Source organism: Bufo bufo, chromosome 3, assembly GCF_905171765.1.
Source record: "Bufo bufo chromosome 3, aBufBuf1.1, whole genome shotgun sequence".
In the NCBI taxonomy this organism is placed as follows: Eukaryota; Metazoa; Chordata; class Amphibia; order Anura; family Bufonidae; genus Bufo; species Bufo bufo.
The window spans coordinates 17,324,288-17,396,376 of NC_053391.1; the positions used below are offsets into that span (position 1 = coordinate 17,324,288).

At 44.3% G+C, this 72,089-nt stretch overlaps 2 protein-coding genes and 2 non-coding genes across 4 annotated transcripts; 3 read left to right on the forward strand and 1 right to left on the reverse strand.

Annotated features, from left to right (window-relative positions):
- Positions 1-12,835: 12,835 nt before the first annotated feature.
- On the forward strand, positions 12,836-44,696 carry LOC120993538 (capZ-interacting protein-like). The gene is made up of 9 exons (XM_040422020.1): positions 12,836-12,871; positions 13,343-13,486; positions 16,769-16,834; positions 25,241-25,342; positions 29,611-29,697; positions 33,506-33,577; positions 39,697-39,900; positions 41,810-42,163; positions 44,553-44,696. Exons 1-9 carry the CDS (start codon positions 12,836-12,838, stop codon positions 44,568-44,570), a joined length of 1,083 nt encoding a protein of 360 aa, XP_040277954.1. The 3' UTR covers positions 44,571-44,696.
- Positions 44,697-51,787: 7,091 nt separating this feature from the next.
- Positions 51,788-56,487, forward strand: LOC120993539 (DNA-directed RNA polymerase II subunit RPB1-like). The gene is made up of 3 exons (XM_040422021.1): positions 51,788-51,819; positions 54,444-55,609; positions 55,655-56,487. Exons 1-3 carry the CDS (start codon positions 51,788-51,790, stop codon positions 56,485-56,487), a joined length of 2,031 nt encoding a protein of 676 aa, XP_040277955.1.
- On the forward strand, positions 53,774-53,845 carry TRNAP-CGG. Its single transcript has one exon. It is a non-coding gene; the product is annotated as a tRNA-Pro (tRNA).
- Positions 54,085-54,156, reverse strand: TRNAP-AGG. The gene has a single exon. It is a non-coding gene; the product is annotated as a tRNA-Pro (tRNA).
- Positions 56,488-72,089: the final 15,602 nt, after the last annotated feature.

Consider the following 72,089-nt stretch of genomic DNA (forward strand, 5'->3'; position numbering starts at 1 on the left):
TGATAGCACTCTGCAACCAGCACTCTGCCCTGCCTCCATGCTGGATGAGACATTGGTGTACATTTTGGCCAAAGCGTAATAAGCCACTCACCACGTCAAGGTCGCCTCTATGGAGTGGTCCCTAACACTAGTTCCTACCTGTTTATGGGCCATGACAGCCACACAAAGTCCAGGGAATGCAGGTCAGCACGCAAGCCAAGCACACTCTGCTTTTAACCCCGTCCGGTGCCACTACAGCTTTCATCAGATCCAGGGATGCAAGTACCAACATGCACGCTGAGCCCACTATATACTTCTCCTGGGGCCAAATGGCAACTGGTAGGTTCTATATAAGCAGACTCAGTTTTATACTGACTTTAAAACCAGCCTCCAGGACAGATTGACTGGTCAGGTGTGCATGACTGCATGGAGATCGCCACGCCTCCAATATATACGACAAAGAAAAAATGTGGGGGATTGAGTCAGCACAACCTGTATGTAGGTACACATCACTATGGCGAAATACATATACAAACGGAAAATGCAAATGTGATCGCACTCTGCATTTTCCGTTTATATTCTGATATCACTTTTAAACCTTTGCCCCTCTAATTTAAAACTATGTCCTCTTGTAGCAGTTTTTCTTCTTTTAAATATTCTTTCCTCTTTTACCTTGTTGATTCCCTTTATGTATTTAGAAGTTTCTAGTATTATCAGTTATATTTTTATCCAACGGGGACAGAATTATACTAATTATATTACTCTAAATAGTGACAGTATTATAGTAGTTATATTCTTGTACATAGGAGGCAGTATTATAGTAGTTATATTCTTGTACATAGGAGCAGTATTATAGTAGTTATATTCTTGTACATAGGAGGCAGTATTATAGTAGTTATATTCTTGGACATAGGAGCAGTATTATAGTAGTTACAGTGGGATGCAAAAGTTTGGGCAACCTTGTTAATCGTCATGATTTTCCTGTATAAATCGTTGGTTGTTACGATAAAAAATGTCAGTTAAATATATCATATAGGAGACACACACAGTGATATTTGAGAAGTAAAATGAAGTTTATTGGATTTACAGAAAGTGTGCTATAATTGTTTAAACAAAATTAGGCAGGTGCATAAATTTGGGCACTGTTGTCATTTTATTGATTCCAAAACCTTTAGAACTAATTATTGGAACTCAAATTGGCTTGGTAAGCTCAGTGACCCCTGACCTACATACACAGGTGAATCCAATTATGAGAAAGAGTATTTAAGGGGGTCAATTGTAAGTTTCCCTCCTCTTTTAATTTTCTCTGAAGAGTAGCAACATGGCGGTCTCAAAACAACTCTCAAATGACCTGAAGACAAAGGATTGTTCACCATCATGGTTTAGGGGAAGGATACAGAAAGCTGTCTCAGAGATTTCAGCTGTCTATTTCCACAGTTAGGAACATATTGAGGAAATAGAAGACCACTGGCTCAGTTCAAGTTAAGGCTCGAAGTGGCAGACCAAGAAAAATCTCGGATAGACAGAAGCGACGAATGGTGAGAACAGTCCGAGTCAACCCACAGACCAGCACCAAAGACCTACAACATCATCTTGTTGCAGATGAAGTCACTGTGCATTGTTCAACCATTCTGTGCATGTTGCACAAGGAGATGCTGTATGCGAGAGGGATGCAGAGGAAGCCTTTTCTCCACCCACAGCACAAAAAGTGCCGCTTGAGGTGGGCTAAAGCACATTTGGACAAGCCAGCTTCATTTTGGAATAAGGTGCTGTGGACTGATGAAACTAAAATTTAGTTTTTTGGCCATAACAAGGGGCGTTATGCATGGAGGAAAAAGAACACAGCATTCCAAGAAAAACACCTGCTACCTACAGTAAAATATGGTGGTGGTTCCATCATGCTGTGGGGCTGTGTGGCCAGTGCAGGGACTGGGAATCTTGTCAAAGTTGAGGGACACATGGATTCCACTCAGTATCAGCAGATTCTGGAGACCAATGTCCAGGAATCAGTGACAAAGCTGAAGCTGCGCCGGGGCTGGATCTTTCAACAAGACAACGACCCTAAACACTGCTCAAGATCCACTAAGGCATTTATGCAGAGGAACAAGTACAACGTTCTGGAATGGCCATCTCAGTCCCCAGACCTGAATATAATTGAAAATCTGTGATGTGACTTAAAGAGAGCTGTCCATGCTCGGAAGCCATCAAACCTGAATGAACTAAAGATGTCTTGTAAAGAGGAATGGTCCAAAATACCTTCAACCAGAATCCAGACTCTCATTGGAACCTACAGGAAGCGTTTAGAGGCTGTAATTTCTGCAAAAGGAGGATCTACTAAATATTGATTTCATTTCTTTTTTGTGGTGCCCAAATTTATGCACCTGCCTAATTTTTGTTTAAAAAATTATAGCACACTTTCTGCAAATCCAATAAACTTCATTTCACTTCTCAAATATCACTGTGTGTGTCTCCTATATGATATATTTAACTGACATTTTTTATCGTAACAACCAACGATTTACACAGGAAAATCATGACAATTAACAAGGTTGCCCAAACTTTCGCATCCCACTGTATATTCTTGTACATAGGGGGCAGTATTATAGTAGTTATATTCTTGCACATAGGAGCAGTATTACAGTAGTTATATTCTTGTACATAGGAGCAGTATTATAGTAGTTATATTCTTGTACATAGGAGCAGTATTATAGTAGTTATATTCTTGTACATAGGAGCAGTATTATAGTAGTTATATTCTTGCACATAGGAGCAGTATTACAGTAGTTATATTCTTGCACATAGGAGCAGTACTATAGTAGTTATATTCTTGTACATAGGAGCAGTATTATAGTAGTTATATTCTTGTACATAGGAGCAGTATTATAGTAGTTATATTCTTGTACATAGGAGCAGTATTATAGTAGTTATATTCTTGCACATAGGAGCAGTATTACAGTAGTTATATTCTTGTACATAGGAGCAGTACTATAGTAGTTATATTCTTGTACATAGGAGCAGTATTATAGTAGTTATATTCTTGTACATAGGAGCAGTATTATAGTAGTTATATTCTTGTACATAGGAGCAGTATTATAGTAGTTATATTCTTGTACATAGGAGCAGTATTATAGTAGTTATATTCCTGTACATAGGAGGCAGTATTATAGTAGTTATATTCCTGTACATAGTAGCAGTATTATAGTAGTTATATTCTTGTACATAGGAGCAGTATTATAGTAGTTATATTCCTGTACATAGGAGGCAGTATTATAGTAGTTATATTCTTGTACATAGGAGCAGTATTATAGTAGTTATATTCCTGTACATAGGAGGCAGTATTATAGTAGTTATATTCTTGTACATAGGAGCAGTATTATAGTAGTTATATTCTTGTACATAGGAGGTAGTATTATAGTAGTTATATTCTTGTACATAGGAGCAGTATTATAGTAGTTATATTCTTGTACATAGGAGCAGTATTATAGTAGTTATATTCTTGTACATAGGAGCAGTATTATAGTAGTTATATTCTTGTACATAGGAGCAGTATTATAGTAGTTATATTCTTGTACATAGGAGGCAGTATTATAGTATTTATATTCTTGTACATAGGAGCAGTATTATAGTAGTTATATTCTTGTACATAGGAGCAGTATTATAGTAGTTATATTCTTGTACATAGGAGCAGTATTATAGTAGTTATATTCTTGTACATAGGAGCAGTATTATAGTAGTTATATTCTTGTACATAGGAGCAGTATTATAGTAGTTATATTCTTGTACATGGGAGCAGTATTATAGTAGTTATATTCTTGTACATAGGAGGTAGTATTATAGTAGTTATATTCTTGTACATAGGAGGCAGTATTATAGTAGTTATATTCTTGTACATAGGAGCAGTATTATAGTAGTTATATTCCTGTACATAGGGGGCAGTATTATAGTAGTTATATCCTTGTACATAGGAGCAGTATTATAGTAGTTATATTCTTGTACATAGGAGCAGTATTATAGTAGTTATATTCCTGTACATAGGGGGCAGTATTATAGTAGTTATATCCTTGTACATAGGAGCAGTATTATAGTAGTTATATTCTTGTACATAGGAGGCAGTATTATAGTAGTTATATTCCTGTACATAGTAGCAGTATTATAGTAGTTATATTCTTGTACATAGGAGCAGTATTATAGTAGTTATATTCCTGTACATAGGAGGCAGTATTATAGTAGTTATATTCTTGTACATAGGAGCAGTATTATAGTAGTTATATTCCTGTACATAGTAGGCAGTATTATAGTAGTTATATTCTTGTACATAGGAGCAGTATTATAGTAGTTATATTCTTGTACATAGGAGGTAGTATTATAGTAGTTATATTCTTGTACATAGGAGCAGTATTATAGTAGTTATATTCTTGTACATAGGAGCAGTATTATAGTAGTTATATTCTTGTACATAGGAGCAGTATTATAGTAGTTATATTCTTGTACATAGGAGCAGTATTATAGTAGTTATATTCTTGTACATAGGAGCAGTATTATAGTAGTTATATTCTTGTACATAGGAGCAGTATTATAGTAGTTATATTCTTGTACATAGGAGCAGTATTATAGTAGTTATATTCTTGTACATGGGAGCAGTATTATAGTAGTTATATTCTTGTACATAGGAGGTAGTATTATAGTAGTTATATTCTTGTACATAGGAGGCAGTATTATAGTAGTTATATTCTTGTACATAGGAGCAGTATTATAGTAGTTATATTCCTGTACATAGGGGGCAGTATTATAGTAGTTATATCCTTGTACATAGGAGCAGTATTATAGTAGTTATATTCTTGTACATAGGAGCAGTATTATAGTAGTTATATTCTTGTACATAGGGGGCAGTATTATAGTAGTCTGTATTGGTTTACTAAATAAATTGTACTAGTTTTCCCAGTACAATAGATGAATGGGCTTGAAAACTGTGTTGAGCCTTGTGGTCACATCCTTTCTGAAAAGGTAAGATTACTGAATCATTAAGGTTATGATCAGTTGTGTTGGGAATTGCTCTTAAAGGGACCTTTCAGCAGGTCCACAATGTACCGCTATATGTAAGCTTCTCAGTGGTTGCTGTCACCATGTCTTCCTGTGTGCACATTTATCGGTGTTGCAGTAAATGCCCTGAGGCAGCTGCGGGACGTGTGGTCGGGAACTTGTCTAGTGACTTGTGTCAGTCTGAACACCTGGCTGACAGTATAAAGCCGCAGAGTTGGACAGATAGTTTTACACCAGGAGCTGCTATAGTAGAACATCTGCACACGTTAGAAAACGGAGGTGTTCTTGCACAAAATCGATTTTGTGATACATCATTTTATGTGGGATGAACAGGTTTCCTGTGGGAGGTTCATAGAGTTTGGCAATCACAATACTATTTTGTAGCTAAAAACGTATAGGAAAGCAAACAAAATATATTTTACAGACGTGAAATGTATCATTTATCATAAACAGCGGCGATGGAGGAACGCGGCTTCAGAGGTACGTAGGTCTGCATGGGAGATGTGTGCACAAAATGAGTTTTCATCAAAAAGTTGCTGAGGGCACGGCCATAGGTCAGGTCTCCTGATGCCGTTTTGGAAGTTGAAGGTCTCGTTCCCATTTCCGTTTTTCACTGACGTGTGCTGTCCGCATTTTCCACTGCACACATGCCCATTGATTTTACTGTGTCTGTTCACACATCAGTATTTTTTACTGACTGTGGGTCAGTGAAAAAATCACGGAGGAATGCGCATTTTTTGGGGATTGGATGCAGACCCATTCATTTTAATGGGGCCACAAAAAATGCCCGTTCTGCAGTCCAGCAAAAAGATAGAACATGTCCTATTCCTGTCCGTTTTGCAGACAAGGATAGGCATTGTTACAATGGGTCCCCAAAAAAACTGATGCAACATGGACGTTTTCCATATATTTTGTGGATCCGCACAATCGTGTGAATGCGTCCTTAGTGTCAGTGAAAAACGGACCAAACATGGACGCCATCCGTGTTGTGTCTGTTTTTTCACTGACCCATAGACTATAATGGGCATGCTTGGTCAGTATCACGGACCAAAGTAGTGCATGTCTCCGTGATATTTTCACTGACCCACCATCAGCACATGTCAGTGGAAAATGGGAATTTTACTTTTTTACTTTAGATGGATTGGTTGGATCAATGACAAAATATTTAGAAAAGATCTAAAAAGAGCCTACAAATGTATGTACCCTTGGGTTTTATATAACCATGCTGATCATGTATGACACATACGTGCCCAAACTTCTGACATATCAGCCCCATGTATCTTCTTTTTAATACATTTTTCAGACCTGTCTTGGGACAATGATCTCAGTCCCTTTGGACACTTTATTATGGTGGAACCTTTGTCCAGACTGACCGGCCCAGCAGCTCAGTGTCTTTGGAAACTATTCTAAGTATTGGCCAGTGTCATTTCTGTGGGCACAAAACAGTACAGGCTGTGCCCCTGGTGTAAGACTGGATAACATTTCACAACTGTCATTAGGGAATTATTCTCATTATTAACATATTGTCCTGATTACAGATCATACCGTCCTTTGTACTAATGGCTTGGGATTTTTGTTTGCACAGATATGAAGAAAATTGATCATCTATATGTAGAATTCATATTTCATTTACTCCTACCTGACATGAATGTAACCTCCTAATACCGCTTTCTATAAACAAGAATATTACTACTATAATACTGCTCCCTATAAACAAGAATATTACTACTATAATACTGCTCCTATATACAAGAATATAACTACTATAATACTGCTCCCTATAAATAAGAATATTACTACTATAATACTGCTCCCTATAAACAAGAATATAACTACTATAATACTGCTCCTATGTACAAGAATATAACTACTATAATACTGCTCCTATGTACAAGAATATAACTACTATAATACTGCTCCTAAGTACAAGAATATAACTACTATAATACTGCTCCTATGTACAAGAATATAACTACTATAATACTGCCTCCTATGTACAAGAATATAACTACTATAATACTGCTCCTATGTACAAGAATATAACTACTATAATACTGCTCCTATGTACAAGAATATAACTACTATAATACTGCTCCTATGTACAAGAATATAACTACTATAATACTGCCTCCTATGTACAAGAATATTACTACTATAATACTGCCTCCTATGTACAAGAATATAACTACTATAATACTGCCTCCTATGTACAAGAATATAACTACTATAATACTGCCTCCTATGTACAAGAATATAACTACTATAATACTGCTCCTATGTACAGGAATATAACTACTATAATACTGCTCCTATGTACAAGAATATAACTACTATAATACTGCTCCTATGTACAAGAATATAACTACTATAATACTGCTCCTATGTACAAGAATATAACTACTATAATACTGCTCCTATGTGCAAAAATATAACTACCATAATACTGCTCCTATGTACAGGAATATAACTACTATAATACTGCTCCTATGTACAAGAATATAACTACTATAATACTGCCTCCTATATACAAGAATATAACTACTATAATACTGCCTCCTATGTACAAGAATATAACTACTATAATACTGCCTCCTATGTACAAGAATATAACTACTATAATACTGCCTCCTATGTACAAGAATATAACTACTATAATACTGCTCCTATGTACAAGAATATAACTACTATAATACTGCCTCCTATGTACAAGAAAATAACTACTATAATACTGCCTCCTATGTACAAGAATATAACTACTATAATACTGCTCCTATGTACAAGAATATAACTACTATAATACTGCTCCTATGTACAAGGATATAACTACTATAATACTGCCTCCTATGTACAAGAATATAACTACTATAATACTGCCTCCTATGTACAAGAATATAACTACTATAATACTGCTCCTATGTACAAGAATAAAACTACTATATTACTGCTCCTATGTACAAGAATATAACTACTATAATACTGCTCCTATGTACAAGAATATAACTACTACTATAATACTGCCTCCTATGTACAAGGATATAACTACTATAATACTGCTCCTATGTACAGTAATATAACTACTATAATACTGCCTCCTATGTACAAGAATATATCTACTATAATACTGCCCCCTATATACAAGAATATAACTACTATAATACTGCCTCCTATGTACAAGAATATAACTACTATAATACTGCTCCTATGTACAAGAATATAACTACTATAATACTGCTCTTATGTACAAGAATATAACTACTATAATACTGCCTCCTATGTACAAGAATATAACTACTATATACAAATTCTAGGCTTAGATATGTCTTGACTTAAGATTTTGGTTGACATCCAACTCTCCCCCTCCCCTCTCTCCCCTAACCCACCTTCCTTTGTCTTGTTATAGCCCCCCCTCATCAGTTATTTGTTTACATATTTCACTCCATTATCTGAAGTCGTGTATGCAATCATCTTGAATATATTGTGTTTGCTGACTATGCACTTATCCAGCTGCGTCTGGACACAAGATGTATGACTCTCTACATGACTGTGTATTTTTCTCAAATAAAAAGAAATTTGATAAAGAATATAACTACTATAATACTGCTCCTATGTACAAGAATATAACTACTATAATACTGCTCCTATGTACAAGAATATATCTACTATAATACTGCCCCTATATACAAGAATATAACTACTATAATACTGCCTCCTATGTACAAGAATATAACTACTATAATACTGCTCCTATGTACAAGAATATAACTACTATAATACTGCCTCCTATGTACAAGAATATAACTACTATAATACTGCTCCTATGTACAAGAATATAACTACTATAATACTGCTCCTATGTACAAGAATATAACTACTATAATACTGCTCCTATGTACAAGAATATAACTACTATAATACTGCCTCCTATGTACAAGAATATTACTACTATAATACTGCCTCCTATGTACAAGAATATAACTACTATAATACTGCCTCCTATGTACAAGAATATAACTACTATAATACTGCTCCTATGTACAAGAATATAACTACTATAATACTGCTCCTATGTACAAGAATATAACTACTATAATACTGCTCCTATGTACAAGAATATAACTACTATAATACTGCTCCTATGTGCAAAAATATAACTACCATAATACTGCTCCTATGTACAGGAATATAACTACTATAATACTGCTCCTATGTACAAGAATATAACTACTATAATACTGCCTCCTATATACAAGAATATAACTACTATAATACTGCCTCCTATGTACAAGAATATAACTACTATAATACTGCCTCCTATGTACAAGAATATAACTACTATAATACTGCTCCTATGTACAAGAATATAACTACTATAATACTGCCTCCTATGTACAAGAAAATAACTACTATAATACTGCCTCCTATGTACAAGAATATAACTACTATAATACTGCTCCTATGTACAAGAATATAACTACTATAATACTGCTCCTATGTACAAGGATATAACTACTATAATACTGCCTCCTATGTACAAGAATATAACTACTATAATACTGCCTCCTATGTACAAGAATATAACTACTATAATACTGCTCCTATGTACAAGAATAAAACTACTATATTACTGCTCCTATGTACAAGAATATAACTACTATAATACTGCTCCTATGTACAAGAATATAACTACTACTATAATACTGCCTCCTATGTACAAGGATATAACTACTATAATACTGCTCCTATGTACAGTAATATAACTACTATAATACTGCCTCCTATGTACAAGAATATATCTACTAAAATACTGCCCCCTTTATACAAGAATATAACTACTATAATACTGCCTCCTATGTACAAGAATATAACTACTATAATACTGCTCCTATGTACAAGAATATAACTACTATAATACTGCTCTTATGTACAAGAATATAACTACTATAATACTGCCTCCTATGTACAAGAATATAACTACTATATACAAATTCTAGGCTTAGATATGTCTTGACTTAAGATTTTGGTTGACATCCAACTCTCCCCCTCCCCTCTCTCCCCTAACCCACCTTCCTTTGTCTTGTTATAGCCCCCCCTCATCAGTTATTTGTTTACATATTTCACTCCATTATCTGAAGTCGTGTATGCAATCATCTTGAATATATTGTGTTTGCTGACTATGCACTTATCCAGCTGCGTCTGGACACAAGATGTATGACTCTCTACATGACTGTGTATTTTTCTCAAATAAAAAGAAATTTGATAAAGAATATAACTACTATAATACTGCTCCTATGTACAAGAATATAACTACTATAATACTGCTCCTATGTACAAGAATATATCTACTATAATACTGCCCCTATATACAAGAATATAACTACTATAATACTGCCTCCTATGTACAAGAATATAACTACTATAATACTGCTCCTATGTACAAGAATATAACTACTATAATACTGCTCCTATGTACAAGGATATAACTACTATAATACTGCCTCCTATGTACAAGAATATAACTACTATAATACTGCCTCCTATGTACAAGAATATAACTACTATAATACTGCTCCTATGTACAAGAATAAAACTACTATATTACTGCTCCTATGTACAAGAATATAACTACTATAATACTGCTCCTATGTACAAGAATATAACTACTACTATAATACTGCCTCCTATGTACAAGGATATAACTACTATAATACTGCTCCTATGTACAGTAATATAACTACTATAATACTGCCTCCTATGTACAAGAATATATCTACTATAATACTGCCCCCTATATACAAGAATATAACTACTATAATACTGCCTCCTATGTACAAGAATATAACTACTATAATACTGCTCCTATGTACAAGAAAATAACTGCTATAATACTGCTCTTATGTACAAGAATATAACTACTATAATACTGCCTCCTATGTACAAGAATATAACTACTATATACAAATTCTAGGCTTAGATATGTCTTGACTTAAGATTTTGGTTGACATCCAACTCTCCCCCTCCCCTCTCTCCCCTAACCCACCTTCCTTTGTCTTGTTATAGCCCCCCCTCATCAGTTATTTGTTTACATATTTCACTCCATTATCTGAAGTCGTGTATGCAATCATCTTGAATATATTGTGTTTGCTGACTATGCACTTATCCAGCTGCGTCTGGACACAAGATGTATGACTCTCTACATGACTGTGTATTTTTCTCAAATAAAAAGAAATTTGATAAAGAATATAACTACTATAATACTGCTCCTATGTACAAGAATATAACTACTATAATACTGCTCCTATGTACAAGAATATATCTACTATAATACTGCCCCTATATACAAGAATATAACTACTATAATACTGCCTCCTATGTACAAGAATATAACTACTATAATACTGCTCCTATGTACAAGAATATAACTACTATAATACTACTCCTATGTACAAGAAAATAACTACTATAATAGTGCTTCTATGTACAAGAATATAACTACTATAATACTGCTCCTATGTACAAGAATATAACTACTATAATACTGCTCCTATGTACAAGGATATAACTACTATAATACTGCTCCTATGTACAAGAATATAACTACCATAATACTGCCTCCTATGTACAAGAATATAACTACTATAATACTGCCTCCTATGTACAAGAATATAACTACTATAATACTGCCTCCTATGTACAAGAATATATCTACTATAATACTGCCCCCTATATACAAGAATATAACTACTATAATACTGCCTCCTATGTACAAGAATATATCTACTATAATACTGCCCCCTATATACAAGAATATAACTACTATAATACTGCCTCCTATGTACAAGAATATAACTACTATAATACTGCTCCTATGTACAAGAATATAACTACTATAATACTGCTCCTATGTACCAGAATATAACTACTATAATACTGCCTCCTATGTACAAGAATATAACTACTATAATACTGCCTCCTATGTAGAATAATATAACTACTATAATACTGCTCCTATGTACAAGAATATAACTACTATAATACTGCTACTATGTACAAGAATATAACTACTATAATACTGCCTCCTATATACAAGAATATAACTACTATAATACTGCTCCTATGTACAAGAATATAACTACTATAATACTGCTCCTATGTACAAGAATATAACTACTATAATACTGCTCCTATGTGCAAGAATATAACTACTATAATACTGCTCCTATGTACAAGAATATAACTACTATAATACTGCCTCCTATGTACAAGAATATAACTACTATAATACTGCCTCCTATGTACAAGAATATAACTATTATAATACTGCCTCCTATGTACAAGAATATAACTACTATAATACTGCTCCTATGTACAAGAATATAACTACTATAATACTGCTCCTATGTACAAGAATATAACTACTATAATACTGCTCCTATGTACAAGAATATAACTACTATAATACTGCTCCTATGTACAAGAATATAACTACTATAATACTGCCTCCTATGTGCAAGAATATAACTACTATAATACTGCTCCTATGTACAAGAATATAACTACTATAATACTGCTCCTATGTACAATGTTATCTAAATGTCACTACAGTTCTGGGTTGTCAGGCAGTGTAATTATCGTCAGTGTTTTGAGGCTGCGGTTTTATAGACCCCGCTCCTGTCTATTCTATGACATCTTCCTGGTGCAGACACAGAACAGACTCTGAGCATTTTATCGTCCCATATAACGGACATATTTTGCTCTGTGTTTACCAGCCGGACCCAGGGGGTTATAATTTTATATTGTGTGATGCAGGGGACACACCATGCTCTTCACTACAAGGATACAGGAAATACTAACGGTATTAAATCCCTCCCTGCTCCTTGATGTTTTAGAGCCTGAGGGATTATGTCGAGGTAATCACACGCACAGCACCGCACAATACCGTCACAGCCTTCTGAGGGTGAGCCGACTCCTGCAATACCGCAATCACATCTCACTAACCTCTCGTCCAGAGACTGACAACCATTCCTGACCTAATACTTTTCACAGCTGAGGCTTTGTTACAATGTATGTATTCTTGACCAGTTAAACAGCCTGAACTCCAAATTGATACATTTTATCTGCACTGATACATTGTAACAAGTTATCCACAGAACCTTATTTGCTATTATAATGATTTTGCAGAAGGGAAACCATGGGAAAGATATTACTTCCCCCATCATCTCCATGTATCAGGCATCTACTCCCAATGCTCCGGCACCTTTTGTTAGCAGGGGGCTTCCTAACCGGAGAATGAACAATAATTTGTAATCCTTCATAACTTGTTCAGGACGGGGCTGACGTCTCCAAAAACCAGCTCATCACCTCCGGTATGATGGGGGCATCGCCTGGACACCAGACATGGCGTATCAACTCGCCCTCGCCTTCCGGGCGTCCTGGACGTGTCGCGTTTGATATGCTAGGACTCGGAACGGTGAGATATGAATTCTGAAGAAGGGCTGGGGTCTGTATCTTCACCAGGGCAACTGGGATACCATCTTTTGGATATTTTCACACCTGTTCTCTAGTTGGCCGGGGGGGGGGGGGCGACTGCATGGGTAATGAAGCCCTGAGTCCGAGGTGTGAGGGAGAATCCCCCCAGACCTGCTCCAAATGTAATCCCTGGAATATTTGGGGTCACAAAGTGGGAGATCCAATGGAATTGGTTCGTGCACCATTACTCTGCCCAAATCTCCTGGGAGGACAGGACTCTTACCACCTAACTGTTAAGTATCAGAACTTTCTATGTTTTCGCCTTTTTATTTTACAATTGTTTGCCCTTTATGTCTCTTGTTATTCATTTTTTGCAACCAAGTGCTGTCCATTTTTTATACATTAAACTTAAAAGTTTGAGGGTTTGTCTTGCAACCTTAGGAACCTGTGTGTGCAGTCTGCGGCGGTGCGTTGTTTTTCCGTGAGGCTTACTATCGTGTGGATGTCCGCTTGCAAGTGGAACACTCAGGGGTGTCCTGTCGACCTTCTAACGGGCAGGTGGTGGCGGCAAAAATTTTTGTGTTGGGTGTGCTTGCAGGCTTCAGGTGGTCGATTTATGCTCGAGTTACGGCCCGGCGCAGGGCGTGAGGTGAATCGGCCTGAAGGGCTTGGGCAACCCTTGTCACCGCGGGCCGGTCTGGTCCCCGGTACGTGACATGGGTCCACTGACGTGGACATTGCTTGCTCTTTCTTTGATGACTCTTCAACAATTTATAGGGTCAAAGCCAACCAAAATACACCGGGTACACCAAGGTGGGGTCCCCAAACCAAGATGGAACTGACGGTGCAACTTCTCACCCATAGGCACTTTTGGATCTCGGTGTGCAGCCCAATAAGGGATAAGCGGCAGTGAGAGGTCTAGGTCCCCGCTTATCTCTTATAGCTTAGACTTGAATGGGGGAGTCCAGGAAGAACCTCCTTCTATTTTAAGAGGCATAAACTCATCTCTGCGGCCGCAGCCGTGTCTTCGATGATGGCCTCACTTCCCGCTTCTGCTCCAGATGTTTCCTGTGAGGGCACGGGCCGGCACAATTAATCCTGATGAGGGTACAAGACGTCTGCACTGAGCCTCAACTGCAATGGGTCGTACATAATCAGAAAAACATGGCTGCTTGCTTCCAGAAACAGCGCCGCATCCGTCGGGCATGGTTGTGTGTGGTATTGCAGGTTAGCCGCATTCACTGAGCTGCAATACCAGATACGACCCATAGACAGGTGTGGAGCTGTTTTGGAAGAAAGCACCCCAGTGGGCTCAGCTCATCGGCCACCACATGTCCTCACTATCAGGTGGTCAGAATGAACCCCTGGTAGTTCCTGGGGGTCATTCCTTCTAGCGATGGGAAAGGGAGCGAATATTTCAAGCGATGGACTTACCAGGCACCAGCCACAGTGCCCCCGCAACAGTACAACAGCAGGACACAGGCACATGCCGACAGATACTGTGCTATACAGCTACAGAGCCCCCATAACAATGCCATTCGCCTTCCTTGCCCCATAACAACCACAGTGCCCTCATTACAGTGCAAGCCACATTGTGCCAATAAGAGAGCCAGCCACAGTTTCTCCATAACAGTAGACCCCCACCTTCAATGACCCCTCCATAACAAAGCCGTCCATGGTGCCCCATCACAGCACAAGGCATAGTGCAGCCACAGTGCCCCCATACTAGTGCAAGCCACAGTGCCCCCATACTAGTGCAAGCCACAGTGCCCCCATACTAGTGCAAGCCACAGTGCCCCCATACTAGTGCAAGCCACAGTGCCCCCATACTAGTACAAGCCACAGTGTCCCCATACTAGTGCAAGCCACAGTGCCCCCATACTAGTGCAAGCCACAGTGCCCCCATACTAGTGCAAGCCACAGTGCCCCCATACTAGTGCAGCCACAGTGCCCCCATACTAGTGCAAGCCACAGTGCCCCCATACTAGTGCAAGCCACGGTGCCCCCATACTAGTGCAAGCCACGGTGCCCCCATACTAGTGCAAGCCACAGTGCCCCCATACTAGTGCAAGCCACGGTGCCCCCATACTAGTGCAAGCCACGGTGCCCCCATACTAGTGCAAGCCACGGTGCCCCCATACTAGTGCAAGCCACAGTGCCCCCATACTAGTGCAAGCCACGGTGCCCCCATACTAGTGCAAGCCACGGTGCCCCCATACTAGTGCAAGCCACAGTGCCCCCATACTAGTGCAAGCCACAGTGCCCCCATAACACTGCCAGCCAGTGCAATCCCCTATAACAGGGGTGGTCAACCTGAGGCTCTCAAGCTGTTGCAAAACTACAACTCCCAGCATGCCCACACTGGGCATTGCTTTTGAGCCACGTTTTCTGTCTCTTCTCCAGTCACTTCCAAAGCTGCCTCCCTAATTCTGCGGACTTGGCTCTTTGACCGGCAGAACGCTGTTTCTACACATTGTGTCATGCAAGAGCTCAGTTCTGTGCTCCCACTCCTAGTAGAATTCTAAATGCAGCTTTGGGGGTGACTGGAGGAGAACACATAATGCAATCTGTAAGAAATCTAGAGAAAATTTCCATTCATTCCTGCAGACTGCAGACTTATAGCTGAACTTGCTCCCTTTATGGGACCTAATGCAAAATCTGTACCGGGGTCCCAACCATCATGGGGCATTCATTATACTAGTGTCTTCATATTTGACACAACCTGCAGGGCACCTGAGCCCAGGTGTGACTGCAGCTTCTGCACCCGCCATAGGGAGCTGTATATTAGGGAATTGCTAGTCAGGCATTCTGACCATCATCTGCCATGGGAATGCACACATAATGCTGGGGCACTGCTCTCGCCCATCCCTGCCCCACCTGAATGCAGTTACTGTCTCTTTAAGCTCGCCAGGCATTGCACACAGCAGGAGGGGGATTCAGCGCAGCACTCTGGGAATGTCATTCCCTATAAGACACCATGTGACATGTTATTAGACAGATCCTCAGCGCTGATTCCACGCCCAGCGGTCACCAGAGCCTCATTCATCCTCATAATAAGGGGCTCAGCTCACGGGGGGTCAATGTCTTGCATCCGCCTGCCTGCGACCACGACTAGTCACGCTCTATGTGCCCGGCTAGAGGAGCTCGGGGCGTTGTGCCATGCTCCGTGCGACTGAGGACACCTAGCCGGGATCCCACGCCTTGGGGTGTTCGCACTCCCATCGTAGAGGCCTGCATCGACCAGCTGTCCGTCACATGAGACGTTCCTCCCAGTAATCTTCAGGGAACCTGCAGACATTTGTCCCTCGCGTCGCACAACATCGGACTCCCGGGGAATCTTGACTATTCCGTGAGTTGCTGTCACCCCCCCCCCGGGGGTATGCCATCGGATGGACGTGAGGCTGCAGTCTCCCTGGAGACGATGAGGCTGGTTGTTATTTTCAGTATCACAGATGTAGCAGAGCTGAAATCGTCTTGAACCGGTTATCAGCAGAAGCTGTGCACGTAGATGACGAATTCAGCTCTGCTACATCTGTTTGGAAAGGCTGGACTGTCGCTTATATTTGCTTATGAGAAATCATGCGATCTTGAGTATTCTATACACAGGGGTGTAGCTCAGAGGGAGGGTGCAGTTATACTTGGTGCTGGTTCCGGATGGGGGCCCCTCTTCCCAGTCTTCTAAATGGCACATGGCAGGTGGGGGGCCCTCTTATAGATTTTGCATTGGGGCCCAAAAGCTTCAGGTTGCACCAGTTACCTGCTGGAGGTCGATGCCTGTACTGGGGCGTTGTGTTTTATTTGTTTACAAATGGATAAGAATTTGTTACAAATTATTTCTCAACGTATCTGTTTTTTTTCCCATCGGATACATATATATATATTTATATATAGGAATATGATCATTCACTTACCTGAAGGGGTGGTCACGTGGTGTTTTTTGCAGTGTTTTAATTGCAACAGAAATAGCCCAAAAAACAAACAAACACGGTGCCCCCTAGTGGTGACAACAGACAGTGGAAATTTTAGGGGCAAATATACATCAGATATATTAGAAAAATGCTGCAAATCATAGAAGCTGCTGATGTTTTACAAAAAGAAATGTAAAGGTGAGGACCCTTTTAGGAGCCCTTTAAGAATGCCTCCTGGGTGGAGCTAATTCCTACTTAGGGCTCATTCAGGCGGCCGTATGCTGTCCGCAAAAATACTGAATGGTATCCATTTTTTGGCGGATCCACAAAAAAAACGGTTAGCATTCAGTATTTTTGCGGACCCATAGACTTCAATGGGGCCATCTCCTGATTTTCACGGACAAGTATAGGACATGTTTCATTTGTTTTGCGGAACCGCGGAATAGAAAAGGGCCCCATAAAAGTGAATGGGTCAGCATCTAATCCGCAAAAAAACGGATCCGCATCTGAATGAGCCCTTAGGGTCATAGAGCAGATATAGGTGCACCAGCTCTTTCCACTTTCGTATCTTACCAATGCCCTAATGTTCTGTTTAGCAAAAGTAGGCGGGGTTCTATGGTTCTGGGCGGAGTTCAGGCGGATCTGGGGTGTGGCTTATATTTGTTCTAATATTTCTCTTCTTTGGAGGTTACTTGCCGTGATGCAAAATGATAAAATCACGGGAATATGGCCAATTTTGTGTGCAACATCCCAGGATGCTTTGCAGCACAAATCAATTCTCAATGTTTCATAATGATGTAACGGTCTGTATCTTCCTGTTGGATCTCAGCATGTATTATATTGCGTCTGCTCCTCAAGGCCCTCCCCGCTCGGCGATACGCCGAAGGTACCTGGATAGACCTATTTAGTCTGGGACTTTCTCCGTCACAAACCCATCTCGTTAATAGTATCCACTAATGATCAGTTGCTCGTGGGTGGTCCAGCTCCTGGCACCGCCCATGAGCAGCACATAGGGGATTTTTCTGTACAGGCTCTTTACGGTGGGGTCCTAAATTGGAGATCCTCCATCTCTTCGCTGTCAGCAATTATAGTACAACATTTACAGTGTTGTCCAAACAATTCTGTTGGGTGAGTGGCGGCCCTATGGGGACAAAAAACATTGATAGCAATGGGGTATATTCTAAGGCCTCTATAATGCGGCAGGTTGATCACCGCTGCACTAGATTGTTATGGCAAAGGGGACCGGATCTGGAGCCGGACACCTGCACAGAAATTGAGCATTTGTCATGTGTACCTCGGGTTATATGGGCCCTTTGGTCCTTAGAGAATCAGTCGGGCCCCGGCCACTCTTTCCTATCTATACAAATTGCTGGTCAAAATTGTTCTGCAAATGTCTTCCCAGTTAAGGTAGGCTGAGAGCAGGAGGGTCATAGACCCCTAAGTCCCTGGGGGGGTTAACCTGACCCTCCCCTTATAGATTCTGCAGCCACCAGATATGACATTGACATCTATTTTTACTTTGTTTTTGCTGGTGGGAACATAAAAAAAAAAAGTGAGGTTCAGCGGAACGGGCGGAAATGTGTGCATTTCCTCTCCTAAGGCTTTGTGTAACACGTGCACCGCGGTGGAGCGTCGCCTCCGCTCACTGACGGGGCCGTATCTCCGCTGCATTGTGGGACTGTGTCGCCGTTACGGAGGCCTCTGGCACACAGACATCTCCTCCTCAAAGCTTCCTGATTATTTCTGCATTACAAGTCTTGCAAGGAAACATTTGGCTGCCTGCAAGACGTCCTCATCTGAAGCAATAACCGCGCAGGCGATGACACAACACCCTGCAACCACAACACCCATCAGCCATCTCTCAGTGCGCATGATGAGGGCAGTCAAGGTTTCTGAGGGTTTTTTTATGATGACTGGTAAAAACTCTATAGTAAGGCCTCATGCACACGAACATATTTTTTTTCCGTTTCCATTCCATTTTTTACAGGTCTGTATGCAAAACCATTCACTTTAATGGGGCTTGTCTGCATGTCTGTATGTCTGCATGTCTGCATGTCCGTATGTCTGCATGTCTGTATGTCCGTATGTCTGCAGGTCCGCATGTCTGCATGTCCGTATGTCTGCATGTCCGTATGTCTGCATGTCCGTATGTCTGCATGTCCGTATGTCTGCAGGTCCGTATGTCTGCAGGTCCGTATGTCTGTATGTCTGCATGTCCGTATGTCTGCATGTCCGTATGTCTGCATGTCCGTATGTCTGCATGTCCGTATGTCTGCAGGTCTGTATGTCTACAGGTCCGTATGTCTGCAGGTCCGTATGTCTGCAGGTCCGTATGTCTGCAGGTCCGTATGTCTGCAGGTCCGTATGTCTGCATGTCTGCATGTCCGTATGTCTGTATGTCTGCATGTCGGCATGTCCGTATGTCTGCATGTCCGTTCCGCCCCAAAAAATAGAACATGTCCTATTCTTGTCCATTTTGCGGACGAGGACAGGCATTATTACAATGGATCCGCAAAAAAAAAAAAAATGATGTGACATAGATGTCATCAGTTGTTTTTTTTTGCGGACCGCAAAATACATATGGTCGTGTGCATGAGCCCTAATGGGGAGATTTATCAAGACAGGAGGCGCTTTCTGTGCTGGTCTTGACGCGCAGCCGGAGGATGTGCCTAATTTATGATGAGGTGCAGGCCTTGTCATAAATTAGGTGCATTCTCCGGCAGTACGTGCACCTAAACAGAAATCCGCGCTATCTCAGACCTGCCGTAGATTTCTGGCTTTATTTGCGGCAGAAAACTGGCGTCAATGAAGATATAATTTGTCAGAGCCGCTTGTCATGCCCCCCCTTTTTTGCCTTTGCCATGCCCCTTTTGGGGAAAGTGGCGGGGGGCGGCGTAAAACTGAATTTTTAAAAAAGTCGCAGCTAAAAAGTCTCACCTGCGACTGCTATAAAGGGGGAGATTTATCAAGACTGGCGCTTTCTGCGACGGTCTTGATATCCCCGGCGCTGCTGGAAGATGCGCCTAATTTATGACAAAGCGTACGCCTCGCCATAACGTAGGTGCATCCTCCTGCAGTCCGTGCTCAGAGCTGCCGTAGATTTCTATCTCCATTGACACCATAAAACGGATAAATTTGTCGCTGCATTTGGCCACATCCCCTTTCAACGCCATTGGCACATCCCCTTTTAGAAAAGTGGCAAGGATGGCGAAAAAAGGGTAAATGCGCCAATTTTTACACCACTTTTTAGGAGTAAAGGGAATGATAAATCTCCCTTAAAGTGTTCAGTTTCGCTACAGCACCACCGCCACTCGCAGATCATGCGAGTGTATTACTGTACAGCGGCGGCGGCACTCAGCAGGAGGGCACCTATGTGTGAATGAGGCCTTACACAGGACAGGTTCTCCTGAGCGGGAGACGCTCTTATTAACTGCACAGGACAGGACCCCCCTTCCCCTCTAATAACTCAGCATTCCCTAATGGGGTGTGTGAAAATACAAATCCTTTAAGGGACAGAGACCTATAGAAGCCAGTGTAGCAGTGAGAGGCGTTCTGCTGGGCAGCTTCCTGTGACCACACCTGTCCCTATAGCTGCATGCAGTGAGGTGGTAGTCACCCGAACAGGAAGGAAGTCAAAGGAGATCAGATTAAAGGGAGAGAAGCAAGATGTGAAATAAAGCCAGATTCTTCATAGGGATGTGATACTAACTACAATGTGAGCGTCTGGATACTGTAACGGGGTTAGACTTTAATATAAAAACCTCAAGTTGACTTGTTATTTCCTCTTCATACAGTCTCGTCTTTCACCCACTGATCTGAAAGTCCTACCAGATTAGCAGGAACAATTGCAAAGTTCAAAACCAAATTAAATCTGATGGTTCAGAACACACGAGTGATCCAGATCCATCGTAGGCAGGGGCGCGCCTAGCCTTTCTGCTAAAAATGCCATGACCCTTCTGCTGCCCCTACCTGGTGCTGCCTGAGGCGATGGCCTCACCTGGCCTCCTGGGTGGTGCGCCCCTTATCGTAGGAGAAGACATTACAGCAATTAACCTGATGAGAACTTCCAGATCTATTGGAGCCGCTGTTACCTGTGATCTGTGCACAGCAAATGCAAGGAGGACACAAACTGCGCCTTCCCTGAATTCCTAGCACAGAAGTGTCTGCGCTGCGTCAGGGCGGTCAGCTGCGCCTCCCAACCATCTTGGATCCAGCAGGACAGTCCCGGATTTCAGGTGCTACTCTGGTGCTATGCAATTAAATTAAAAGGCTACATTGTAGGCAATTCCCCCAACTGCTCCTCCCTTTGTCACCCTTGTGTCCCCCATCTCCTCGGCTCCGGGCAGCGCATCCCGTGTCCCCGCTCCCACAGTATAGCACAGGACTAGGGTCCTGCCCTGGAATTTACCTGGCTCATAAATAGATGATTCTTTGGGCAACCACAACTCCCATCATGCCCTGACAGCTGTAGACCTACAGGGCATGCTGGGAGTAGTAGTGTTGCCATATTAGACATGTATGGCATATCAACATGAGGTCATAAATGTTTGATAGATGCAAGTCTCAGAAGGTTGGTGAGGATAAGAAAGCATGGCCCTCACCATTGACTTCTATGGGAGCAGGCAAGCCCCTCATAAAGCAGGGAACCCCCCATTTTCTTCATACATGCAGTTCCTAGAACCACTAGTGGGAGACTACTCGAGCGGGAATTGGGCAGGGTTTTAGCTGTGGGAAGCCATGATGCAAAAATTCAGAGTGTGACTGTAAGGCAACTGGCTGCAGCATAAGCCCTCCCCCACCGCTCTGTCTGCAATAGACCAGGGACACTGTGCACCCCCTCCTAAGCAAAGCTGACGCCCTCAGGCAAAAAAAAAAAAGAAAAGGGTTAGGGTTCTGAAGAAAACCAACTCCTGTGGTCAGGTTATCCTTCTACGTTGATCATCATTTCTTGGTGTACTGTCCCTTTAAGAGGCACCCTTTACCTTCTGGTTCCATCATGAAGAAATGGGGACTTGTAATAAAATCAGTTCCTAAACGGCTTATTCACACACTGCTGCCTTCAGTGAGCCCGAGCCCCTGGCTGCTTTTAGACGATTACCGAGTGATCAGCCAGTGAAGGACTTAACGAGTAAACCCTTAAATCTGCGATCATTACGGACTTAGACATGATAGGACATCGCCAGGCGTGCTGCAAAACCGCAGACAAGAAATCCCCAATACAATGAAGCCCGTGATAATAACAACCCCTTACTATATACCCTGCATATCACAGAGGGTGGTCCGCATTCAGCTAGAGCAGGGGGCTGCAATGTCTGGCTCCTGCTCCAGCAGAAAGGGCCATTCTCTTGAAGGGACCCCCCGTAATACACAATTTCCCTTGTAGTGGTCACTGAAGGGACGGACAAAACTTCCCTGGCAAGACAAGCATTTTGTTACGGGTCTCACATGTAATACAACATCAGTGTGGTGGATGAGCCCCTTAAAGGGTAACTCCAACCATAAAATAATTAGCATGTTCACTCTTTCCATTGTTCTTCATTTTACCGATACCCATCAGATCCACATCATCTGTTATGGGTGACAAAAAAAACAAGGGGTTGTCAAAGCCCCGCCTTTTGTCATCACCTAAATATATTTAAAGGGAAACTCCATTCTGAAATATTTCCATATGGTGATTTCTTGACTAAACTGGTGGAGCTGGAAACTTCCGTTCTGGTTTATCCCAAACTGTTTGCTTTTTAGCTTCCCTTTGTATATCATGCAATTGCATTCCTTCCACGCTTCTATTGCCTTATTGGTGGTCTATACAGGATCAGGAGCAGTACAGGATAATAGGGGTTGTAGTCAAACTAAAATAAAGGTAAAATCCATAAGACCTGATCAGTGCATGTTCCAACCTTAACCCGGACCCACCACTAGGGGGAGCTTACTGCATACTGTCTGCATAGTCTGCTCCTGAGCTCCACCTAGTGGTGTCTGCAGGAAAGCTGAATGTCTATACAGAGGATTGAAGGCTGAAATGACCGGATGATTATAAGGGAAGCTGCAGCCAATCTGTTTTAGCACACACAATGCAGATTGATGCACCCAAGCCATGTAGGGCCAATCAGAGGGATAACGAGGGCCACGGCTCCAAACATTCATGTTCATACTGATGAGTGGAGGCAGATGGGGCCCCTGACATGTCACTAAGGGTGTTTTGCAGCGGCTCTAAGATTACAATGTCTGCCCGGAGACAGAGCCTCTGTGTGCAGAGCATTAGGCACCGAGTGCACAGATAAATCAAGGAGGATTGTGTAATTCCTGTTACGTAATGACTTCTGTCAGATCATCAAAGGGCTGAGCGTTCCATATCCCACAGATTATTCCCGTATCTGACGCAACGTGATAATGGAGGAAAGTGGGGTTGGCAGCGGCTCAGCCTGAGGGAGAGCAGGGGGCAGATGAGGTCCTGGGCCGCATAGTGTGTGAGTGGTGTCCTAATACTGCAGAATACAGGCCGTGTTATATGACCAGACCAGGAACTAGCCCGTCATCCGTAAGCCCTCAGCTACACTGCGACTTTTTGTAGCGCGACGGATTGATTTTAACTATTGAGTGAAAGCTGCGGTCAACGAGATTGTAATCAACTGAGTGCATGCACTTGGACTGCAAAAAGTCACAGTGTAGCCGAGGACTTATACTGTATGTGCGGTATTATATTAGAGGGGTTGTCCAAGTTATATTTATTGATGACCTATCCTCAGGATAGGTCATCAATATCAGATCGTCTGGGGTCCGACACCCGGCACCCCCGCCGATCAGCTGTTTGAAGAGAAGGCGCGCGCCCTGCCAGCGCTGCCTCCTCTTCACTGTTTGCCTGCTCGCCGTTGCATCTGCATCTACACCCAAGCCGTCCCATTCATTTCGATGGGACGGATCGCTTCAGCGGATGCAACGGCGAGCAGGTAAACAGTGAAGAGGAGGCAGCGCTGGCACGGCGCGCGCCTTCTCTTCAAACAGCTGATCGGCGGGGGTGCCAGGTGTCGGACCCCAGACGATCTGATATTGATGACCCTTTCCTGAGGATAGGTCATCAATAAATATAACTTGGACAAACTCGCAGTCTCGTGGCTTTTTCATGTGAGGATATTTCATGTCTGTGAATTTCTTTGTGTTGTAAAATTCACTGCAGTAGAATTTAAGTCGTTGTCGTCACAAATAACAAGCACTTGGAGAGTTTCCCACGAGAAGCTATTCTTACTTCCATTAAATAAAAAGTAGCAGGAGATAAGTCTTGCAGCGTCTGTTTCCTTGTTGGGATGGAGTCAAGAAGGAGTCTGCCATGGACGGAAATAACAGACCCTTGATGATGTCTGTTATCACTCCTGCCGGACTTAAGGGCAGAAAAGGGTTAACAGTATTATCAGATGTAGACTCCGAACTGTCTGGTAAACGGAATACAGGGTTTCAGGATTAAATTAAAAGATCTGCTTTTCTCCAGAAATAGCACCACTCCTGTTAGATAGGTTGTGTCTGGTATTGCAGCATTCAAGTTAACAGGACTGAGCCGCACTTCCACGTACAATCCATGGACAGGCGTGGCGCTATTCTGGGATTAACAAAAGGAGCAGTGTTATAATTCTCGAAACCCCTTTAAGGATCATCAGGTGCCGCATACGGCTACATACATGAATGCTGGACACAATGCAGGCACTTAGTGGCATCACGACTCAACAAGCTATACTCTTTATTATGTCACAGCGTTTCCATTCCCTGACAGCAAGCAAAGATCTTGAGAACAGTAAGAAACTGAGGCACAGTATATTATTAATGTTGTTAATATTGATTTTCTTCGTTATTTTCAGGGGAAATCCGCAGAAAGCGGCTCGGGTGAAGAGCCTGCACCGCCATCTGTAGCCAAGCTCGCCGGGTTATTTGGTGACACCTTGAACAGTTCAAAGAAAGAGGTGATTACAAGACAGGGGCATTTTCCCTGTGAGATACCAGTTATGATGTCATATGATAGATTATGCATCTCTGTAGACTGAATGCAATATGGGTGGGATCCACCAAGGGTCTCAGGTCTATGTGAGCTGGCCATATAGACCGCCATGTTGTTTGGTCATGTAAATTGGGCGCAATGGCAATGTTGACCATGTGGGTTCTGTTTGATTCAATGGAGAGAGTGTGCAGTGGCCGGGTTTGTGGTGGCTCCAACGTTTCACTGGGCCCCTGGACACCGTTGAGGTGTCACCACGTGTTGCTGCTCTGCGTAAGGGATGGTGAGGTGCGGTGCACCCCAATGGGGAATGAGTCCAGAGAGTCAGGGTCTGCAGTAAACCAGGGGGCTTCTTTACTGGAGGGATTCAGGTGCAAAACAACACAGGCGAGGCATAGGGCTGTCTTCTCTAGTCTCCTCCCGGGCAGAAGAAGGGTTTGATGCTGAGGAAAGGCCTGAGCTAGCTGTCCCTCTCTCTCTCAGAAGGCTGGTACCGTGGTCAAAGGCTGGAGGTCCACTGACCCCCCCCCCCCCCCCCGCTTTTCCTCTGGCTCACTGTCCACGTTTGACCCAGTCACGGAAGAAGAAGTCTCCATTCTCCTCTCTTCTTCTCGTCCCACCACATGCACTTCTGACCCCATTCCCTCATAACTACTCCAACATCATCCCCTGACATCACCCCTGCTGTACTACAGAACACCAATGGCTGTTTTTCCACCGTCTCTAACATTATGTCCTCTCTCTATCTGAAACTACATCTTTCAAAAACTGAACTTCTTGTGTTCTCTCCATCTGCTAACCTACCCAAACCTGATATCTCCCTCTCAGTGTGCAACCCCATCATCACTCCTAGGCAGCACGCCCGCTGTCTCGGGGTGACATTTGACACTGATCTCTCCTTCACCCCCTATATTCAATCTCCTGCACCTCAAAAACAACTAAAACTCTCATTGTTGCCCTGATCTATTCCCGCCTCGATTACTGTAACTCACTATTAATTGGCCTCCCCCTCACCTGACTCTCCCCTCTCCAATCTATTCTTAATGCAGCAGCCAGGGTCACCTATCTGTCTTACCGCTACTCCGATGCCTCCGCCCAGTGCCAGTCATTGCACTGGTTCCTCATACAGTACAGAATCCACTTTAAACAGCTTGTTCTCTCCCACAAAGCCCTCCGCAGTGCTGCACCCCCCTACATCTCCTCCTCATCTCTGTCTACCACCCTTCCCCTGCTCTCCACAGTGCTGCACCCCTACATCTCTTCCCTCATCTCTGTCTACCATCCTACCCGTGCTTTCCACAGTGCTGCACCTCCTACATCTCCTCCTCATCTCTGTCTACCATCCTACCTGTGCTCTCCGCAGTGCTGCACCTCCTACATCTCTTCCCTCATCTCTGTCTACCATCCTACCCCTGCTCTCCACAGTGCTGCACCTCCTACATCTCCTCCTCATCTCTATCTACCATCCTACCTGTGCTCTCCACAGTGCTGCACCTCCTACATCTCCTCCTCATCTCTATCTACCATCCTACCTGTGCTCTCCACAGTGCTGCACCTCCTACATCTCCTCCCTCATCTCTGTCTACCCTCCTACCTGTGCTCTCCACAGTGCTGCACTCCTACATCTCCTCCTCATCTCTATCTACCCTCCTACCTGTGCTCTCCACAGTGCTGCACCTCCTACATCTCCTCCCTCATCTCTGTCTACCCTCCTACCTGTGCTCTCCACAGTGCTGCACTCCTACATCTCCTCCTCATCTCTATCTACCCTCCTACCTGTGCTCTCCGCAGTGCTGCACCTCCTACATCTCCTCCTCATCTCTATCTACCATCCTACCTGTGCTCTCCACAGTGCTGCACCTCCTACATCTCCTCCTCATCTCTATCTACCATCCTACCTGTGCTCTCCACAGTGCTGCACCTCCTACATCTCCTCCCTCATCTCTGTCTACCCTCCTACCTGTGCTCTCCACAGTGCTGCACCTCCTACATCTCCTCCTCATCTCTATCTACCATCCTACCTGTGCTCTCCACAGTGCTGCACCTCCTACATCTCCTCCTCATCTCTATCTACCCTCCTACCTGTGCTCTCCACAGTGCTGCACCTCCTACATCTCCTCCCTCATCTCTGTCTACCACCCTTCCCCTGCTCTCCGCAGTGCTGCACTCCTACATCTCCTCCTGATCTCTGTCTACCCTCCTACCTGTGCTCTCCACAGTGCTGCACCTCCTACATCTCCTCCCTCATCTCTGTCTACCCTCCTACCTGTGCTCTCCACAGTGCTGCACCTCCTACATCTCCTCCCTCATCTCTGTCTACCACCCTTCCCCTGCTCTCCACAGTGCTGCACCTCCTACATCTCCTCCTGATCTCTGTCTACCATCCTACCAGTGCTCTCCACAGTGCTGCACCTCCTACATCTCCTCCTGATCTCTGTCTACCATCCTACCAGTGCTCTCCGCAGTGCTGCACTCCTACATCTCCTCCTCATCTCTGTCTACCACCCTACCCGTGCTCTCCATAGTGCTGCACTCCTACATCTCTTCCCTCATCTCTGTCTACCACCCTTCCCGTGCTCTCCGTTCAGCCAATGACTTACGACTGACATCCACCATAATCCGAACCTCTTACTCCCGGCTCCAAGACTTCTCCAGAGCTGCACCAGTTCTCTGGAATGCCCTACCCCAAGAAATCAGGCTAAATCACAACATACACAGTTTTAGGTGCTCCCTAAAAACACATCTTTTTCGGGTAGCCTGTCACATCCCCTGATCTAACTCCTCTCCATATATAGCCCATTTATCATCATTTCCTGAACCTGATCCTCCACCAATCTCTCCACCACACCCAGGAGCTCTACAGATATCGGCTGGGGACGTAGTCTGGGTGGCTCCTTGGTCATAGGGCTGGTGACCCATGGTCTGTGGCTCAGGATCCCAATCTCAGCATCTTCCTCTGGTCACTCAGTAGTCCGGCAGAGTCTCCTCTTCCAAGCACTGGTCCCTAACTGCAGAACACTAGGGCCTCTGACTGCTCTTCTTATAGACCGTTTTAGCTAGACTAGAACCTTGTAGTGGGAGGGGTGGAGTGGAGAAACTCAGCACAAACCGATACAATGTTACAACTTCCCTCTGTCATAGACTTACATGATAGCTTCAATGATACTCAATAGCAATGAAACAGATTTTCCAGACAAAAACACATTTTCAGACATAATAACACAGCGGCACCTGGCATTAGAAAGGTCAGTCAGTCTGGTTTTGGTGGTAAACAAGTCTGGGTTTTCCCTCCAAAACATGATCTTCTTTAACCCTTTCACACTAGCGTTAGAGGAATCCGGCAGGCAGTTCCGTTGCCTGAACTGCCTGCCGGATCCATAAATCCATGTGCAAACGGATACAATTTGTTTCCGGATCCGTTTGACAAATGCATTGAAATACTGTATCTATCTCTCCGGTGTCATCGGGAAAAACGGATCCGGTATTTAATTTTTTAACATTTTTAAAGGTCTGCGCATGCACAGTTGGTACCGCATCCGGCATTAATACATTTCAATGGAAAATAATGCCGGCATTCCGGCAAGTGTTTTTTCCGGAATTTTGGCCGGAGAAAATGCTGCAGCATGCTGCGGTATTTTCTCCGGCCAAATACCGTAAAAGTGACTGAACTGAAGACATCCTGATGCATACTGAACGGATTGCTTTCCATTCAGAATGCATTAGGACAAAAGTGAAGTGTTTTTTTTTCCCGGTATTGAGCCCCTAGGACAGAACTCAATACTGGAAAACTTTAACGCTAGTGTGAAAGTACCCTTATGGTAACTATGGAAAATTACCAGCTTTTTATTATTAGCTAGAAAGTCCCAAAAGTCTCTCAGTATTTGTTAAACCTTTCCACAGTGCTGTACAAACACAGTGCAATGAACTGGATATATATAACAACAAACATATAGAATGCAGTTACTCAATATTAAACAGTATAAGTCAGTGTAAGTTAACCCTTTAAAGTCAAATTAAGAAAGGAGTTGATAACTTTGCATAGGGAAAACTGGAAAATGTCCAGACTTCAAAGTACCCCTGCTCCAGGGCACTACAAGTGGCCTCAACAATTGCCCATTCTTATGATTGTCGGGGGCCCCAGCGTCTGGACCTCCATTGATCAGACTGCAAAGAACGTGTCTAATATGTTTAGTGTCATTTATACAATAAGTGAACATTGTGTCTGTTCTTTCTAAGGTTCCACCACCACATAAGCCAACCAGACGGAAACCGCCATGTTCTCTGCCACTGCCGAAAACCGAGGTTACTAATAATGGGGATGAGGTGAGTTCATCCCAGTGAAACAGGTTTCCAGTCACCTGAAGAGGCTTTCCAGGCATGGAAGAAGGACAGATACAGTAGATATATAGATAGATAGAAAATTGAAGAGACAGCAGCACAAGTCAAAATTGCTCAAAGAGGGGGTGCAATCCCCCCAGGCCGAGGATAATAGAGCCTACAGATATCCAAAGAAATAGAATGAGGCAGTCACTTCTTGTAGACGCCACGGATGGCGCTCACATGAGACGCTACCCTCCATTATGATGATCTTGTAAGTGTTTGTAAACACCTTAACAGGTGTTATATTTGGTTTTAATTGTTCACAGGTGATGAGGTGAAGTTATGTGTCACTATATGTGCACATTTATACATATGAGCTGCAAATGGATGACAATACCACCATGCACTCTTTCAGGATATTCATTATATTTTTTTTTTAAACACAGCTTTATTAGTTTTATACAAACGCAAAACACAAATGTAATAGCACTCTGCAACCAGCATTCTGCCCTGCCTCTATGCTGGATGAGGATAGATAGATAGTATATATTGGAGGCGTGGCGATCTCCTTGGAGTCATTGCACACCTGACCAGTCAATCTGTCCTTGAGGCTGGTTTTAAAGTCAGTATAAAACTGAGTCTGCTTATATAGCACCTACCAGTAGCCATTTGGCTCCAGGAGAAGTATATGGTGGGCTCAGCGTGCATGTTGGTACTTGCATCCCTGGATCCGATGAAAGCTGTAATGGCACCGGACGGGGTTAAAAGCAGAGTGTGCTTGGCGTGCATGCTGCACCTGCATTCCCTGGACTTTGTGTGGCTGTCATGGCCCATAAACAGGTAGGAACTAGTGTTAGGGACCACTCAAATGGCGGCGACCTTGACGTGGTGAGTGGCTTATTACACTTTGGCCAAAATGTACACCAATGTCTCATTCAGCATGGAGGCAGGGCAGAGTGCTGGTTGCAGAGTGCCATTGCATTTGTGTTTTGCGTTTGTATATGTATTTCGCCATAGTGATCTGCACCTGCATACAGGGTTGTGCTGATTGAATCCCCCACATTTTTTTAAATTAGTTTTATCATAACTAAAAGCCAGTACAACAATCTCTATTATTGCATATTCCATATATGCAGTTATACACTGTATGATTTCTTTATTGATCACATGTTATATATGATTTTTATTATAATCATGTTCTTGATTGATCATTTATTGTGATCCCTCCACTTTGTCTTTATACACTGCTCAAAAAAATAAAGGGAACACAAAAATAACACATCCTAGATCTGAATTAAATATTCTTCTGAAATACTTTGTTCTTTACATAGTTGAAGGTGCTGACAACAAAATCACACAAAAATAAAAAAATGGAAATCTAATTTTTCAACCCATGGAGGTCTGGATTTGGAGTGACCCTCAAAATTAAAGTGGAAAAACACACTACAGGCTGATCCAACTTTGGTGTAATGTCCTTAAAACAAGTCAAAATGAGGCTCAGTAGTGTGTGTGGCCTCCACGTGCCTGTATGACCTCCCTACAACGCCTGTGCATGCTCCTGATGAGGTGGCGGACGGTCTCCTGAGGGATCTCCTCCCAGACCTGGACTAAAGCATCTGCCAACTCCTGGACAGTCTGTGGTGCAACGTGACGTTGGTGGATAGAGCGAGACATGATGTCCCAGATGTGCTCAATTGGATTCAGGTCTGGGGAACGGGCGGGCCAGTCCATAGCATCAATGCCTTCGTCTTGCAGGAACTGCTGACACACTTCAGCCACATGAGGTCTAGCATTGTCTTGCATTAGGAGGAACCCAGGGCCAACCGCACCAGCATATGGTCTCACAAGGGGTCTGAGGATCTCATCTCGGTACCTAATGGCAGTCAGGCTTCCTCTGGCGAGCACATGGAGGGCTGTGCGGCCCTCCAAAGAAATGCCACCCCACACCATTACTGACCCAAAGCCAAACCGGTCATGCTGGAGGATGTTGCAGGCAGCAGAACGTTCTCCACGGCGTCTCCAGACTCTGTCACGTCTGTCACATGTGCTCAGTGTGAACCTGCTTTCATCTGTGAAGAGCACAGGGTGCCAGTGGCGAATTTGCCAATCTTGGTGTTCTCTGGAAAGTGCCAAACGTCCTGCACGGTGTTGGGCTGTAAGCACAACCCCCACCTGTGGACGTCGGGCCCTCATATCACCCTCATGGAGTCTGTTTCTGACCGTTTGAGCAGACACATGCACATTTGTGGCCTGCTGGAGGTCATTTTGCAGGGCTCTGGCAGTGCTCCTCCTGTTCCTCCTTGCACAAAGGCTGAGGTAGCGGTCCTGCTGCTGGGTTGTTGCCCTCCTACGGCCTCCTCCACGTCTCCTGATGTACTGGCCTGTCTCCTGGTAGCGCCTCCATGCTCTGGACACTACGCTGACAGACACAGCAAACCTTCTTGCCACAGCTCGCATTGATGTGCCATCCTGGATAAGCTGCACTACCTGAGCCACTTGTGTGGGTTGTAGACTCCGTCTCATGCTACCACTAGAGTGAAAGCACCGCCAGCATTCAAAAGTGACCAAAACATCAGCCAGGAAGCATAGGAACTGAGAAGTGGTCTGTGGTCACCACCTGCAGAACCACTCCTTTATTGGGGGTGTCTTGCTAATTGCCTATAATTTCCACCTGTTGTCTATCCCATTTGCACAACAGCATGTGAAATTGATTGTCACTCAGTGCTGCTTCCTAAGTGGACAGTTTGATTTCACAGAAGTGCGATTGACTTGGAGTTACATTGTGTTGTTTAAGTGTTCCCTTTATTTTTTTGAGCAGTGTATATAAATTGTATGCACTGGTCACACTGCTTGAGAAAGGCCTCATTGTGTTGGGCTGAAACGTTGTGAGTTGGGTAAATAAAACGGTCCACCACGTTTTCATCATTTTGGAGTGCTGCCTCATTCCATTTCTTTGGATAGATAGATATGAGATAGATAGATAGATAGATAGATAGATAGATAGATAATAGATAGATATTAGATAGATAGATATTAGATAGATAGATAGATAGATAGATATTAGATAGATAGATAGATAGATAGATAATAGATAGATAGGAGATAGATATGAGATAGATAGATAGATAGATAGATAGATAGATAGATAGATAGATAGATAGATAGATAGATAGATAGATATGAGATAGATAGATAGATAGATATGAGATAGATAGATAGATAGATATGAGATAGATAGATAGATAGATAGGAGATAGATAGATAATAGATAGATATTAGATAGATAGATAGATAGATAGATATTAGATAGATAGATAGATAGATAGATAGATAATAGATAGATAGATAGATAGATAGATAGATAGATAGATAGATATTAGATAGATAATAGATAGATAGATAGATAGATAGATAGATATGAGATAGATAGATAGATAGATATGAGATAGATAGATAGATAGATATGAGATAGATAGATAGATAATAGATAGATAGATAGATAGATAGATAGATAGATAATAGATAGATAGATAGATAATAGATAGATAGATAGATAGATAATAGATAGATATGAGATAGATAGATAATAGATAGATAGATAGATAGATATGAGATAGATAGATAGATATGAGATAGATAGATATGAGATAGATAGATAGATAGATAGATAGATAGATAGATAGATTAGACAGAGAGTGTCCTGTACCCTAGGTGTGATGCAGTCTCAGAACACTGTCCATGTGTCTGGTGTCCTAGTAATAAAGGTTAAAGTAATTTGAGTCCAGTTCTTTCTGCTCCTCTTTTCTTTTAGAAACTGTCTCCCCCGCACTCACAGGTGCCTAAGATCAAGGTGAAGAGTTCCCCTCTAATTGAGAAACTTCAGGTAAGTGATGGTAAGGCCACATCAGACAGTCTATATACTGCAGTGATATGGACCATGCTGGTATAACCTGGGTATCTCCTGTATATAATTATATATGTACAGCTGGTATAACCTGGGTATCTCCTGTATATAATTATATATGTACAGCTGGTATAAGTTATATATCTTCTTGTATAAAGTGATATGGAGCATGCTGATATAACCTGGGTATCTCCTGTATATAATTATATATGTACAGCTGGTATAAGTTATACCTCTTCCTGTATATAGTGATATGGACCATGCTGGTATAACCCGGGCATCTCCTGTATATAATTATATATGTACAGCTGGTATAACCTGGGCATCTCCTGTATATAATTATATATGTACAGCTGGTATAAGTTATACATCTTCTTGTATATAGTGATTTGGACCATGCTGGTATAACCTGGGCATCTCCTGTATATAATTATATATGTACAGCTGGTATAACCTGGGCATCTCCTGTATATAATTATATATGTACAGCTGGTATAACCTGGGCATCTCCTGTATATAATTATATATGTACAGCTGGTATAAGTTATACATCTTCTTGTATATAGTGATATGGAGCATGCTGGTATAACCTGGGTATCTCCTGTATATAATTATATATGTACAGCTGGTATAAGTTATACATCTTCTTGTATATAGTGATATGGACCATGCTGGTATAACCTGGGTATCTCCTGTATATAATTATATATGTACAGCTGGTATAAGTTATACATCTTCTGTATATAGTGATATGGACCATGCTGGTATAACCTGGGTATCTCCTGTATATAATTATATATGTACCGCTGGTATAAGTTATACATCTTCTTGTATATGGTGATATGGACCATGCTGGTATAACCTGGGTATCTCCTGTATATAATTATATATATACAGCTGGTATAAGTTATACATCTTCTGTATATAGTGATATGGACTATGCTGGTATAACCTGGGTATCTCCTGTATATAATTATATATGTACAGCTGGTATAAGTTATACATCTTCTGTATATAGTGATATGGACCATGCTGGTATAACCTGGGCATCTCCTGTATATAATTATATATATACAGCTGGTATAAGTTATACATCTTCTGTATATAGTGATATGGACTATGCTGGTATAACCTGGGTATCTCCTGTATATAATTATATATGTACAGCTGGTATAAGTTATACATCTTCTGTATATAGTGATATGGACCATGCTGGTATAACCTGGGCATCTCCTGTATATAATTATATATGTACAGCTGGTATAAGTTATACATCTTCTTGTATATAGTGATATGGACCATGCTGATATAACCTGGGCATCTCCTGTATATAATTATATATGTACAGCTGGTATAAGTTATACATCTTCTGTATATAGTGATATGGACCATGCTGGTATAACCTGGGCATCTCCTGTATATAATTATATATGTACAGCTGGTATAAGTTATACATCTTCTTGTATATAGTGATATGGAGCATGCTGGTATAACCTGGGTATCTCCTGTATATAATTATATATGTACAGCTGGTATAAGTTATACATCTTCTTGTATATAGTGATATGGACCATGCTGATATAACCTGGGCATCTCCTGTATATAATTATATATGTACAGCTGGTATAAGTTATACATCTTCTTGTATATAGTGATATGGACCATGCTGGTATAACCTGGGCATCTCCTGTATATAATTATATATGTACAGCTGGTATAAGTTATACATCTTCTTGTATATAGTGATATGGACCATGCTGGTATAACCTGGGCATCTCCTGTATATAATTATATATGTACAGCTGGTATAAGTTATACATCTTCTTGTATATAGTGATATGGAGCATGCTGGTATAACCTGGGCATCTCCTGTATATAATTATATATGTACAGCTGGTATAGGTTATACATCTTCTTGTGTATAGTGATATGGACCACGCTGGTATAACCTGGGTATCTCCTGTATATAATTATATATGTACAGCTGGTATAAGTTATATATCTTCTTGTATATAGTGATATGGAGCATGCTGGTATAACCTGGGCATCTCCTGTATATAATTATATATGTACCGCTGGTATAAGTTATACATCTTCTTGTATATGGTGATATGGACCATGCTGATATAACCTGGGCATCTCCTGTATATAAATATATATGTACAGCTGGTATAAGTTATACATCTTCTTGTATCTAGTGATATGGACCATGCTGGTATAACCTGGGTATCTCCTGTATATAATTATATATGTACAGCTGGTATAAGTTATACATCTTCTTGTATATAGTGATATGGAGCATGCTGGTATAACCTGGGCATCTCCTGTATATAATTATATATGTACATCTGGTATAACCTGGGTATCTCCTGTATATAACTATATATTTACAGCTGGTATAACCTGGGTATCTCCTGTATATAATTATATATGTACAGCTGGTATAAGTTATACATCTTCTTGTATATAGTGATATGGACCATGCTGGTATAACATGGGCATCTCCTGTATATAATTATATATGTACAGCTGGTATAAGTTATACATCTCCTTGTATATAGTGATATGGACCATGCTGGTATAACCTGGGCATCTCCTGTATATAATTATATATGTACAGCTGGTATAAGTTATACATCTCCTTGTATATAGTGATATGGACCATGCTGGTATAACCTGGGCATCTCCTGTATATAATTATATATGTACAGCTGGTATAAGTTATACATCTCCTTGTATATAGTGATATGGACCATGCTGGTATAACCTGGGCATCTCCTGTATATAATTATATATGTACAGCTGGTATAAGTTATACATCTTCTTGTATATAGTGATATGGACCATGCTGGTATAACCTGGGCATCTCCTGTATATAATTATATATGTACAGCTGGTATAAGTTATACATCTTCTTGTATATAGTGATATGGACCATGCTGCTATAACCTGGGCATCTCCTGTATACAATTATATATGTACCGCTGGTATAAGTTATAGATCTTCTTGTATATAGTGGTATCTCCTGTATATAATTATATATGTACAGCTGGTATAAGTTATACATCTTCTTGTATATAGTGATATGGACCATGCTGCTATAACCTGGGCATCTCCTGTATACAATTATATATGTACAGCTGGTATAAGTTATACATCTTCTTGTATATAGTGATATGGACCAGGCTGGTATAACCTGGGCATCTCCTGTATATAATTATATATGTACAGCTGGTATAAGTTATACATCTTCTTGTATATAGTGATATGGACCATGCTGGTATAACCTGGGCATCTCCTGTATATAATTATATATGTACATCTGGTATAACCTGGGTATCTCCTGTATATAACTATATATTTACAGCTGGTATAACCTGGGTATCTCCTGTATATAATTATATATGTACAGCTGGTATAAGTTATACATCTTCTTGTATATAGTGATATGGACCATGCTGCTATAACCTGGGCATCTCCTGTATACAATTATATATGTACAGCTGGTATAAGTTATACATCTTCTTGTATATAGTGATATGGACCAGGCTGGTATAACCTGGGCATCTCCTGTATATAAATATATATGTACAGCTGGTATAAGTTATACATCTGCTTGTATATAGTGATATGGACCATGCTGCTATAACCTGGGCATCTCCTGTATACAATTATATATGTACCGCTGGTATAAGTTATAGATCTTCTTGTATATAGTGATATGGACCATGCTGGTATAACCTGGGCATCTCCTGTATATAATTATATATGTACATCTGGTATAACCTGGGTATCTCCTGTATATAACTATATATTTACAGCTGGTATAACCTGGGTATCTCCTGTATATAATTATATATGTACAGCTGGTATAAGTTATACATCTTCTTGTATATAGTGATATGGACCATGCTGCTATAACCTGGGCATCTCCTGTATACAATTATATATGTACAGCTGGTATAAGTTATACATCTTCTTGTATATAGTGATATGGACCAGGCTGGTATAACCTGGGCATCTCCTGTATATAATTATATATGTACAGCTGGTATAAGTTATACATCTTCTTGTATATAGTGATATGGACCATGCTGGTATAACCTGGGTATCTCCTGTATATAATTATATATGTACAGCTGGTATAAGTTATACATCTTCTGTATATAGTGATATGGACCATGCTGGTATAACCTGGGCATCTCCTGTATATAATTATATATGTACCGCTGGTATAAGTTATACATCTTCTGTATATAGTGATATGGACCATGCTGGTATAACCTGGGTATCTCCTGTATATAATTATATATGTATAGCTGGTATAAGTTATACATCTTCTTGTATATAGTGATATGGACCATGCTGGTATAACCTGGGTATCTCCTGTATATAATTATATATGTACAGCTGGTATAAGTTATACATCTTCTTGTATATAGCGATATGGACCATGCTGGTATAACCTGGGAATCTCCTGTATATAATTATATATGTACAGCTGGTATAAGTTATACATCTTCTTGTATATAGTGATATGGACCATGCTGGTATAACCTGGGTATCTCCTGTATATAATTATATATGTACCGCTGGTATAAGTTATAGATCTTCTTGTATATAGTGATATGGACCATGCTGGTATAACCTGGGCATCTCCTGTATATAATTATATATGTACAGCTGGTATAACCTGGGTATCTCCTATATATAATTATATATGTACAGCTGGTATAAGTTATACCTCTTCTTGTATATAGTGATATGGACCATGCTGGTATAACCTGGGCATCTCTTGTATATAATTATATATGTACAGCTGGTATAAGTTATACATCTTCTTGTATATAGTGATATGGACCATGCTGGTATAACCTGGGTATCTCCTGTATATAACTATATATGTACATCTGGTATAAGTTATACATCTTCTTGTATATAGTCATATGGGGCATGCTGGTATAACCTGGGTATCTCCTGTATATAATTATATATGTACAGCGGGTATAAGTTATACATCTTCTTGTATATAGTGATATGGACCATGCTGGTATAACCTGGGCATCTCCTGTATATAATTATATATATATACAGCTGGTATAAGTTATACATCTTCTTGTATATAGTGATATGGACCATGCTGGTATAACCTGGGCATCTTCTGTATATAATTATATATGTACAGCTGGTATAAGTTATACATCTTCTTGTATAAAGTGATATGGACCATGCTGGTATAACCTGGGCATCTCCTGTATATAATTATATATGTACAGCGGGTATAAGATATACATCTTCTTGTATATAGTGATATGGACCATGCTGGTATAACCTGGGCATCTCCTGTATATAATTATATATGTACAGCTGGTATAAGTTATACATCTTCTTGTATAAAGTGATATGGACCATGCTGGTATAACCTGGGCATCTTCTGTATATAATTATATATGTACAGCTGGTATAAGTTATACATCTTCTTGTATAAAGTGATATGGACCATGCTGGTATAACCTGGGCATCTCCTGTATATAATTATATATGTACAGCGGGTATAAGTTATACATCTTCTTGTATATGGTGATATGGAGCATGCTGGTATAACCTGGGTATCTCCTGTATATAATTATATATGTACAGCTGGTATAAGTTATACATCTTCTTGTATATAGTGATATGGACCATGCTGGTATAACCTGGGTATATCCTGTATATAATTATATATGTACAGCTGGTATAAGTTATACATCTTCTTGTATATAGTGATATGGACTATGCTGGTATAACCTGGGCATCTCCTGTATATAATTATATATGTACAGCGGGTATAAGTTATACATCTTCTTGTATATAGTGATATGGACCATGCTGGTATAACCTGGGTATCTCCTGTATATAATTATATATGTACAGCTGGTATAAGTTATACATCTTCTGTATATAGTGATATGGACCATGCTGGTATAACCTGGGTATCTCCTGTATATAACTATATATTTACAGCCGGTATAAGTTTTACGATTTTATATACCTGTTGCCCTGTAGTTTTCAGGACTAATTTGCTGCACGCTCTTATCATGGTTTTGTTCTGTTTCCAGGCTAACTTGGCCTTCGCTCCTGCAGCTCTTCTTCCAGGACCACCCCCAAAGAGCCCCGGATTTAAAGCCATGGCCTCTCCATGGAGCACACCCCCATCGACACCCAGCAGCCCCGGTGTCCAGTCACATTCCAGCCACATAGAGGTATCACCGGTCAGTTTTGAACAGCCACCAGAGGGCAGTCATCTGCAGAGCTACACTAAGGTAACATTTGATGTCATTGAAGAAATTCTAGACATTATCATCTACATCAGGAGTGGGGAATCTCCGGCCCGTGGGCCGCATATGGCCCCCGGAATCAATTCCTGTGGCCCCCGGCCAGAATAAATAGTGAAAATGCTAATGACTGCATCCATTATGGAAGCAGTCATTTGCATGTGGGAGGCAAGGGAGGTGAGAACAGCGCTGCACTGGCTGTACTCACCTTCCCTGGTCTTCTTCCGGCCCCGCTCTCCTGACATAGATGCGCACTATGACCTGACGCTGTGTGCTATGACCAGGACTCTGCTGAGTGGCAGCACCGTCTGGCTCAGCTTCGTCAGACGGACGCTGCAGGCAGCGTTTTGGTGTCCGCCTCCAGAGCGGAATGATGACTGATCAGAGGCAAACTGATGCATTTTGAGCGGATCCTTTTCCATTCAGAATGCATTAGGGCAAAACTGATCCGTTTTGGACCACTTGTAAGAGTCCTGAACGGATCTCACTAACGGAAGGTCAAAACGCGAGTGTGAAAGTAGCCTTAAACCCCTCCATCCCCTGCAGGCAGCTCCCATTGATCTCAATGGGCGTTTTAAAAATCAGTGTGTCGGGAGCTCCCCCTAGTGGCAGTTGTATGCAGCACACAATTAATCCATAAATCATTATAGCAGCAGAGTTAAGGGGTTTTCCAGGATTTTCTTATTGATGGCCTATCCTAAGGTGAGGTTATCAATATGAGATCGTTAGGGGTCCGAATCCCAGCACCCCTGCCGATCAGCTGTTTGAGGAAGCCACAGTGCTCACCGGAGCTCTGGTAAGTGCGGCACCCTCCTTGCAGCTCACCAAGCACAGCGCCGTACATTATATAGTGGCTGCGCTTGGTACTGCAGCTAAACCCCATTCACGTCTTTTGCTGCCCCACTGAAATGAATGGGTACACATCTGATCTGCAAAAAATACATAGGCCCCGGTCGTGTGAATGGGGCCTAAGTATGATAAAAAGCCAGACCATGTTCTAAAGCCCAGTGCTACCTAAGGAGGAACAAGCCCATCCTACCCATCACATACACCTTTGTGCAGTGGGGGCATTGATGGGATTAATAGCCCCTAGGTCCAGGGTGCATATATACAAAATGCACATCTCACCCACCTTAATAAGACCTGCAAGTCCTTGGAGTGATGTGGATTCTTCCCTCTCTCTGTTATTAGGACTTTGGATAAGGTCTAATACACTGGTACCCCTTCCTTTTTTCCTATTACATTTATTTAAAATATATATATCTTAAAAAAAAAAAATATATATATATATATATATATATATATATATATATAAAAATATATAATAATACTAAATATAATAGTAATAAATATATTAGAACAATATAAAAATAATACATATAAACTAATATTAATAAAAAACTAATATAAAAATAAGAAATATTAAATAATAACAATATGTAATAAGAATACAAAAATAATAGCAGTAAATATAAAATAATAATAATAATAAAAATATATAAAAATAATATAATAATAAAAAGCAATATAAAATATAATAAATATAAAATAATAACAATATGTAATAAGAATACAAAAATAATAGCAGTAAATATAAAATAATAATAATAATAATAAAAATATATAAAAATAATATAATAATAAAAAGCAATATAAAATATAATAAATATAAAATAATAACAATATGTAATAAGAATACAAAAATAATAACAATAAATATAAAATAATAAAAATATGTAAAAATAATATGATAAATATAAAATTATAATAAAAAGTAATAACAAAAAATAATAAATATAGAAGAATAATAACAATTTTGGAATAATAATACATATAAAATAATAATAGATATAAATAATAACTGATATTAGACATAATGCTGTTCTCTTCGCTCTAGATCCGCACTAGAGGCTCCATAAAGCGGAGACCTCCCAGTCGTAAGTTTCGGAAATCCCAATCTGATATGGACTTTGACGTTGAAACGTACAACGCACCTGCGAGAGAGAATGGAGATAAATCAGAGGAGGGCGACGCTGCTCTGAGGGACAAGGAAAGCGCGGACGGATCGCCGGTGGCGGAGAATTCACCATCTGAGCCTGAGCAAAAAACGAAGCAGGAGGAGGCTGAAGAGGAGGAGGGCGAGCGGGGGGAGAAATCCGACAAACAGGAGGCAAAACCAGACACAAACGAGACAGAGACGCCGGACATGGAGGAGAAGAGTGAAGATCCAGGAGAGGAGTGCGACGGGGACGTAAGTGGATAAAGGATGCTGCACACTCTGCCCCCTGCTGGAGACATTAAAATGTGAAAAACTTTTTTTTTTTTAATCATCACTTGATGTTACAGGCCCAAAGCCTGAGGAGGCTGCACTACTGAAAGCCTGTCTGTCAGGTACAAAGACCATGCTTTGATTGATATCTACACCCTTATACGGCGCCAGCATCTGTGGACAATAATATGGGTGGTAATCTGGATCCAACACAAGGTCTCCATGGCCACGCTGCACCTGACAGTAAGCGGACCTGTTGTCAGCACAATCTCTCAGTAGTGCAGCCTCCCCCTCCCCCCGAATGAACTAAATGGGTGAGTAAATGCTAGTTTTCCCCATGTTTTACACTGCAGCTCTGCTTGTTCTGATTGACTACCGTGTCTAAGCACAAGCTCACCACAGTCTCTGCAGAAAGCTGACATTGTTCTGAATGCGGTAGATAGTTAGGTGCCCACACACATGCACACTGGGCTTGGCCGAGCGTATATGTGTTTTGAAAAAAGGGTAAAGGGCTGGGATCAGCAACCTCCGGCACGCCAGCTGCTGTGCAACTACAACTCCCAGCATGCATGCTTACTTGGCTGTTATTGTAACTCCCATAGAAGTAAAAGGAGGATTCTGGGAGTTGTAGTTTCAGAACAGCTGGAGGTTGCTGATCCCTGGTATAGGGAGTAAGCTGGTGCCAGACAACTATGGCGGCATCTTTTCTCCCCTGGCAACAAAAGCATCTGGAGTCGAAATATAACCTGCCCGATCCTTCTGTCCCCGGATATTAGAGAGTCTGTTTAATGGGTGCCCTCCTGCCTCTGGGACCCCCAAAATATGCTCTTTACAGTGGGACCTGAAATGTCTGTCAACGATGTGACCAAACAATCTAACATGCCGGACATCCTCACAAAGTAGACAATCCCTTTAAAGGCTAGGTACACCTTTGGGGGCAAAATTGTTCTCATTTTGAGCTAAAAATAATTTTTTCAATAGGTCTTTATTAAAAATGTTGAGCCCTTTTCTCTGTACAACCTTGGGTTTCTCTAATAGCAGGTTCTGAATTTTCACTCTATTCCGTCAGGCAGCTCAGCTGACGGCTCCTTACACTCATTATAGATCTGTTAATGACCTTTCAGTAATTTAGACTACTTTCACACTCGCGTTTTGGCTTTCCGTTTTTTATGAGATCCGTCATGGGCTCTCACAAGCGGTCAAAAACGGATCAGTTTTGCCCTAATGCATTCTGAATGGAAAAGGATCCGCTCAGAATGCATCAGTTTGCCTCCGATCAGTCCATTCTGCTCTGGAGGCGGACACCAAAACGTTGCCTGCAGCGTTTTGCTGTCCGCTTGACGAAACTGAGCCAAACGGATCTGTCCTGGCACACAATGTAAGTCAATGGGGAGGGATCCGTTTTCTCTGACGCAATCTGGCACAATGGTGTTCAAGACGGATCCGTCTTGGCTATGTTACAGATAATACAAACGGTTGTATTAATAATACATGCGGTTGTATTATTGTAACGGATCCGTTTTTGCAGATCCATGACGGAGCCGCCCAAAACGCGAGTTTGAAAGTAGCCTCAGAGATAAGGTTTATTACATGACCGGCACAAAGTGAAAGTACCATTCACACAGCTAGACGCTTAACCCTTTTGTGACAGAACGGCTGAATATTTTTAATAAAGACTGCAAAGAAAAAGGGGGTCAGTCAGCACATCCCAATGCGCCGGTGCATGCTGCCATGGCTAGAAACACAAACACAACGCAACAGCACTCTGCAAACCAAATAAAGTACAATAATGCCACAGTAATAGAAAATATTCTGGTGCTAATGCTGCGCTTATTTTGTAAATTTAAGATTCTTGGCAAATACATTTTGTACAAAACCATTTGGGCCCGTCTGCCACACGTCAAGGCGATCTCTATAAGACGGGAACCTAACACTAAATGCTACCTGTTATGTGCCATATTTTGGTATTATACCTGAGGGACTCTCCTGTTCCTTCAGCTGGGAAGGAACAGGTCATCTTTGTCCTGACACTATTTCCAGGGCCCTTTAGGGTCAGATGGGGCTCTAGGTTCCTGCGTATGAACATTTCTACCATCGAGGTCTGTTCATACTGATAGTAGTCAGGGCTCGGTTTAGGGATTCACTAGGTGGTGACCTTTCTCCTTTCCCTAGTTTCCAGGCCTAGTACCTTTTCCCTTCCCTCTTGTGTTCGTGTGGAGTTTACTACCCACACCGCGCCGTGACAAATTTTCCTTCTATACCCTGTTACCCTCGGGGCCCCTCCACATTTGCCTCAGCGGTGGACCCACAATGCGATATCTACGTCATATGTAAAATGATATTAAAATCCACGTATGTTTCTCTCATGTAGGATAAACCTGAAAAGTGAAGCAAAACGACCACCAGTAAAGCACAGGCCTTGACCGGCGGGCTGGGACGGCTGCCATGTTTGAGCGCAGTAGATCCGGTCCTGGATGACGTCCCTCCTCAGTGCGACCTGGAGGATCCCTACAGATACCATATCAATCCTGTCAAAGCGCAGGGTAATAGTGAACACGCCGCGTGTACATGTGATGTAAATGTCACTGAATAAACTACCAGTCTCAGCGTGTCCTGGACGCTGGGAGTTGTAGTTCTCTGTCTTTAAGCAGTGTTAGATTCCATATTGATATATTTATGGCGTCATTGATGTTTATAGATATTTTATGTCCTGTGCCTCATTAAAGTGTTTTGAGCATAGAAAGTCCTTCTGTTTCTGGGAAAGCTGTGTGACAACCAATATGGCCGCCATGCCTGACTCCACAAGTGCTTGCCGCCCAGTATTCCCAGACTCCTATGTCTAAATATTATTTCTCTGCTATCCTCCTATAACTAAGATAAACTTCTGTTCTGAAACCTGGGTGACGACAACCATGACCGCCATAATTACACCTCTGTGGTTGTCACCCAGCTTTCCCTGATTCCTGACTCTTATAACTGATTGATAGGCTGAAGTCAGTCAGAGACTGAGAGTGGTAATGGCTGCCAAGCTTCTGATGGTGGGCCGCACACCAATATGACATCACAAGTCACGTGATCAGAAATCATCATCGTGGTCGGTGGTGACCGTTAGGACGGGTTTCAAACATGGCGGATAGTTCCTGCTGCGAAGGGGTTCAAGGGTTAAAAATCCACAATAAAATCTGCCAAGTCTGAACTCGGCCTCAGCAGTAGGCCGCAATACTGTGACAGAAAATGTCCTTGTCGCCCATAGCAACCAATCAGAGCTGAGCTTTCATTTCCTACACCCTGCACTGGAAAATGAAACGTGTCCTCTGATTGGTTGCTATGGGCAATGTCCGGGGCCTAAATATATATATATTCACGACCGCCCTGAGGTCAGTACCACCTTTCATGACAAGAAGTGGGTTGTATGTTTCTATAGATTCTGAAATCTTGTCAATCTTTATATATTATATTATATTTTTTATATATTGTATAAAAATCAATGTTATTAAAAGGACGCTCCACCTTTAGCTCCGTCAATAGAAAATCCGGTGCAGACAAGGGTCTCCATACCAGATCTGTGCTCCTTTTTACAGCTTTAGTTCATATTTAACATATATGGCTGAGAAAAAGACCTGGTGCTGATTGAAAACCATCTGCAAGTTGCTGTTGATGGATCTTTTCAAGGCATTTTCCCCTAATTTACCCCCTAACTCATTACCACATGAATAACTAATGAATTACGGCAGGGTCTACACACAATAGTGACCCACTAAATTCACATGCTGTTTGCCAAGGCTTAAATATTGGGATGTGCAAGGGTTAACCGGGGACAAGAAAATGAACCTAAAAAAAATCTTAATAGGGCCTGAGCTTGATTTGCTGATACGGATCTCAAAATACTCTGCTTGCCTTCCTGCGGCCATAGATTTCTGTTTATCTGCAGCCCACCACTAGGGGAGCTTACTTCCCAAGGATTTATACAGCCCCTATAAACTATATTCTAAATCTATATGCAGTGAGGCTCCCCCTGGTGTGGCAGAAATAATATCATTTATCTCAGCGTCTCCTAAATGTCTCATATGGGGATGGCGGGTTCCAAGCACCCCCTATCAGGGTCCGGAGCCAGACCTGCAGCTCATTTACATTAGTACACCACTAGATCTGTCGACAGCAGTTACCCTACTTGTTGATGGTTTCCAGTTAGTCATACATTTTTATAGTAAAAAAAAGGTAATGAAGACATATCACAAAGATGCTCAATTTCCCATTTGCTGACTATAGGGCCGATGGTATTTTGTGATGACGTGTTTTGGGGGGCGGCTGCCATGTTCTAATTCCTCTGTGGTGGTTCGATTTTGTCTCAGGTAATTCATCTATCATTTAAGAAATATAATATTGGGTGATCCTCCTGTATATAAGTCCCTACAATAATATCAGGGGGGCCCCATCGTTCGGTGTGTCATCTCCTGCCCTTTGACCTGTGGTATTACGTTTACGACCGCGAGTGATACCCGCTAATGTCTGCGTCATGTGACCTGATGTTTCATATAGCTGTACATTGCAGCGCTAAAAGATATCCGCCATTTTGTCATCCCGCTCGCCAAAAATTACAAGGCTGACGCGTTTCGAGCTGTTCAGCTACATACACTCAAAAGACCTAAGTGATCTGAGACACTGGTTGCTAAGGACCCTGCTGCTTGACAACCACATGGTTGCTATGCAATATCTCCATAGTTACTAGACTGTCCTATGTTTTTGTTGGATTTTTACCGCCAAACAAACCTCAAATGGGGTGGGGCTATGCAAATGTGTCCCAAAATGCACCCCTCTGGTAGAATAGCGGGTATATCAGGGCTGGGATGGATTTAAGTGTTGGGACGTATGACATTATGCAATGCGCCATCTTTGCTCTGTATCACAAAATGGCCGCCACCTGTGTAGATATTTGGTTATTTTACTCATTTATCCGTTGTTTGGGCCCAGACCATTTATGCTCCACCTTATTACCTCAAAAATTGGGCCTAAAAAAAACCCCTCCATAGGATCCTCTTGTGGTTGGAGGCGCTCTGTTCTCTGTTTGCCTGTTTTTTATGTTTATTCCCTGTTGTTGCCTCATAGATTTTTACATTAGCTGTTAATCTCATGGAATGAAATGCGTGGCGCAGGGAAGACGACCTCCGGATGTGCACAACGTGTCTACGACTGTAAATTATAAATAAATGCATATTCTTTATAAGACTCGGCCTCCTCTGTCATTCCTTACTACCACGAGGCTTCTGTGATGACTAGGCCTCATTAGATCGCGTACACCCATCGGCCAGAACATTAAATCCACCTGCCTAATATTGTGTGGGTTCCACCTCAGGCCCCCTAGGGAGCTGTGAACCATCCAGTCATGGACTCCGCAAAACTTCTAAGGTTCATTCATTGTGGGAACGTGGGCTAAGTGCTTATCCATTCCGGGGACGCATACTGTGTGGGGCATTATACTGCATGGGGGGCACATAGGGGGCATTATACTGTGTGGGGGCACATAATGGGGGCATTATACTGTGTTGGGGGGCATATAATGGGGCATTTACTGTGTGGGGGGCACATAATGGGGCATTATACTGTGTGGGGGGCACATAATGGGGCAATTATACTGTGTGGGGCACATAAGGGGCATTATACTGCATGGGGGAACATAATGGGGCATTATACTGCGTGGGGGCACATAATGGGGCATTATACTGTGTGGGGGCACATAGTGGGGCATTATACTGTGTGGGGGCACATAATGGGGCATTATACTGCGTGGGGGCACATAATGGGGCATTATACTGTGTGGGGGCACATAGTGGGGCATTATACTGTGTGGGGGCACATAATGGGGCATTATACTGCAATGGGGGCATATAATGGGGCTATGAGAGACTGGGTGGGGGCACTTAATGGGGCATTATACTGTGTGAGGGCACATAATGGGCATTATAACTGTTGTGGGGGCACATGAATGGGGCATTATACTGTGTGGGGGCACATAATGAGGCATTATACTGTGTGGGGCACATAATGGGGCATTATACTGTGTTGGGGCACATAATGGGGCATTATACTGTGTGGGGCATTATACTGCATGGGGGGCACATGTGTCATATACTGTGTGGGGGCACATAAATGGGGCATTATACTGTGTGGGGCATATAATGGGGCATTATACTGTGTGGGGCATTATACTGCATGGGGGAGCACATAATGTGGCATTATACTGTGTGGGGCACATAATGGGGGCATTATACTATGTGGGGGCATATAATGGGGCATTATACTGTGTGGGGCACATAATGGGCATTATACTATGTGGGGGCATATAATGGGGCATTATACTGTGTTGAGAGCACATAATGAGGGATTATACCGTGTGGGGGACACATAAGGGGGCATCATGGTGTGTTATTGGAAATAAGGAAGATTCTACTGTGTTGGGGGCATTACACAGGTGGGGGGGGGGGCACTTACTGGTGTATACCGTGTGGGAATACATTATGGGGGACATCCTGCTGTGAGGGGGATCATACTTTGTGGTGGGGGGCAATTGGCACTGTTGCATTGGGCACTATCAAGGTTGCCCATGGTTGGACGAAGGTCATCATGGTGGTCTGCTCCAGATAGAGAACAAAAGGGAGATTAACGCTAATGAGATTCTATTGTTTTATTACTAATTCAGTGTGAAACCACGCCCTTATATAACCTAGCAGAGATACCTATGGGGGGGGCAACCGCTGCCATATACAATGGTTATGTAGGTGGTACATGTCACATCCACATGATGCCAAGACCCAAGGTTTCCAGCAGAGCTAGTCTTCTTCCCATAGTGCACCTGGTGCCATCGCTCCTCTAGTTAACTGACAGACACCCACCCGACCATCAACATGATTGCCTCAGACCAGGCTGCCTTCTTCCCATAGTGCCACCTGTGCCATCCCTTCTCCAGGTAAGTGACGCCCCAGCCATCCACATGATGTAACGTGATTCATCAGACCAGGCTGCCTTCTTCCCATAGTGAACCTGGTGCCATCTCTTCTCCAGGTAAGTGGACGCCCCCACCCATCCACATGATGTAACGTGATTCCTCAGACCAGGCTGCCTTCTTCCCATAGTGAACCTGGTGCCATCCCTTCTCCAGGTAAGTGACGCCCCCAGCCATCCACATGATGTAACGTGATTCATCAGACCAGGCTGCCTTCTTCCCATAGTGCATGTGGTGCCATCCCTTCTCCAGGTAGTGACGCCCCCAGCATCCACATGATGTAACGTGATTCATCAGACCAGGCTGCCTTCTTCCCATAGTGCACCTGGTGCCATCCCTTCTCCAGGTAAGTGACGCCCCCAGCCATCCACATGATGTAACGTGATTCATCAGACCAGGCTGCCTTCTTCCCATAGTGCATGTGGTGCCATCTCTTCTCCAGGTAAGTGAGCCCCCCAGCCATCCACATGATGTAACGTGACTCATCAGACCAGGCTGCCTTCTTCCCATAGTGCATGTGGTGCCATCTCTTCCCCAGGTAAGTGACGCCCCCAGCCATCCACATGATGTAACGTGATTCATCAGACCAGGCTGCCTTCTTCCCATAGTGCACCTGGTGCCATCCCTTCTCCAGGTAAGTGACGCCCCCAGCCATCCACATGATGTACGTGACTCATCAGACCAGGCTGCCTTCTTCCCATAGTGCATGTGGTGCCATCTCTTCTCCAGGTAAGTGACGCCCCCAGCCATCCACATGATGTAACGTGGACTCATCAGACCAGGCTGCCTTCTTCCCATAGTGCATGTGGTGCCATCTCTTCTCCAGGTAAGTGACGCCCCCAGCCATCCACATGATGTAACGTGACTCATCAGACCAGGCTGCCTTCTTCCCATAGTGCATGTGGTGCCATCTCTTCCCCAGGTAAGTGACGCCCCCAGCCATCCACATGATGTAACGTGACTGATCAGACCAGGCTGCATCTTCCCATAGTGCACCTGGTGCCATCTCTTCCCCAGGTAAGTGACGCCCCCAGTCATCCACATGATGTAACGTGATTCATCAGACCAGGCTGCCTTCTTCCCATAGTGCACCTGGTGCCATCTCTTCTCCAGGTAAGTGACGCCCCAGCCATCCACATGATGTAACGTGACTCATCAGACCAGGCTGCCTTCTTCCCATAGTGAACCTGGTGCCATCTCTTCTCCAGGTAAGTGACGCCCCCAGCCATCCACATGATGTAACGTGATTCATCAGACCAGGCTGCCTTCTTCCCATAGTGCACCTGGTGCCATCTCTTCTCCAGGTAAGTGACGCCCCAGCCATCACATGATGTAACGTGACTCATCAGACCAGGCTGCCTTCTTCCATAGTGAACCTGGTGCCATCTCTTCTCCAGGTAAGTGACGCCCCCAGCCATCCACATGATGTAACGTGATTCATCAGACCAGCTGCCTTCTTCCCATAGTGCACCTGGTGCCATTTCTTCCCCAGGTAAGTGACGCCCCCAGCCATCACATGATGTAACGTGACTGATCAGACCAGGCTGCCTTCTTCCCATAGTGCACCTGGTGCCACTCTTCCCCAGGTAAGTGACGCCCCCAGTCATCCACATGATGTAACGTGGATTCATCAGACCAGGCTGCCTTCTTCCCATAGTGCACCTGGTGCCATCTCTTCTCCAGGTAAGTGACGCCCCCAGCCATCCACATGATGTACGTGACTCATCAGACCAGGCTGCCTTCTTCCCATAGTGAACCTGGTGCCATCTCTTCTCCAGGTAAGTGACGCCCCCAGCCATCCACATGATGTAACGTGATTCATCAGACCAGCCGCCTTCTTCCCATAGTGCACGTGGTGCCATCTCTTCTCCAGGTAAGTGACGCCCCCAGCCATCCACATGATGTAACGTGACTCATCAGACCAGGCTGCCTTCTTCCCATAGTGCATGTGGTGCCATCTCTTCCCCAGGTAAGTGACGCCCCCAGCCATCACATGATGTAACGTGATTCATCAGACCAGGCCGCCATTTTCCATTCCTCAGTTCTGATCTCATGTGCCCATTGTAGGCAGATTCGGCGGTGGACACCGGTCGGCAAAGTCACCATAATTACACATGACACGCCCAAAGCATACCAGCCAATGTAAATATGTCGGTGTGCACTTGGGAGGTGCAATGCTCCTGTATTTCATACACTGACATCAAGCAGAGATCCTGAAGATGCGAGGAATTCAAACTGAGACTATGAGAGTTGCAGATACCCCGCTGTGACATCTATATGCCCTATAGCAATGATAACCAATCTCTGGAACTCCAGCTGTTGCAAAACTACCACACCCATCATGCCATGACCACCGACAACCCCTCAGAGGTTGACTTCATGAGACTACCCCTGTAAAGCAGAGGAAAACATGTTTTAAACTGTGACTAGGATCTAGGATCACCGGTCTCACTTGTTCTGTCCACCTCCATGCTTTACACTGCAGCTCTGATTGTTAATAAGCTGTTATAAGCAGAGGATCAGCACATAGAGAGCTGGTTTCCATCACAGCATGGATTTGTGGCACTTCCCTCTGTCCTAGGACACAATTCTGCAGTATTACAACGATGCTTGCTGTAGCAGAACGGAGCGAGGATCGGTAAAAGCGGGCACAGGCGGAGATAATAATCATCCGACTGATTTTCCCAAGTGTCGACCATTATTGGCCTGTTAACATTTGAATCTGTTCTTTTCTAGTCGTAACTGGTATGCATCAATACAACTGGTGTGCGAGCCCTGTAACTGGTGCTGGCAGCACTATCATTGGTGCTAAGGGTTCTGTAAATGGTGCTGGGAGCCCTGTGACTGGTGATGGGGCAGAGTGACTGGTGCTTGGGGTGCTGTGACTGGTGCTGAGAGCCCTGTGACTGGTGATGGGGCAGAGTGACTGGTGCTTGGGGTGCTGTGACTGGTGCTGAGAGCCATGTGACTGGTGATGGGGCAGAGTGACTGGTGCTGGGAGCCCTGTGACTGGTGCTGGCAGCACTATCATTGGTGCTGAGGGTTCTGTAAATGGTGCTGAGAGCCCTGTGACTGGTGATGGGGCAGAGTGACTGGTGCTTGAGGTGCTGTGACTGGTGCTGAGAGCCCTGTGACTGGTGATGGGGCAGAGTGACTGGTGCTTGGGGTGCTGTGACTGGTGCTGAGAGCCCTGTGACTGGTGATGGGCAGAGTGACTGGTGCTTGGGGTGCTGTGACTGGTGCTGAGAGCCCTGTGACTGGTGATGGGGCGAGGTGACTGGTGCTTGGGGTGCTGTGACTGGTGCTGAGAGCCATGTGACTGGTGACGGGGCAGAGTGACTGGTGCTTGGGGTGCAGTGACTGGTCTGAGAGCCATGTGACTGGTGATGGGAGCCCTGTGACTGGTGCTTGGGGCCCTGTGACTAGTGCTGGGAGCCCTGTGACTGGTGATGGGGCAGAGTGGACTGGTGCTGGGGGGACCTGGGACTGTGCTTGGGCTGCTGTGACTGGTGCTGGGGGACCTGTGACTGGTGCTGGGGGACCTGTGACTGTACTTGGGCCCTGTGACTGGTGCTGGGGGACCTGTGACTGTTGCTGGGGGACTGTGACTGGTGCTTGGGCAGCTGTGACTGGTACTTGGGGCCCTGTGACTGGTGCTGGGGGCCCTGTGACTGGTGCTGGGGGACCTGTGAGTGAAGCTGGAGGTCCTGTGCTGGAAGTGTGGTGACTAGTGTTGGTGGAACTATGGTGCTGGAGGTGCTATCACTGGTACTTGGGACCCTGTGACTGGTGTTGTCACTGGTGCTGGGGAGTTATCACTGGCATGGGGGGGCTGTGACTGGTGCTGGGATGATATTACTGGTACCTAGGGCACTTTGACTGGTACTTGGGGCCCTGTGACTGGTGCTGGGGTGCTATGGCCCTGTGACTGCCATTCAGGGTACTGTGACTGGTACTTAGGGCCATTTGACTGGTACCTGGGGCCCTGTGACTGCTGCTGGGATGCTATCACTGGTACCTAGGGCCCTGTGACTGGTATTTGGGGCCCTGTGACTGCTGCTGGGATGCTCTCACTGGTACCTGGGGCCCTGTGACTGCTGCTGGGGGCGCTGAGGCAGACGGTACAGGGGGGCCACTCTGACCGCTCTCCTGCAGTTCCCTCTTACGTCCACCAGGGGGAGCGCGTGACCATGATTTCTCTATCACCACATAAAATACTGTAAATACTACCAATGAATTAATGAGAGCCCCTGCAGTCTGGCCGGGAGACCCCCTACATCGCACATCTTTCTGAGGGAATCATCTGCGCTCGTTCCCGGCTTCTGTCGCCTTCCCTCCATCTTCCTACACCCGGCCCCGCCGGACCGCCGATGAGAACAGCAGCGCCTCAGTGCACCCCAGCCGGGCACAATGTCCGTCCGTGTCGGCCGGGATATCGAATTCGCTCGATTCGTGCTTAGTGACGGAAATAATAGGGCGATGCGACATCCTCCGTGCGCTCAGAGATACCAATATGGCAGAGGGGAGAGGAAGTGAGCAGGTCGGGATGTGACGAGTTAAAGAGCTGAAGATGGAGATCAGACATAGCGAGTGGCTCGTTGGTCTAGGGGTATGATTCTCGCTTCGGGTGCGAGAGGTCCCGGGTTCAAATCCCGGACGAGCCCAGTTTTTATTCTTTTAATTTTTTATTTTTTTTTAGCTTGTACTGTAATAAAGATTAGACGGAAAGCTCCACCACCAGCCCTCTCTGCTCCTCACACGACACAGTCCTGTGAGAAAGTATTTCATGTATAAACAGTCAGATGTAGATTAAAATTGATTATTTTTTTTATTCTTAATCGGGTTTTAGATTTTTTTTTTTTAGATTTACTAAAAATGGATCTGAATTTAAAATACAAAAAGTGGGCTCGTCCGGGATTTGAACCCGGGACCTCTCGCACCCTAAGCGAGAATCATACCCCTAGACCAACGAGCCGCCGCACGGCAACACTCTGAGGAGTCGGCCTGAAAAGAGGCTCTCTGGGCAAACTCTAAATAAATTTATTTTTATTTTTCGTTATAAATAACGTTCGAGAACTCTGCTTGCCCTTAATGATTAGAAACCTTCATTGCATATAGCCAGAAGCTGGGGAGTCATCGTATCATGTCTCAGGTACTGTAGGGACATGGTTCCTCAGAGCAGCTCCAACCTCCACAGCAAGAGCCATGGTGCCCCCAGTGACAGCAGTGCCCCCCAATAACAGCCACATGCCCTGGTTACAGAACAGTGCCCCCAGTTACAGCACAGAGCCCCCAGTTACAGTACAGTGCCCCCAGTTACAGTACAGAGCCCCCAGTTACAGAACAGCGCCCCCAGTTACAGCACAGTGCCCCCAGTTACAGCACAGAGCCCCCAGTTACAGCACAGAGCCCCCAGTTACAGCACAGAGCCCCCAGTTACAGCACAGAGCCCCCAGTTACAGCACAGAGCCCCAGTTACAGCACAGAGCCCCCAGTTACAGAACAGCACACCCAGTTACAGCACAGTGCCCCCAGTTACAGCACAGAGCCCCCAGTTACAGAACAGCACACCCAGTTACAGCACAGAGCCCCCAGTTACAGCACAGAGCCCCCAGTTACAGCACAGAGCCCCCAGTTACAGCACAGAGCCCCCAGTTACAGCACAGTCCCCCCAGTTACAGCACAGTGCCCCCAGTTACAGAACAGTGCCCCCAGTTACAGCACAGCGCCCCCCAGTTACAGCACAGCGCCCCCAGTTACAGAACAGTGCCCCCAGTTACAGCACAGAGCCCCCAGTTACAGCACAGTGCCTCCCAGTTACAGCACAGTGCCCCCAGTTACAGCACAGTCCCCCAGTTACAGCACAGTGCCCCCAGTTACAGAACAGTGCCCCCAGTTACAGCACAGCGCCCCCCAGTTACAGCACAGCGCCCCCCAGTTACAGCACAGCGCCCCCAGTTACAGCACAGCGCCCCCAGTTACAGCACAGAGCCCCAGTTACAGCACACTGCCCCAGTTACAGCACAGCTCCCCAGTTACAGCACAGAGCCCCCAGTTACAGCACAGAGCCCCCAGTTACAGCACAGTGCCTCCCAGTTACAGCACAGCTCCCCAGTTACAGCACAGCGCCCCAGTTACAGCACAGCGCCCCAGTTACAGCACAGCGCCCCAGTTACAGCACAGCGCCTCCCAGTTACAGCACAGCGCCCCCAGTTACAGCACAGAGCCCCAGTTACAGCACACTGCCCCAGTTACAGCACAGCTCCCCAGTTACAGCACAGCGCCCCAGTTACAGCACAGAGCCCCAGTTATAGCACAGAGCCCCCCAGTTACAGCACAGAGCCCCCAGTTACAGCACAGCGCCCCCCAGTTACAGCACAGCGCCCCCAGTTACAGCACAGCGCCCCCAGTTACAGCACAGAGCCCCAGTTACAGCACACTGCCCCAGTTACAGCACAGCTCCCCAGTTACAGCACAGAGCCCCAGTTACAGCACAGAGCCCCCAGTTACAGCACAGAGCCCCCAGTTACAGCACAGTGCCTCCCAGTTACAGCACAGCTCCCCAGTTACAGCACAGCGCCCCAGTTACAGCACAGCGCCCAGTTACAGCACAGCGCCTCCCAGTTACAGCACAGCGCCCCCAGTTACAGCACAGAGCCCCAGTTACAGCACACTGCCCCAGTTACAGCACAGCTCCCCAGTTACAGCACAGCGCCCCAGTTACAGCACAGCGCCCCAGTTACAGCACAGCACCCCAGTTATAGCACAGAGCCCCCCAGTTACAGCACAGAGCCCCCAGTTACAGCACAGTGCCTCCCAGTTACAGCACAGCGCCCCCAGTTACAGCACAGTGCCCCAGTTACAGCACAGTGCCTCCCAGTTACAGCACAGTGCCCCCAGTTACAGCACAGTGCCCCCAGTTACAGCACAGAGCCCCAGTTACAGCACAGAGCCCCAGTTACAGCATAGCGCCCCCAGTTACAGCACAGAGCCCCCAGTTACAGCACAGCTCCCCAGTTACAGCACAGAGCCCCCAGTTACAGCACAGCGCCCCAGTTACAGCAGAGCTCCCCAGTTACAGCACAGAGCCCCCAGTTACAGCACAGCGCCCCAGTTTCAGCACAGCTCCCCAGTTACAGCCTGCGCCCCCAGTTACAGCGCAGCGCCCCCAGTTACAGCACAGCGCCCCCAGTTACAGCACAGTGCCTCCAGTTACAGCACAGAGCCCAGCAACAGTCACATGGAAGGGGACAAATACATTTTCATATCACTTTTTTTTTTCAACTTGTTTGATTCAACCTTGTAATCTATGATTCACCATCACATGACTATTACATACAGTGCGTCACAAGTCCATGGAATAAACTACACGACTCGCAGTACACACACTATACGACTGACACACTACAGGTCACACACACTATACAACTGATATACTACAGGTCACACACTATACGACTGACACACTACAGGTCACACACTATACGACTGACATACTACAGGTCACACACTATACGACTGACATACTACAGGTCACACACTATACGACTGACATACTACAGGTCACACACTATACGACTGACATACTACAGGTCACACACTATACGACTGACACACTACAGGTCACACACTATACAACTGATACACTACAGGTCACACACTATACAACTGATACACTACAGGTCACACACTATACAACTGATACACTACAGGTCACACACTATACGACTACACTACAGGTCACACACTATACGACTGACACACTACAGGTCACACACTATACAACTGATACACTACAGGTCACACACTATACAACTGATACACTACAGGTCACACACTATACAACTGATACACTACAGGTCACACACACTATACAACTGATATACTACAGGTCACACACTATACGACTGACACACTACAGGTCACACACTATACGACTGACATACTACAGGTCACACACTATACGACTGACATACTACAGGTCACACACTATACGACTGACATACTACAGGTCACACACTATACGACTGACACACTACAGGTCACACACACTATACAACTGATATACTACAGGTCACACACTATACGACTGACACACTACAGGTCACACACTATACGACTGACATACTACAGGTCACACACTATACGACTGACATACTACAGGTCACACACTATACGACTGACATACTACAGGTCACACACTATACGACTGACATACTACAGGTCACACACTATACGACTGACACACTACAGGTCACACACTATACAACTGATACACTACAGGTCACACACTATACAACTGATACACTACAGGTCACACACTATACAACTGATACACTACAGGTCACACACTATACAACTGATACACTACAGGTCACACACTATACGACTGATATACTACAGGTCACACACTATACGACTACACTACAGGTCACACACTATACGACTGATATACTACAGGTCACACACTATACGACTACACTACAGGTCACACACTATACGACTACACTACAGGTCACACACTATACGACTGACACACTACAGGTCACACACTATACAACTGATATACTACAGGTCACACACTATACGACTGTCACAATACAGGTCACACACTATACAACTACACTACAGGTCACACACTATACAACTGATACAGTACAGGTCACACACTATACGACTGACACACTACAGGTCACACACTATACAACTACACTACAGGTCACACACTATACAACTGATACAGTACAGGTCACACACTATACAACTACACTACAGGTCACACACTATACAACTGATACAGTACAGGTCACACACTATACAACTACACTACAGGTCACACACTATACGACTGATATACTACAGGTCACACACACTATACGACTGATATACTACAGGTCACACACTATACGACTGATATACTACAGGTCACACACTATACGACTGTCACAGTACATTTCACACACTATACGACTGTCACACTACAGGTCACATATTATATGACTGTCACAATACAGATCACACACTATACGACTGTCACAGTACAGGTCACACACTACACACTGTCCGCTGTTCGCCATATAACCTATGATTCCTCACAGTCTGTGTGTTGGCATATGTACATTGGCACCAGGGTCTCTACATTCACCACATGCTGGTGATAACCACCAGGAGAATAACGGATGCTTTTGGCGAACTCCGTCAGACGAGCCAGAGCACGACAATCACTCATTCATTCCTGAGAATAACATTTGTGTGAAAGATTTTGGATTTCAAAGAGGACAGTCACATTTTGGCAGTCACTTTTTGACACCAAAAGCCCTTGGCACGCAAACCAGAGCGTTCACCCAGCACCACAAAGGTTCAGGGCCAGGGAGTCCCATCATCCTGTGCACCTCCTTATCATTACTCTACCAGAAGGTACACAGGCAGAGCCGTGCAGGAAGACCTCCGGACTGTCCTCACTTAAAGGGACAGTGCACTTTGTTCTCCCCCTTCTCTGTTGATACAATGATTGATAAATTACCAGCAGCTTCATATATCTTCTCACTACATTACAAATGTGTTGTGCCCGAACCAAACATCAGATACCACCTTCTCCAAGCTCAGGGTCAATTATATAATTCCTCTTCCAAATAATGATGCTGCTGGAGTATAATACAGGATATAATGTATGTACACAGTGACTGCACCAGCAGAATAGTGAGTGCAGCTCTGGAGTATAATCCAGGATGTAACTCAGGATCAGTACAGGATAAGTAATGTATGTACACAGTGACTCCACCAGCAGAATAGTGAGTGCAGCTCTGGAGTATAATACAAGATGTAATCAGGATCAGTACAGGATAAGTAATGTATGTACACAGTGACTGCACCAGCAGAATAGTGAGTGCAGCTCTGGAGTATAATACAGGATGTAACTCAGGATCAGTACAGGATAAGTAATGTATGTACACAGTGACTGCACCAGCAGAATAGTGAGTGCGCTCTGGAGTATATACAGGATGTAACTCAGGATCAGTACAGGAGAAGTAATGTATGTACACAGTGACTGCACCAGCAGAATAGTGAGTGCAGCTCTGGATTAAATACAGATGTAACTCAGGATCAGTACATAAGTAATGTATGTACACAGTGACTCCACCAGCAGAATAGTGAGTGCAGCTCTGGAGTATAATACAGGATGTAACTCAGGATCAGTGCAGGATAAGTAATGTATGTACACAGTGACTGCACCAGCAGAATAGTGAGTGCAGCTCTGGAGTATAATACAGGATGTAACTCAGGATCAGTAAGGATAAGTAATGTATGTACACAGTGACTGCACCAGCAGAATAGTGAGTGCAGCTCTGGAGTATAATACAGGATGTAACTCAGGATCAGTACAGGATAAGTAATGTATGTACACAGTGACTGCACCAGCAGAATAGTGAGTGCAGCTCTGGAGTATAATACAGGATGTAACTCAGGATCAGTACAGGATAAGTAATGTATGTACACAGTGACACACCAGCAGAATAGTGAGTGCAGCTCTGGAGTATAATACAGGATGTAACTCAGGATCAGTACAGGATAAGTAATGTATGTACACAGTGACTGCACCAGCAGAAAGTGAGTGCAGCTCTGGAGTATAATACAGGATGTAACTCAGGATCAGTACAGGATAAGTAATGTATGTACACAGTGACTGCACCAGCAGAATAGTGAGTGCAGCTCTGGAGTATAATACAGGATGTAACTCAGGATCAGCAGGATAAGTAATGTATGTACACAGTGACTGCACCAGCAGAATAGTGAGTGCAGCTCTGGAGTATAATACAGGATGTAACTCAGGATCAGTACAGGATAAGTAATGTATGTACACAGTGACTGCACCAGCAGAATAGTGAGTGCAGCTCTGGAGTATAATACAGGATGTAACTCAGGATCAGTACAGGATAAGTAATGTATGTACACAGTGACTGCACCAGCAGAATAGTGAGTGCAGCTCTGGAGTATAATACAGGATGTAACTCAGGATCAGTACAGGATAAGTAATGTATGTACACAGTGACTGCACAGAATAGTGAGTGCAGCTCTGGAGTAATACAGGATGTAACTCAGGATCAGTACAGGATAAGTAATGTATGTACACAGTGACTGCACCAGCAGAATAGTGAGTGCAGCTCTGGAGTATAATACAGGATGTAACTTAATGATTTTCCTATTTCATGACGTAAAGTCATAGTTTTATTAAAGACACGGAGGCGTATTGCTTAATCCTTCTTTACTGAACCACCAATAGCAGCAAAGAGAAAAATTTACATATAAGGAACCATAGCAACCAAGGTCCCTCCCCACTGGCCCCTATAATAGGCCTCTCTTCCTCTGTGACTTCCTCTTTCTTTGAACCTCTGGTGCTGACATCCCGAACATCCCAACGGTAACTCTGAACTGAACCGACATCACGAACATCACAACGATGACTCCAAACTTCAACTGGAACAGACAGTCCAACGCCCAGCAGCGTAATCAACTAGCCAACCAGGCTAAACTGTAGAACATATCCTCCGGAAAACACGGCATACTGCAACGGAAAGACTTCATCCTGGAAAATAAAACAGACCATAGGCCTAGGTGAAACAACATCTCCAGACAGAATGTCCAGACGCCACCTTCGCCACTGGAAAAACAGGTGACAAGTGACCGAACACAATAAGAATTGTAATAAATAACATGAAATACAATGTCAATGCAAGAACATTAGGACAATAAAACCTAAAACACAATAACTTAAAAGGTTAATAATACATAGAGGTAATGATACGTGACCCCTGTAACCAAAAACTGCGAGAAAAAACCCAAGGGAGGGAATAGGGTGGGCAATACTCGCCTCCGTGTCTTTAATAAAACTATGACTTTACGTCATGAAATAGGAAAATCATTAAGTTTTACAGCAAGACACGGAGGCTTCGTATTGCAAGTTCAAAGCCCGTCAATGATTGAAGCAAATAAATTAGGTGGAGGACGGAAATAGAACTCCCTGAAAGTGGTACATTGGACCAATCAGCCAGGCGCATAACATCCTCTAATCTGGCACCCGAAACCGCCAAGGCGGTGGCAGAGGCCCCACGCGCAGAATGGGCCGTGAAGACAGACGTGTCCACACCAGCTAATGACATGACCCATTTAAGCCAGCGTGCTAACGTGGGGCTAGAAACCGGTCCAAAAGGATGACGAATAGAAATGAACAGCTGAGAACTGTTCGGAGACCGATGCGCCAGAGTCCTGGACTCGTATTCTTTAAGGCACGCCACTGGACATAAAATCGGAGAGTCAGGAAAACTGGGGTAGGACACGAAACGTATGTTGGTCTTCGTGCGACGCGAGATGTTGAAAGTAACCCCCTCCGGGGTAAAGGACGCGCGTCGTGATCAAGAGCCCTCACATCTGAGACCCTCTTGCAGAAATAAGGCAAAATAACGTCAAGAGCTTAGCTGACAATTGCCTAATTGTGAGGTCAGAGTTCTCGGGCCAGGAGGACAAGAAGGTAAGGACCAGGGCCACGTCCCATGTAGTGGAAAAACGAGGACGCGGGGGACGAGATAAACGAGCCCCCCTTAAAAGGCGAGAAACAGACGGATGTTGGCCAGCCGCGACTCCCTCGAAGCCCGCATGGGTAGAAGAGATAGCGGACCTAAAAGGTTAATGGTCCGATATGCCTTCCCCGCCTCGAAGAGAGAGGTGAGAAACTCTAGCAGGTGGGTTACAGGTGCCGAAACGGGATCCAAGTCCCGTTCCACGCACCAGTTAGCCCAAGTTCTCCAGGCTGCCCGGTACGACTTCCTAGTGCCGGGAGCCCATGCACTGTCCAATAGCTGTCGAGTTGCTGCCGAAACTCCCTCGAACGATCCAGGTGTCCGGAGATCCGGCATGCCAGCAGCCGCAGGGATCCGTCGAGTAAAAGGGGATGTTGTAGTCCCAGAGGGTTGTGGAGGAGATCCGACCGGGTCGGGAGAAGTACAGGAATCTCCACTAGAATCCTCAGCAACGAGGGGAACCAGACCTGAGACCCCCAGAACGGTACCACAAGAACTAGGTCCGCCTGCTGACGAATCACCTGCAAGAGTGTCCTCGGAATCATCGAGAATGGGGGAAACGCGTACAGGCGGGATACCGACCAATCCTGGAGGAACGCATCCACTGCTAATGCTTCCGGGTCCGGACGCCAGCTGTAAAAACGGGTGAGCTGTCTGTTCAGCCGTGAAGCGAACAGGTCGATAGACATCGGACCCCACAATTCCGAGATAGCTGAGAAGACCGAGGGTCCAATTGCCAATCGCTGCCATCCGATAGGTAGCGCGAGTTCCAATCCGCCTGGACGTTGTTCAGTCCCGGTAGGTACTCCGCCTGGACCATGATGTCCCTGGCTAGGCAAAATGTCCAAAAGTCTTTGGCCAGACGAGCCAACGTCGCTGAGCGAGTACCCCCCAAACGGTTGACATACTGGACTGCTGATATATTGTCCATACGTAACTTGATGCAAGCGTTGGCGATCCCGTTGGAAAAACTCCTCACCGCGAAAGATCCTGCCAGGAGCTCCAAAGCATTGATGTGCAGGAGGGACTCCTCCGCTGACCATGGGCCTCCCGTAGATACACCATTGCAATGGGCGCCCCAACCCTGGAGGCTCGCATCTGATTCTATGGTCAACTCTGGCAGGGAGCCGAAAATCGCCCTGCCGTTCCACGCTCCAGATTGGCTATCCACCAACTCAATTCCTCTCGGGCCTCCGAATCCAGGACCACCGCGTCCGCAAAGGATGCACCGGTCCGAAGATGGGCGATCTTCAGACGCTGGAGCGCACGGTAATGTAATGGGGCTGGAAACACCGCCTGGATGGACGAGGCTAACAGACCGATGATGCGGGCCAGATGACGCAATGAGAGATGGGGTATGAGAAGCGCATGTCTCAGTTCTTGCGGATCGCCCGCAATTTTGCCGTCGGCAGACTGAGGGACTCCGAGAGAGAATCCACCGTGAATCCTAAGAATTCCATCTCTGAGTCGGGATGAGGCAGGACTTCTCTATGTTGAGGAGGAATCCGAGATCTGAAAGCAAATCCGACGTCCACTGGAGATGTTCCAGTAACCCCACCCTGGATTCGTGCATCAGAAGGATGTCGTCCAGGTAAATAATTAGGCGGACGCCCCGAGTCCTCAACCATGACACGACCGGACGCAGCAACTTGGTGAAGCACCAAGGAGCTGACGACAGTCCGAATGGCAGACAGGTGAACCTCCAGACCTCCATTCCACTGAACTGGAGCAAGTCCCTGGTGATTGGCCACTGGGACCGTCAGGTAGCATCCTTCAGGTCCAGCTTTACCATCCAGTCCCCAGGAACTAGTAAGTCCCGAAGAAGATGGATCCCCTCCATTTGAAATGCGGTAGCGAACTACCGCATTCAGCGCGCGCAGATTGATAACTGGCCTCATCTGTCCCCCTTCTTTGGACAAGGAATATATTGCTGATCACCGCCCCCGGGGGGACGCTCGTTCTATCGCCCGCTTCTGTCTGAGGGAGCACAACTCCGCGTCGACCAGGCGCAAGTGTGTGTGACAGGGGGAAGCGGGGGGAGGGACAACGTAGGGAGACCCCGTGAGCTCTATGTGAAATCCCTTGACCGTGGTGAGGACCCACGGGTCTGAGGATGACCCCAAGCGTGAAAAAAAGCGGAGTCTGCCCCCTACACAAGGAACCATAGAATCCCCGTCAGGGAGCACTTACCCAAGGGTCTGCGATGGTTGGGTTGCCCCGGAAGGAACGAGAACGCCACTGTTTCCTCTGGATGCGAAGAAAGGAGACGGTTACGTTGTCCTGGAAGGTGGACGATGTCCACCGGCACCTCTATTTGCTCCGCGGGCCTGGAAACTAGCACGGCCGGACAGGCGGCCCCTACCACTGCCGGCCCGATGAGAGACCCGTCCGTGAAACACCCTGCGCATCGAACTCTGGGCCTTATCAAGCGCAGTAAAGGTGCCCACAAAACGGCCCATGTCCTTAATGAAGGACTCACCGAAAAGGAGGCCCTGGGCTTCCTTTCCCGCCTCAGTGAGCGCCAAGTTAGCTAACTTAGGGTCTATCTTGAAAGGATAGACTTGCGCCTCTCAATCGCCACTGAAGTATTGGCGTTGCCGGTAAGGCAAATGGCCCTCTGGGCCCAGCCCCGTAACTCCTCGTGGTCTATTGGGGATCCCTCACTCCTGGCTGACTCGGCCATCTCCAAGATCTTGGTAAGTGGGCCGAGGACATCTAGGATCTTGTCCTGGCAGCTCGAAGCGCTGAATCCAGCCCTTTTTGAGTTCCAGCCAGTTTTGGTTAGAAACTGAGCCATTTTGGGATCCACTATTGGGGTCTCGCACACCTTATTAGGAACCAATGGCCTGGGACACTCAGCCCTGAGTTTGTTGCGTGATCGCGGGAAAGCGAGTGACGCACCCAGTGCTCCAAATAAGCCCCTACATGAGGGGAGGGGAGCCATTCCGCCGAACGCGGGTGGTGCAACGATTCGGGGTCAAACATAGGTTCTCCCGAATCATCCAGAACCGCCACAGATGGGAAGCGGTACAAGGGGACACCACATCCCTGGCAGAGGAGGTAGCTGCAACTGCAGCCGAGGGGCCCTGAACTGGGGGGGTGACATCCTCCTCCGCCTCATAATCCATATCCGCGAATGCCTCCTCGTCTGAAGCTCTGTCAGAGCCAGACAATTCCGGGGATTGCGCTCTTGCGCTTTTCCATGTCCGCGCCCGTTCTGCCCGGCGGGAAAGGGCCCTCTTCCGTGGTCTAAGCACGGTCTCTGGGGTGGCAATATGCGCACCAGTCAAAACCTCCTCTACAAAAGGAGAGTCATTTGAGGTAGGCTGCGGAGTGGCAATGGGATCCTGCACAGGTAAATTGGAAGGTGGGACGGCCAGGGCCTGGGTAATGGTCTGAGAAAGGATGGATGACATGGAGCCCATGGCTGCCATGATCGCATCCGACACTGATCGCTGTAGAGCCAGCGCCTGGGCATCCACATGAGAGGGGCCGGATCCCTCAGGGGGGGAGGGGGGCCTGCCGGCAGACCGAGGGGAAGTAGGTACAGACATAACTGCCACTGGCCTGGCTAAAGTGCTACCCGGTGAAAGTAACTCACTGTCAAGAGCTGAGATGCCTGAGGAGAACTGGATGCTAGAAAGGCAGAGGGAGCAGCAGGAGCCGCCGACCGTGCTGTAAGTAAAAGCGACTGGCCGGAAGGAGCAGGAGACGCTGTAGCTCCGCCCCCAAAAGCCCGCGAATCGCGGCAGCCAAACGCAAGATGGCCGCCGAGATCTCGCGAGATCTCGCTGTCCCACCGCACAGTAAGCGCCAGGAACGAAGCCGCCGTCCACAGGGACGGAGGATCCGCCCACCATATGCCGGGAACCTAAGCGATCAAAGGTAGGACTCAAAGTGCAAAAGACCACTGGCTAGGGCAGAGAACCCCCCGGACTAAGGGTAAGGGAAACTAAGGGGGGTGGGGGGGGGGGCGCAGGAAAACGGCAACCGAACAACTCAGCGCAATGCAAATAAAACAATACACCCCAGCAATAAGCCGAATGCATGAGGCAAAGGGGAGCGCTGCGAGCAGCAGGGTTAGTCACCCTGGGGTAAACAGCGCAAAGACACTAAATATAAATGACACAAGCATAAATAAGATGTACTTAACTTGGTGGCAGCAGCAAAGAAAGAGGAAGTCACAGAGGAAGAGAGGCCTATTATAGGGGCCAGTGGGGAGGGACCTTGGTTGCTATGGTTCCTTATATGTAAATTTTTCTCTTTGCTGCTATTGGTGGTTCAGTAAAGAAGGGAAGCAATACGAAGCCTCCGTGTCTTGCTGTAAAACTCAGGATCAGTACAGGATAAGTAATGTATGTACACAGTGACTGCACCAGCAGAATAGTGAGTGCAGCTCGGAGTATAATACAGGATGTAACTCAGGATCAGTACAGGATAAGTAATGTATGTACACAGTGACTGCACCAGCAGAATAGTGAGTGCAGCTCTGGAGTATAATACAGGATGTAACTCAGGATCAGTACAGGATAAGTAATGTATGTACACAGTGACTGCACCAGCAGAATAGTGAGTGCAGCTCTGGAGTATAATACAGGATGTAACTCAGGATCAGTACAGGATAAGTAATGTATGTACACAGTGACTGCACCAGCAGAATAGTGAGTGCAGCTCTGGAGTATAATACAGGATGTAACTCAGGATCAGTACAGGATAAGTAATGTATGTACACAGTGACTGCACCAGCAGAATAGTGAGTGCAGCTCTGGAGTATAATACAGGATGTAACTCAGGATCAGTACAGGATAAGTAATGTATGTACACAGTGACTGCACCAGCAGAATAGTGAGTGCAGCTCTGGAGTATAATACAGGATGTAACTCAGGATCAGTACAGGATAAGTAATGTATGTACACAGTGACTGCACCAGCAGAATAGTGAGTGCAGCTCTGGAGTATAATACAGGATGTAACTCAGGATCAGTACAGGATAAGTAATGTATGTACACAGTGACTGCACCAGCAGAATAGTGAGTGCAGCTCTGGAGTATAATACAGGATGTAACTCAGGATCAGTACAGGATAAGTAATGTATGTACACAGTGACTGCACCAGCAGAATAGTGAGTGCAGCTCTGGAGTATAATACAGGATGTAACTCAGGATCAGTACAGGATAAGTAATGTATGTACACAGTGACTGCACCAGCAGAATAGTGAGTGCAGCTCTGGAGTATAATACAGGATGTAACTCAGGATCAGTACAGGATAAGTAATGTATGTACACAGTGACTGCACCAGCAGAATAGTGAGTGCAGCTCTGGAGTATAATACAGGATGTAACTCAGGATCAGTACAGGATAAGTAATGTATGTACACAGTGACTGCACCAGCAGAATAGTGAGTGCAGCTCTGGAGTATAATACAGGATGTAACTCAGGATCAGTACAGGATAAGTAATGTATGTACACAGTGACTGCACCAGCAGAATAGTGAGTGCAGCTCTGGAGTATAATACAAAAACATTAACATTCTTTCTTTGAAATACCCCTTTAAGTTAAACCACTGATATGATTGGTGTTCTACCTGCAGTTATGATAATACAAGCCAGTCCTGCAATGCGGTGATGTCAGGAGGATTTGATTATCATATGTTATATGTGCCAAGATGGATAAAAAATCTGTTCTCTGTGGTGGAACCATGCGTTACATTGCATTCAGATGTAACATTACTCACCGCAGTCATCACTGCCATCATCCCTCCCCAGAGACAGAGAAGTGCGAGCAATAATGGCCGGGGCAATGGCTTGTGGATTGTGTGGTTTAAGCAATGAATGTAGATGTGAGGATGATGAAGTTATTTTCTATATTCTTTTGTATTTTTAATATTCATAAGGCTTTTCATTTCCTCATAATGTTTATTTATTATTATTTGTTTCCATGTTGTTGATATGGTATAGCGCATTTTACAGGGTGGGCCATTTATATGGATACACCTTAATAAAATGGGAATGGTTGGTGATATTAACTTCCTGTTTGTGGCACATTAGTATATGTGAGGGGGGAAACTTTTCAAGATGGGTGGTGACCATGGCGGCCATTTTGAAGTCGGACATTTTGAATCCAACTTTTGTTTTTTCGATAGGAAGAGGGTCATGTGACACATCAAACTTATTGGGAATTTCACAAGAAAAACAATGGTGTGCTTGGTTTTAACGTAACTTTATTCTTTCACGAGTTATTTACAAGTTTCTGACCACTTATAAAATGTGTTCAATGTGCTGCCCATTGTGTTGGATTGTCAATGCAACCCTCTTCTCCCACTCTTCACACACTGATAGCAACACCGCAGGAGAAATGCTAGCACAGGCTTCCAGTATCCGTAGTTTCAGGTGCTGCACATCTCGTATCTTCACAGCATAGACGATTGCCTTCAGATGACCCCAAAGATAAAAGTCTAAGGGGGTCAGATCGGGAGACCTTGGGGGCCATTCAACTGGCCCAACGATGACCAATCCACTTTCCAGGAAACTGTTCATCTAGCTGGCACGTTCCCTGAGGTTTTCCATCAAGATGGTGCATCACCACATTATGGGTGTCAGGTCTGAGCATTCCTAGATGAACAGTTTCCTGGAAAGTGGATTGGTCGTCGTGGGCCAGTTGAATGGCCCCCAAGGTCTCCCGATCTGACCCCCTTAGACTTTTATCTTTGGGGTCATCTGAAGGCAATCGTCTATGCTGTGAAGATACGAGATGTGCAGCACCTGAAACTACGGATACTGGAAGCCTGTGCTAGCATTTCTCCTGCGGTGTTGCTATCAGTGTGTGAAGAGTGGGAGAAGAGGGTTGCATTGACAATCCAACACAATGGGCAGCACATTGAACACATTTTATAAGTGGTCAGAAACTTGTAAATAACTCATGAAAGAATAAAGTTACGTTAAAACCAAGCACACCATTGTTTTTCTTGTGAAATTCCCAATAAGTTTGATGTGTCACATGACCCTCTTCCTATTGAAAAAAACAAAAGTTGGATTCAAAATGTCCGACTTCAAAATGGCCGCCATGGTAACCACCCATCTTGAAAAGTTTCCCCCCTCACATATACTAATGTGCCGCAAACAGGAAGTTAATATCACCAACCATTCCCATTTTATTAAGGTGTATCCATATAAATGGCCCACCCTGTATATATACATTGTATCCTGCAGCCATATAGAGTCCTCTTACCTGTGGCCTAAAATATGACCGTCCCTTCCTTATATAAGCACATCTGGAGAGGACTGCTCTTGGGCTTCCCTGACTCCTTCCTTCTTCCCTCCCTTCCCCTTCTTTCCTCCCTCTTTCCTTTCCTCCTTCCTTCTGTTTTCCCTCATTCCTTCCTTAATTTTTCTCTCCCTCCTTCCTTCTTTACTTCTTCCATCTTTCCTTCTTCCCTCCTTCTTAGGTTCCTTCCTCCATGCTGTTCTCCCTCCACCTTCCCTCAATCCTTCCTTCCTTCTTTCTTTCATGCTTCTTCCCTCAATCTTTCCTTCGCTTCTTTTTCCTTCCTTTCTTGCTTCTTCCTGCAATCCTTATTTCCCTCCTTCTTACTTTCCTTTCTCCTTGACTCACTCCCTCCTTTCCTTTATTCTTGCTTCTTCCTCAATCCTTCTGTCTCTTCTTTTATACCTTTCTTTTTCCTTCCTTTCTTGCTTCTTCCCTCAATCATTCCTTCCCTTCTTTCTTTTTTTTCCTCCCTCTTTCCTTTCTTGTTTCTTCCCTCAATCTTTCCTTCCCTCCCTTTTTTACCTTCCTCCTTCCTTCCTTTTTTGCTTCTGCCCTCAATCCTTCCTCCCCTTCCTTCCTTTCTCCCTCCTTCCTTCCAATTTTAGCTTTGTCCCTCGATCCTTTCATCGTTCTTTCTTTGCTCTTTCCCTCTTTCATTTTTAATTTTAAACAAACAACAACTAGTTTTTGCCCAGAGACCAAGAAACAGTCCACGTAAAATCCGAATACATAACCATGTACACTGTGTGGAAGCAAAATGAGCCAGTGTGACCCATAAAAGCACAAATAAGACAATAAACCTAGCGGATGAAGTCTGCACCGATATAGTGCAACAACTGAACACTAAATATCCACAAATGCAAGCAAAAGAAGAGAAAAATGGGAAACAGCAGAGAAGGAGAAAAAACAACTGACCGCTCACGAGGCAACAAGAGGCCTGAGTTCAGAAAACTCTTGGAACCGATCCAGCAGTGCAGTATTTAAGACATTTGGCATGAGTGCCTTTGTGTGATGCAGGACCGACCTACATCCTCATGATTTCTTCTTTCTTGTTAAGAAGGAGTAGAATACCTATTCCTTAGTATGGGCCAGGCATGCTCAACCTGCAGCCCTCCAGCTGTTGTAAAACTACAACTCCCACAATGCCCTGCTGTAGGCTGATAGCTGTAGGCTTTTCGGGCAAGCTGGGAGTTGTAGTTTTGCAACAGCTGGAGGGCCGCATGTTGAGCATGCCTGGTATAGGCCATCAATATGTAAGCATTGCCGGTCTGACTCTTGACACCCCACACTGATCAGCTGCTTGAAGAGCACTGCGGTCTCCTCACAGCATACGAAATGAAGGGTTGAGACACATCAGGTTGCATCAGAATGGGCGCAGAAGCAAAACATTTCTTAATAGCAGAAAAAGCCTGTAATGCCTCATCTGACCAGACAGAGAAGTCAGCGCCCTTCCTAGTCATATCTGTCAAAGGTTTGACAATGGTGGAATAATTCAGGATGAATTTTCTGTAGTAATTAGTAAATCCTAAAAACCACATCAGAGCTTTCTGATTCTCTGGCCGGTCCCATTCCAGTACCGCACAGACCTTTTCGGGATCCATAGGAAAACCGGAGGCAGAAAGCAAGTACCCCAAAAACGGCAGCTCCTGAACAGAAAACACACATTTTTCCAACTTAGCATACAATTTATTCTCCCGAAGGATCAATAACACTTGTCTCAAATGATTCTGATGAGTCTTAATATCGGGAGAGTAAATTAGTATGTCGTCGAGGTAAATAACAACGAACCTCCCCACAAAATGTCATTGATAAAACGCTGAAAGACTGCTGGAGCATTAGTTAAACCAAAGGGCATGACTAGGTTCTCAAAGTGACCCTCGGGGGTATTGAAGGCCGTTTTCCACTCATCTCCTTCCCTGATTCTGATAAGATTATAAGCTCCTCTTAAATCCAACTTAAAAAACACCTTGGCACCAACAATCTGATCAAAAAGATCCAGAATCAAGGGAAGGGGATAAGGATCACGGACAGTAATGAGATTCAGTTCACAGAAATCTAGGCACGGTCTAAGAGATCCGTCGTTCTCCTTTACGAAAAAAAGCCAGCGGCCATATGAGACTTAGACGGTCTAATATGTCCCTTTGCCAAACTCTCGGCAATATATTCCCGCATAGCTACTCTTTCGGGTTGAGAAAGATTATATAACCGAGATTTTGGCAATTTTGAAACTGAGGCAACACCCTAGTGGCCACCCCCGAAATAGAGGCACTAAGACAGTTGTCCATACAAAATTCACTCCAATTCCTGATTTGTCTTGTTTGCCAGTCATTGGTAGGGTTATGTTTTATTAACCATGGTAAACCCAGAACCATCGGAGCAGGCAAACCTTTCATAACAAAACAAGAAATGAACTCAACATGAGAATCACCCCCTCAAATGAATATCCTGAACAATATGAGTTAGACATCTTTGCGAGAGGGGGGTGGAATCTATAGCAAACACAGGTATCTCTTTACTTAATGCGGTAGTTTTAAAACCATGACTCTGAACAAACTGAAAATCAATAAGATTAACCCCTGCGCCACTGTCAACAAATACCTTTAACTCAAAATTTCCAGAGTCTAGCGCCACCATGGCTGGCAGGAGGAATCGGGTACTGCAGGTAGGATACAAATATGCCTGCTCTGACTCCCCATTCACACCACCAAGAGTAAGGGAGCTTTTTCTTCCTTTGAAGGAATCCCCTATTTGTTTTTCATTACCACTTTGAAATTTAATAAAAGGGCACACAATAACGAAATTACCTTCTTTACCACAGAAGTAACACAGTCTATTCAGCTTCCTAAAATTCCTATTACCAGAGCAAGAAGTAACCTGACCCAATTGCATAGGCTCCTCTCCAGCCCCTAATTCAGGTGTCAAAGTACCCCGAGGGACTGATTCCCCACCAGACAGCACCCCCTGCCCGAGGGGAACCTTGCATCTCTCTCTAAGACGTCTATCAATCCGTACGGCCAAAGACATGGCCGCCTCCAAAGAATCAGGGTTTTCATAAAATGCAAGGACAT

What these genes read in the sequence shown, in the direction of transcription:
- LOC120993538 (XM_040422020.1), top strand. Translation starts at nt 12,836, where the DNA reads ATGCTCTTCACTACAAGGATACAGGAAATACTAACG. An exon ending in GGATACAGGAAATACTAACG is followed by an intron (nt 12,872 to 13,342) that starts GTATTAAATCCC and finishes TAACTTGTTCAG; the next exon opens with GACGGGGCTGACGTCTCCAA. An exon ending in ATCTGCAGAGCTACACTAAG is followed by an intron (nt 39,901 to 41,809) that starts GTAACATTTGAT and finishes TCTTCGCTCTAG; the next exon opens with ATCCGCACTAGAGGCTCCAT.
- LOC120993539 (XM_040422021.1), top strand. Translation starts at nt 51,788, where the DNA reads ATGCTTGCTGTAGCAGAACGGAGCGAGGATCG. An exon ending in GCAGAACGGAGCGAGGATCG is followed by an intron (nt 51,820 to 54,443) that starts GTAAAAGCGGGC and finishes CCCTGGTTACAG; the next exon opens with AACAGTGCCCCCAGTTACAG. An exon ending in AGTTACAGCACAGAGCCCCA is followed by an intron (nt 55,610 to 55,654) that starts GTTACAGCACAC and finishes CCCCAGTTACAG; the next exon opens with CACAGAGCCCCAGTTACAGC.